The following is a 69271-nucleotide window of genomic DNA, read 5'->3' on the forward strand; positions in this document are numbered from 1 at the left end:
ATGCAGCTTCCTGGCAAAGCTGCACAAATGACATGCCCGTATTATCTGGCCTTCCCTTAGCTATTTACAGTTAATTAATAACTGGGTTGATTATAACAGTATCAAATCCACATACAGGAATCTGATTGAAATCGCTGAGGGCTAGGAGAGGGGAACAGGGACAGGCCCATAACAGGTTCGGGGTTTCCCGCTGCATGATAGCCACCCCCATGGGGCCACACGTCCCCCCTGGTTCTCTCCCTCCGCGCCCCCACCCCCACCCCGGGGATGAAGGCCCGAGGAATTTCACTGTTCTGAGTGCCGCAGGTCGCATGGTTTCTGAAATATGTGTTTGCAAAGAATAAAATAAACGAATCCACATTACGAAGGACATTGTATCCAAACAGAGCAACCTCAGCCGTTAAGATCTGAGATGTCAAAAAGAGAAAAATAACAATAAACGGGGCCCCTCTGCCATGGAGCTGGAGCTGCCGTCCCAGACACAATCCCTTGCCCCGGTCTGGCGCCTCAAACCTTCGGATGTTAAAACGAGACAAAGTAACCTTTGCACGGGGCCTAAAGCAACATTGTATCCAAAAGAGCTGTCTGCAGATGACATGAAAGCAGGTGTGACGACCACTGAGGACACAAAGTAACCTTTGCGCGGGGCCTAAAGCAACATTGTATCCAAAAGAGCTTCCTGCAAAGATGACTGGAAAGCAGGTGTGACGACCACTGACAAGACAAAGTAACCTTTGCATGGGGCCTAAAGCAACATTGTATCCAAAAGAGCTGTGTGCAAAGATGACGGGAAAGCAGGTGTGACAACCACAAGACGGGCGACCACAGGACTGAAGATTAAACACATTGTTTAGAATCAGCGTCACAACGTCCTGTTACCTGCACCCACAGCCACGCCCTCCCGCCGTGGGTGTCACTGTCTCCCGTCCCTTCCTCATAAACACCCCTCTCCTCTGTCTCCTCATCGGGACGCTGTTTGGGCTCCGGCCTGAATCCGTGCTCTCCGAGTCGCTGCTCTTGCTGATCTCAAATAAATGCTGTTGCTTCCACATTGAAAGACCTCTTATTGATGGGTCAGCACAATCTTCATTGTTTGGTGCTTGGAGGAAAATGGTAAATATGAGGATTTTTCACTAAGACGCAAAGCCAGGAGTCTGTGCATTGAGTCACCGGCGTCTGGAAAATGGGAAAATGGTTCTAGGCCCCTGAAGGCAAAGAACCGGTGAGCTCAGCACAGTCAGCGAATCCCCCCTCACCCCCGTGTCCACACTGTTGTAATTCCCTGTGTCCCCTGAGCTCCCTGCAAAAAGGGGTCAGCGCTGAGCATGTCCTTGGTCACAACAGCCACCTGGGGGCAGCAGTGAGCACGGAGGCTGATTTCCAGGCAGCAATTTGTCAGTTTACAAGGCACCCAGTTGGGGTCGCTCTTAGAAGGGGTGCATCCGGGGTCGTCCGTCAAAACTGGCTGCAGATTTTGAGCTCAGTCCTCTAGGCCAGGCTGCATCATCATATGGGTGACACGTGCACGCTATGGGTGACACCTCGTGATGCCCACCGGAGGCTGGGGAGTGTCCTCAATCCCTGGCTCAGACTTGTGGGCGTGTAGATGGGGTGGGGGTCCCCAGCTCCCTCAGGATGCCCCCTGACTTTCTGATAGGGAGGGACCCAAATAAAAATGCTTGAGGGTCCTGGCGGGGAGAGGGCTTGGAGAGCCTGCGGGTGCTGGGAATTCATGGGGTGCTGCAGAATCTGAAGGGCTTGGAGAGCATGGGGGTGCTGGGTATTGTGGGGATGCTGTGGAATCTAAAGAGCTTGGAGAGCCTTAGAGAGTCTGGGGGTACTGGGAATTCTAGGGGTGCTGTGAAATCTGTGGAGAGTCTGAGGCTGCTGGTGATTCTGGGGGTACTTGAAATTCTGGGGGTGCTGTAGAATCTGTGGCTTGGAGAGTCTGGGGTGCTGGACAGTCTAGGGGTGCTGGATAGTGGGGGTGCTGGGAATTCTTGGGGTGCTGCAGAATCTGAGGAGCTTGGAGAGTCTTGGAGAGTCTAGGGGTGCTGGGAACTCTTGGGGTGTCAGAGAATCTGGGGGGCTGAAGAGCCTGAGGTGCTCAGAGTCCTGGAAGTTCTTACAGCATTTGCAGTGACAAAGTCCTCAGTGACCCTCAGAGACACCTGGGGATTCCTGAGAGTGCTTGAGAAGTCCCGGGGTGCCTCAAATGGCCCTGGGGCCTTGGGGGGCCACCTGTGGGCACTTGGAGGGTTGGGATGCCTGGGGGGTGCTGGGGCCACACCCACCTCTCCGGTGCACTTGAGCCAGGAAGCCAGAACCTGAGGGAAGGTCACGAGGTGGGGAGGGGATGCCTGGCGGTCACTGGTGGTCAGCTCTGCATGTCCGCTCCTGGCTGTGTCTGCTTCCTAGCAGGGCTCCACGCCGGGTGCAGAGAGTCCCTCCATCTCGCTGTCCCCCTGCCCAGCAGTCTGGCTTCGGTGGCCAGTCTGGCAGACAAGGCTGAGCTGACAAGTGTGCCTCAGCTTCTTCAGGCCCCAGCCACCCTGCCAGGCCCCTGCTCAGGCCTCTCCATGTCTGTCCCCAGCTGGAGCCCTAAAAGCTGCTCTGTGTCCACAGCGTGGGCCCCGATCTCACCATCAGCGTCTGGCATCCCTGTTCCCTCCGGCAGGAAACGATTCCCCGATGGTGGCGGGGGCCACGTGCCATGAGCTTGGCTGCTGGGTTTCTCGAGGAAGGGAAAGGCATCCCAGCGCGGATCAGACTCTGAGCATTCGAGCCCATGGTTTGTCTTCCCTCCCCAGGTTCTCCCTGAGAGGAAAGCTGTTCCCTCCAGTGCCGCAGGTGAAAAGGGAGGTGGTGGGCACCTTAGTGCCCTTCCCAGAGGTGAGTGCTTGTCCTGGTGGGACACGCACGGGCCCTGGTGTAGTTGGAGGTGCGGGCTGGCTTGGGACGCGGTGCCCATGGATTTGCCTGCTGTGGGCTTTTTGCAGAAATGGAGTCACACGCTATGTGAACTTGTGTGTCTGGCTTCTCTTTCTGGGCATCGTGTGTTGAAGGTCCATCCGCCCTGTAGTCTGTGTCAGAGCCTCGCTGTTTTTCATGGCTGCGTAATATTCCACCGTGTAGATGCCCCCCCCCAGTCTGCTTATGGGACAACCAGGGACTGGAGTCCGTGGTCTCAACTGTGCTCTGTCTTCCCTCTTAGGTCACCTGGGATGGGCACAGCCCACCGCCAAGCTTACAGGAACCCGAGGACATCCTTGCACTAGAGGAAATGAGGCCCTTTGGGAGCAGACAAGCAGAAATGGTGGACCCAGCAGGGCCCCACCACCATTCTGAAAACATCAGTCCTGAGCATTGTCCCCTCGATGCGTAAGGTTTCTGACGTGACTCGAAAGGTCGCCGTCCAATTTGGGTCCATGTCCTGTTCTATCCGCTCATGCATGTGTGCATATGTGTGCATGTGTGTGCATGTGTGTGCGTGAAAGCACGTGTGTACATGTGTGGTGCGTGTGGGAGAGCATGCGTGCTAGACTGTGTGCATGTGTGTTGTCCCTGTGTGTGCACGTGTGTGCACGTGTGTGCACGCATGGTCACGTGCACACGTGTGGAGCTGTGTGTGCATTCATAGGCGTGTGTCTGTGCGTGTGCAGGAGCACATGTGTGTTTGCATGCGTGTGCATGCGTGTGTGCGCGCGCATGCACAAGTGTTCATATATACATACTCATGACAATTTGACACCAGAATGTCAGGGGTGATTATCATCAAACTTCAAGAAACTTTTTCTTTTGTTTTATGTATTTGTGACCTTTTTTAAAAAGCCCGTTTTTACCTTATAAATAAACTTCTCTCCGATTTCCTAAATCGCCTGGAGCACACACGTGTTCCTCCCGTCGTGGCTGGTTTGGGGCAGCTGGAGGCTGTTAAATAAACTCCCTCACAAGACCTTTTCTCCTTGGGGAGGCTGTGCAGAGCCCGCCACGCACACGGAGAGAGTTGCGGCGACACAAACAGAAGTAATTTTTTTTTTTTTAACCCTCACCAGAGGACATTTTTTCCATTGATTTTTAGAGAGAGTGGAAGGGAGGGTGAGAGAAACATGGGCGTGAAAGACACACATCGACTGGGTGCCCCCCGAACGCACCCCGACCAGGGGCCAAGCATGAAACCTGCAAGCCAGGTACATGCCTGCGACCAGGACGCAACCAATCAACCCGCCTCACATCCACGTTTCTCTCTCTCTCGCCCCCGCCCCGCACTTCCTCTCTCTCTAAAAATCATGGGGGAAAAAAATATCTTCCAGTGAGGGTTAACAAAAAACAAAAAACAAAAAGAAACAGGCATTTCATAAGGGGCGGTGGCAGCTGATCGGAGAGATTGTCGCCTTCAGAGCTTGACACCCTTGGGTGGATCGGGCCGAGCTGAGATAAAAAGCACCTAAGTCTTTCGAAAGATTTTCCTGGAACTGAACGCAGAAAACAAGGCGTGTTCGCCCGTTATCGCCGGGGCTGGTTTGGGGGAGACCTGAAATTCCGCCTGTTGCAACCCCAGCTGGGCTCGTACACGCGCCCCCGGGGCCTGTGATAACCGGGTGAGGCGACCGCCCCAAGATTGCTGTCAGGACCCTGCAGGTTCGTGGAAACGTCGGACAGAAAAGGGTAACTTTTTCCTGGAAACGCGAGCTGCGGGTCTGCGCGTGAACTGGACCCCATGGGAGCCTCTGATGGACCTGGGAGGGGTTGTGTTTTTTGCTTTTTTGTTTTAAGCTTCATCTGAGGATATTTTTTCCATTGATTTTTAGAGAGAGTGGAAGGGAGGGAGGGAAAGAGAGAGAGAGAAGCATTGATATGAGACACATCGATTACGTGATTCCCACACGCGCACCAATCAGGGTGGGGAACCTGCAACCCGGGCACGTGCCCTTGACGGAGAATCGAACCCGAGACCCTTCCGTGCGCTGACCGACACACTAACCACTGAGCCACACCGGCCAGGGCGAGACGGCAGGACTTAACCTGAAAATCAAAACCCCGGAAAGCCGTCGAAGGTGGTGTTGGTGGCCCCCTACCTCATGTGTGAAGCAGGGAGGTGGGGACCCCAGGAGATGCCCGAGCCCTGTTTTCTGGGGCTGGGGTTGGCGACCGGGCCTGGGGTTCTTGGAGGCCAGAGGAGGGCCAGGTGTAAGGGGTGAGCACTGATATACGGGGGGGTCCTGCAAACACGTCTGAGCTTAACAGGGATGTTCATAATTTTATTTTTCAACATTGTATTAGGACAGCGTAGGGTAGGTAAGGGGAAAATAATGCATCGGAAGACCCTGAGGCCTGGACGCTCACGGATAGGCCTGCATCTCTCCGGGGACCCACTCGCGGCTGCTCAGATGTTGGATCCCGGGTGGAGGGTCCAGGTGGCGGGCACCATGGGGGCCTGGTTTGGGGCCTCGCTTCCCGGGATTCCCGACGGTGACCACAGGCCCCTTGGAAATGCCCGGCTGCCTGGGAGCGTCCAGCCACCATCCCGCTCGACGGCCCAGGTTGTCATTTGGCGTCGAGGGGGCCGGTGCTTCCAAAGTTTCAGGAGGAAAACTTCTGAGCTCCTGCCCTCCTGGCTGGACCAAATGGACAGGCCACACCGCCTGGGACTATGGGCGCAGGTACCCCTTGCTGGGTGCAAACGGCCCTATTCTGGTCTCTCTCTACCCAGCTGGCTGTCGGCTCCCCTTCCTGTTTCCTGTTTTCTGTTCCTCTGCTCCCCATGTGCACAACCCTGCCCAGCGAGCCCACATTTCCCACTCACAATGTGGGCTCTATGACACCACCACCCCCCCCCCCCCCGCCACAACCACACACAGACTCTGCGTTTGCTCCAATCTTCAGTTTCCTTGCGTGTGGTCGTCTTTGCTCGTCAGAGGGATGAGGCGGGGGACGGGGGAGCCTGCAGGAAGCTGGTAGGCGAGAGGTGTGTTCTGCAGGGTGGAAGGGGGGAGGCATCCTGGAATCCTTCCTGGAGGAAGAGGCCTCTCGGCGTTCACCCCAAATGTGCTTTATTTTTTTAAAATATGTTTTTATTGATTTCAGAGAGAGGGAGAGAGAGAGAGGGAAACATCAATGATGAGAGTCACTGACCGGCTGCCTCCTGCTCGCCCCCTGCTGGACATCGAGCCCACAACCCTGCATGTGCCCCGACCGGGCATCGAACCGCGATCTCCTGGTTCCTAGGCCGACGCTCAGTGAGCTTTAATGGGCACCCACCTCAGCCTTGCCTGGGTCCCCTGTGCAGACGCAGCCCGGAGACTAAACTCAAGCCGCCCCCTGGTGACCGGGGAACCCAGCTGGGCTGTGGGAGTGGTGGCATCTGGGATCCGGCCTGTGTGGCCCGGACGTGGGACTGTCGGTTCATCGTGGGTCCTGCCTTCACCCCCAGAGCCACATGCCTGGGGCCCCCCGGGGGTCAGCACTGCCCAACACTGAGCTAATTAAGTCTCAGCCTCAGGGCTGGGTGTCCTTGGGGGGCTGAGCCCATGAGCGCTTGTCCTCCGGCCCGCCGGCCACCCACGGTGCAAAAAGGAAGGAACCAGTTTCCCTTTACGGCCATGTGCCCTGTCCCCTCTGTATCCTGCGCTGGCCAGCCTGACCGCAGTCCTGCAGTCTGTCCCTCACCTCCATGCCCTGCACACCTTGAGCAGTGCACCTGCCCACAAAGCATCCCTGGAACTGGGTGCAATGCCCCCCCCAGACCTGGGCATGACACTCTGCCTGTGACCAGCACCCCAAGGTGCTGTGGTGCGTGCTGTGTGGACAGGGGTCAGCTGGACAGCCATCAACCAGACACTCTGGACTCTCTCTCACCCCAGAACCTATGTGCCCCCCTCTCCCGGCCACCTAGACCAACAGGGATGAGAGTCCAGGCTCTGTGAAGGGTCACGACCGTCCTACACCCCAACTTTCAGAATTGCCTGAATTTCCCCCCGAGGTAGGGTAAGAGCCCGGGGTCCTGGTTCTTCCCTTTGGGGGATAATAGCTTTTGTCTCCATGTGGGCTGGTCAGCCACCAAGACACAAGATCCGTCCGTGGAGTGTCCCGGGGCAGCCACAGCCAATCCCCGTAATCTGGGGGCTCAAACCCACAGGGACCCGTCCTGCTCCAGTTCTGCCGACCAGGAGCCCGAGGTCCAGGTCAAGGTGCCCCAGGGCCCAGCCGGCGTTGGCTCAGCGGTTCAGCATCGTCCTGCGAACCAAGAGGTCGCCGGTTCGATTCCCGGTCGGGGCACATGCCCGGGGTTGTAACCTCGACCCCCAGTAGGGGGCGCGCAGGAGGCAGCCGATCCGTGACTCTCTCCCTCTAAAATCAATTTTTAAAAAACAATATGTTTTGGAAAAAAAAAAGTGTCCCAGGGCTGAGGTCCCTTCAGAGGCTCCAGTTGGGGTCTTTCCTGCCTCTTCGGGCTCCTAGGGGTGGCCGGCCACCTTGTTGGGCACCCTCGGCTTGTACACAGGGCTCTCCAGCCCTTCGGGGGCTGTGTTCTGCACACGGCCCCCACCTTCCCGTGGCCGCCTTATGCCAAGGACACCAGCCCCGGGGAACCTATAAACCAACATATCCCAATGTGACCCCATTTAACTTCATTATAGCAGCAGCCCTGTCTCCAAATAAATTCAGCTTCTGGGATTCCAGGGGGATATAAATCGAGGGGGGTGCGGCCGGGCCGGTGCGGCTCAGCGGTTAGGGTGTTGGCCTGAGCACTAAAGGTCGTGGGTTCGATGCCCGGTACCTGGGTTGCAGGGCCAATCCCTGGCCCGGGTCGGGGTGCATGGGGGAGGCGACCAACCGATGTGTGTGTGTCTCTCTCTTTCTCCCTCCCTTCCACTCTCTCTAAAAATCAATGGAAAAAAGTATTGTTGTTGGTGACGATTAACGTAAAATAAATTTAAAAAAATGGACGGGGGTGGAGACACAGTTCAACAAAGGAGCTGGCATCTCCGCCTAGGGCTTCAGGAAAGGATAGCGGGGGGAGCTGAGACCGGGCAGCGATGACCAGAAGGACCGTGGCGGGGGGGACGCGGCCAGAGTGGGGTGCTGAGCCAGAGGAAAAACAGATTATACCTGGAAAGGAAGCTGGGGGCAGCTGGGTGGATGCTCTGGGGAGGCCTGGGTTTGACCCCTGGGTTTGAGGCCTGGTTTGGGCAGCAATGGAATCGGAGACGCAGGGTCACCGCCCTGGCCAATGGGACCTCGAAGGAAACCGTGCAGATGCCCTTTGGCCACGCCATTCGCGATGCCAGCCCAGCTCAGTCACCACGGCAGGAAGTTGCTCAAGTCCCTTTGAACGGAGAGCGAAACTTAGAATTACAACCGACGGGAACAAGGGGAGGCGAAGAAAGGACGCGGCCGGTCGATGGTTCTGGAAAAGGCTTGATTTCAGGGAAAGCGCGCACGTCTGTCCAGTCCGCTTACCCACAGATTCTGAGACGGGGCAGGACAGCAGGGCTCCCTGACCCGCCGGGTCACCCGCCACCTGGACCCTCATTGGGCCTGGTGGCCAGGGGCGGGGCACCACCCAGACTCTATAAAAAGCTGAACTGGGAAAAAACAAGCTTTGGTTTCTCTTCGATTCTTGCAGCTTGGGAAACAGAAGACAGAAGTGAGGGGACCAGAGGGGGAACCCCCCGATCCCAGGGCACCTGGACTGGAGCCAGGAGGGGCTCCTTGACTCACAGGGGACTGGACTCTACCTGCCAGGTAAGACGCAGGTGTCAGGTGGGGTGATGGGGAGAAGGCTGGGCGCTCGGCCGCTATCCTCGGTACCCCACAAGGGCCATCCCGCGGGGACACTGGCGTGGGAACGGGACTCGGTCCATGGGGAGGTGTCGTCTGTGGGCCACACACCCCGGATTCAAAGCCAGGGGTCAAAATAATAATCGTTACAGGGATTATGTGCTTGGCGTGCGGCATTCAGAGAGTATATGATGAAAGTGGATTTGGGGGCAGGTTTTTAATTTTTTATTTATGAATATTTTCGTACACAACCGAGGATGCTTTTTTATTAATTTTTTTTTTTTTTTTTTTTTGAGAGCGAGAGAGAGAGAAACATCAATTGGCTGCCTCCCATAGGCACCTTTACCGGGGACTGAACCTGCAACCTGGGTAGGTGCCCTGACCGGGAATGGAACTGGCAACCTTTTGGATCATGGGATGACACTCCAACCAACGGAGCCACCCGCCAGCGATGATTTTTTAACGAAACCACGTGGAGGCAGAGGCAGAGGTGGGAGGGGTGCGGCCACCAGCCCTGGGACCCCTGGAGCCCCTGAAGCTGGAAGGGGCAGAAGGACCCTCCCCTGGAGCCCCCAGAGGGCGCTCGGCCCTGGGACCCCTGGACCTCAGACGTCTTTGGAAACAGGGTCTTTGGGGACGTGATGAAGGGAAGGGTTTGAGATGAGGTCGTCCTGGGTCGGGGGGCCCTACATCCAAGGACAGGGTCCTTATAAGAGACACAAAAGGAGACGCAGATAGAGAGGAGAAGCCGTGACCCAGCGGGCCCGGGAGGCTGCCACCTGGGTGAAGGTCGAGAGGGATTTGTGGGGACCTGGGGAAAAGCCCTGGCTGGGATGTTGGGACCGCACGGGGTCTAGTTACAGTAACTCGGTCTAGTCAGGAAATTTGTTCTGCCTTGATTTCGTATGATTAATTGAACTTCCTTCCACGGCTTTATTATCACAGGGTTTCCTGGTGCTTTTCCTGGAGCGTGCTTTCCGGGTGTCAGGATGGGGCAAGAGCCTAGAGGAAGCTCAAACCCCAGGGAGGGAGCTCTTGGAAGACAGACCTATGCACACGGATAGATACACACGAGTGCACAGACATGCACATGTGCACACACGCATATACACCAGTGCACACACCTGTGTATACACACGCACATGCGTGCACACAGGCAGGTGCATACGTGCATGCACACAAGACATACATATACACACATATGTACAGGCACGCACACACCTGCATACACACGTGTGTGCATGCATGCAGACGTGTGTGCACAGGCAGGCACATAAACATGTGCACATGCATGCACACATGAACACGCATGCACACACATGCATGCAGTGTGTGCACACATGGAGACACAGGCGTGCGCACACCTGTATCTACACATGTATGCACTCAAATGTGCACGCATGTGTATAAGCATGCATGCATGCAGACTGTGCACATAGGCAGGCATGTGCATACATATACACACACACACATGCACCCATGTACACAAAGGCGCATATATACACAGAGATGAACAGACACGCAGACACACATGTACACACATACATACAAACATGCACACATGAGTGTACACACAGGCACACACACGCACACACACACACTCACCTCCAGGCCCTTTCCTCCTGCAACGAGCTACCTGCTCTCCCAGCACGAGGTTCCCTGAGCTCTGAACCCTCCTGGCCTCCCTCTCCCGTCCTTGAAGCCACAGCCCCTGGGTATCTCTCTTTCCTCCGGCAGCTACCACCCTCCCTCCCATGGGCACTGCCCTTGCCATGGTCTTGCTTTGGCTGCCGGTGCTCCTGACGCCCATCTCCTGTCTGCTGCAAAGGGACCAAGGTAGGCGCACCCCCTACGCTGTGCAGGTGTCTTGTTTTGGGCGAAACCGTTGGTATTGAGATTACGATAGAGTCACATGCAATTATAAGAGATAACAGAGGGCTTCTGCGCACCCTCCACCCCATACCCCCAGTGGGACCTTCACAGGACTAGTGCAAACCACAGCCAGGACATGGAGCTGGGGGCAGCCAAGGTGACAGAGCCTAGGATTGACCCCTTACCCTCGTGACCTCGCTCCCTTCCTGGGAAGGGAAACGACCGTGGAAAAACCAGGGTGATGGGTTGAGTTTTGTCCCAACTCAGTTCATATGCTGCAGCTCCAGCCTCCAGGAAAGTGAATGGGTTGTATTTGCAGGCGATTGGGGAAAAAATATCCTCGGGTGAGAATTAATAAAACAAAAAATCGGGGGGACGGGGCGGGATTTGGACACATGCGTGCCCTCGGAAGCCACATGATGACAGGGGGTGAGATTGGGGTAATGCGCCCAGAAACCAAAGACCGCCAAGAATTTGGGGCGCCCCTGGGAAGCTCGAAGTGAAGGCAGCAACCCAGTGATTTTTAGAGAGAGTAGAAGGGAAAGAGAGAGAGAAACATTGATGGGAGAGAGTCACATGGATCGGTTGCCTCTTTCACGCATCCCAACCGGGGCGGGGAATCAAACCCGCAACCCAGGTACATGCCCTTGACCAGAATCGAACCCGAGGCCCTTCAGTCTGCCGGCTGATGTTCTAACCACTGAGCCAAACCCACCAGGGTGGCAGCTTTGTTTTCAAGGGGCTCCATTTTATAAATATAAATATAAATATAAATATAAATATAAATATAAATATAAATATAAATATAAATATAAATATAAATATAAATATAAATATAAATATAAATATAAATATAAATATAAATATAAATATATAAATATAAATATAAATATAAATATAAATATAAATATAAATATAAATATAAATATAAATAATATAAATATAAATATAAATATATAAATATATAAATATAAATATAAATATAAATATAAATATAAATATAAATATAAATATAAATATAAATATAAATATAAATATAAATATAAATATAAATATAAATATAAATATAAATATAAATATATATATATTTTTTTTTTCTTAACAGTTAGGGGAATAAATTTGTAGTCCCAGCATCTCAGAATAAAGGAGGTATTTTTAAAACCTGAAAGTCCCATCCCCATCTGCTCTGGGCGATTGCATCAGCCAGGATGCTGTGGGCTGAGGTTACGGCCACAATATTTCCTAACCCTTCACACGTGGGTTCCTTCCTCAAAGGGGAGTGGACGGCCGGTGTTTTGTGCTCTGGTGGGGAGGGTGTGACATCTCTTGGGGGTGCCGTTTTTATTTTATTTTATTTTATTTTATTTTATTTTATTTATTTTATTTTATTTTTATTTTATTTTATTTTATTTTATTTTATTTATTTTATTTTATTTTATTATTTTGGGGGATGCTCTTTTTTCAGCTCTGACTGCTACCCCAAAAATACCCCAGAGTGGGGGGGGTTAAAAAAATGAAACATTTATTTCTCGCAGTTCTAGAGGCTGCAAGTCCCAGATCAGAGTGGCCTGTGGTTGGTCCCTGGTGAGAACCCAGTTTCTGCCTCCTGGCTGGGTCCTTGCTTGGGCAGAGGTGAGCAGGGCTCGCCTTGTCTCAGAAGGGCACTAATCCCGTCGTGGGGGCCCCACCCTCACGTCCTCAGCGAACCCTGATCGCTTTTCCAAGCCCTCACCTCCTGACGCCGTCCCACGAGAGCCAGGGATTCCACATACGTATCTGGGGGACACGCACACGTTCAGTTCATAACAATCATCCCAGAGCCTTCACCCCATCCCACCTGCCGAGGCCCTGTTTCCAGATAAAGGCTCATGAGCACGTTCAGGGAATTCACCCGATGGCCGGGAACCTTCACGGTGGCTCTTCACGTCCTGGGAGGAGTTTGCAGGATCCACGCAGAGCTGTCAGCACCACACGTGGATTCGGTGCCACGTCACTGACAAGAGCTTGGTCATGGGGCTGCAACCGGGGGCAAGACAGGGCCTGGAGATGCAGGGTGTCTGTCCGGGAGGGAGTTTCCTCCAGTCCTCAGACCCCCCCCTCCCCAACCTGCAGGTCCTAGAATTATCGGGGCTCCTCTCTGGGTTCCGAGCTTTGAAGCAGTTGCCACATCTGTGGTCACTCCAGGCCCGTGGGTATTCTAGGATCACTGACCACAGGCAGGAAATTAGTTGGATCACTGACCACAGGCAGGAAATTAGTTGCTTTCTAAGAGAAACTTCCTAAAGCTGAAAGGGAACAGCCAAGACGCTCTACAAGCTTAAGCGTTTCCCTCTAAAGTCCCTTAAAACTCCAATCTTGGTGAAATTGCCTCCGAGGGGATGGAAAAGTTGAAAACAGATGCCTCGATTTAAGGAGATGTGGTTAGTCATTCACTGCCCAGTATGAATTAGCACCAGGATTGTCATAGGTTTCTTTTGTCAGGGTAAGAAAGTCTGCTGTTATTCCAAGTTTGCTGAGTTTTGCACCCAAAACGGGTGTTAAAGTTTTTTTTTTTAATCCCAAATGGGGGTTAATGTTTTTCTGCTTCAGAAAACTCAGTTTGCTGAGTGTTTTAATCCCAATTGGGTGTGGAATTTTTTAAAAATATATGTTTTTATTGATTTCAGAGAGAGGAAGGGAGAGAGAGAAACACCGATGATGAGAGTTATTGATCGGCTGCCTCTTACACGCCCCCGACTGGGGATCCAGCCCAAAACCCAGGCATGTGCCCTGACCGGCAATCGAACCGTGACCTCCTAGACCATAGGTTTATGCTCAACTGCTGAGCCACACCAGCTGAGCATGAGATGATCCTTGATGTTTGCAAGTCCATTGCTTCGTGTTATCAGCAGGGCCTGGACCAGAACGGTCACCTGTTTGATAACAGGTGTTGACAAAAAAAATTATTCATTTCTGTAGATCCTTTTAAATGTTGAAAATGAACTGTATGTTTATAGACGCCGACTTTATCATGATTCAAAGGGTGTGTAAGCATTTTGGGGGGACACCCTATATATATTCTACTACAATTTGCAAGCCTTTCTGAAAGCATGCTCCGTGTAGCACACTGGGAGACAGATATTTATGCCCGGATTTGGTGGTATCAGTTCTCAGTGAAAATAAACTACTAGGAGATACCTGGTTGTAAAATATCAGTATCATGTACATGGGGATGGTAGAAGCGATCTGCTCTTGTGAATTTCCCCCCGTCATTGGCAGGGTGAGCTCATGAGATTAATAAGGTGCTATTGATTCGTGAAGCCTGCCCGCTCCGGCGGATCACTTATCTGGGTAGAACTCGACTCCCCCACGATATCGGATAATTCAACGGGAGACAGAAGTTCCCACCGAGATGCCGGTTTAACCGTCTGGGTAAGTCTCCTAACTGTAACCTATAAATATTTCAGATCCAAACCCACCGATTAAGAACTTGAGGATGGATCCAAGAACTAAGAGCTTGACCTGGGACATCCACGGGAATGTTTCGGCCATAGAGTGCTGCATAAATTCAAGGTCCAACACAAAGGTAAACCGCTTTCCGTGGGCTTAGCACCCTGCACTGGAGGGGTGGTCGGTTCGATTCCCGGTCAGGGCACACGCCCGGGTTGTGGGCTCGATCCCCAGTAGCAAATTCCAATGCCACTTTTTAAAAATACGTTTTTATTGATATTTGAGAGAGAGAGGAAAGGAGAGGGAGAGAGAGAGAGAAACATTGATGAGAGAGTGAAACATTGATCGGCTGCCTCTTGCTCGCCCCCTACTGGGGATGGAGCCTGCAATCTGTGCATGTGCCCCGACCAGGAATCAGACCAGTGACCTCCTCGTTCATGGGTCTGTGCTCAACCCCTGAGCCACTCCAGTCAGGCGGAAGTAAATATTTTTATACCTGAAGTCTTTGAAAAAATATCTGTATTTGACTTTGACGCTTGATTGATAGTTTGGCTGGGTATAGAATTCTACCAAAGGAAATTTCCTTCCTTCCCCCCAAAAAAAATTTCAAGGCCTTGCTTTATTGTAATCTATGTACCAAAGTTAATGTTGAGACATTCAATGCTATTGCGATTCTTTACTTTTTTGATATGAAAATGTTTCTTTTGTCTCTAGAAACTTTTTTAGAGATTTTTTTTCCCTCACCAAGGATATGCTTTTTAAAGAAATTGATTTTAGAGACACATGGATCATACATGTCTCCCCCTCTCCAGGCCTTCACCTCACAATTGTCTGTGTCCATGGGTTATGCAAATATTCCTATACATTCTTTCATTAATGTCTCCCCACCCACCCTGCTACCCCCCCTTCCCTCTCAGCTCCCTCAGCCTGCTCCATGCTTCTATGTCTCTGGATGTATTTTGTTTGTCAGTTTATTTTGTTCTTTAGGTTCCACATATAAGTGAGGTCATGGGGTACTTGTCTTTCTCTAGAACTACAGTTTTTATTAAAAATCTAAATATCACCAGTATCACTCTAAGCCTGTTCTGTAAACAATTCATTCCTATATCTGTCTTAGGCCAAAAAAAATCGTTTTTGCAAGTTTTATGTGCTTCCCAAGTGCAAACCATCCAACTACACTGTTAAAGTCACTACGATTGACGGTGAGACGTTTTCCACGTGGATCCAGTATCCCAAGCAAGGTGAGGGCAAATTGCTCTTTCTTTCTTTCTCTTTCTTTCTTTCTTTCTTTCTTTCTTTCTTTCTTTCTTTCTTTCTTTCTTTCTTTTTTTTTGCTTCTTACTTGCTTTCAATCATGAGTCAGTCTTCTGAATATCAAAAATCATTACTTTTAGCCCAGCCGGCGTGGCTCAGTGGTTGAGCGTCGACCCATGAACCATGAAGTCACCTGTTCGATTTTTGGTCAGGGCACATGCCCAGGTTGCCGGGTCCATCCCCAGTAGGGGGCTTGCAGGAGGCAGCCCATCCATGACTCTCTCATCATCGATGTTTCTATCTCTCTCTCCCTCTTTCTCTCTAAAAATCCCTAGAAACATGTTTTTTTAAAAACCATTACTTTTCACTTGGATGAATCTCCAGGGTTGTAGCTTCAAGAGAAAGAGAGAGAGAAAGATCGATGTTATAGAGACGCATGGATCTAACCTGTAACCCAGGTACATGCCCTTGACTCGGACTTAAACCCATGACCCTTTGGTGCACAGGCCGAGGCTCTAACCACTGAGCCACAGCCAGCCAGGGTGGAAGTGGCCTGTCTCTTGAGTGTATATCTATTAACATCCTGGATGATAGTTCTGCAAGGTGTTGCCTCACTCGGGGGGGGAACCTGCTTAACGTCTACGCAAAACGTCTCTGTTATCATTTCTTACAATTGCTTGGGAATTCACAGGGATCTAGAAATCATCGCGTGACCCTACAAAGGGACTTGTTTTTGGTTATTTTCTTTGCAAGCCCAGAAGGGAACCCTGAGGCAGCCCCCCAGAACCTGGATTGCCAAGTTCACGACAAGGACTTCCTGACGTGCAGTTGGGCGGTGGGCAAGGAGGCCCCCAGCGACGTCCAGTATTACTTCTACTTGGAAAACGTGAAGTAGGTGCAGTCTTGGGCGTGGCTGGGGTGTCCTGGGCATGGGAGGCACTGGGTCATTTTTTTTTTAAATATGTTTCTATTGATTTTAGAGAGAGAGGAAGGAAAAGGGAGCAAGAGAGAGAAACATCATTGATGAGAGTGTCATGGATCAGCTGCCTCTTGCTCGCCCCCTACTGGGGGTCGAGGTTACAACCCCGGGCATGTGCCTTGACTGGGAATCGAACCGGTGACCTCATGGTTCGTGGGAATGACGCTCAACCCTCTGAGCCACACCAGCCCAATTCTTAATCACGCCCAATTTTCTGCAGTACCAACCAGAAGTGGGAGTGTTCAGATTACACAGCGAATGAGCTGGGGCAACACATCCAGTGTCAGTTTGATGACGTCTCTCAGTTTTCCGAAGGCCAGTACCGTTTCCTGGCGAGGGGCACCAGCAACGAGTCCACAGTGCCCTGCTCTGAATTAATCACGTTTTTACCGGATATCGGTGAGTAAGGGCCCAGGATGCTTCTGGAGGGGAGGGAGAGGGGGGGAGAGAGAAATAGGGATGTGAGAGAGACACATCGGTTGATTGCCTCCCACGTGTGCCCCGACTGGGGGTGGGGAGCCAAACCTGCAACCCAAGTACTGTGCCCTTCACTGGGAATCAATCCACCCTTCGGTGTGCAGGTGGACACTCTAACCACTGGGCCACACCACCCAGGGCTCAACACACTTTTATCATGTGTCTCTCCTCTCTCTCCATTCATATCCCACCAACCCCCCACTTTCCATAGCCCCTTCAAGGAATATTTTCTCTCTCCCGCCCTCCACCCCGAATTTGTGGGATGCCCATTTCAAAGCGTCTCTGGGGAAACTATTTTTATTTCTTTTACTGATCAGTGTTTTTTGGGGCTTTGTTGGTGTCTTTTTCCTCTCTACTAGAGAAATTAATTGCACCCAAGATAACAGTGAGCTGCAATCAGTCTCTTGCTTTCATGAAATGGAACATGTCGAGCCACTTCCACAAAAATTTCGACTACAAACTTGAAATACAGCAGGTAAACGCTCGCCCCAGCAGGATCCTCTTGTGAGCCTCTGTCGTCTGGGGCTTTGGGTTGGATAAAACACGTCCCACAAAATATAGGAACCATAAAAGAATTTAGCTTTTGTGTGTGGGAAGCAACTAATCAATGTGTCTCCCTCACATTGATGTTTCTTTTTTTCTCTCTCCCCCTCCTTCCCTCCTTTCCACTCCTTCTAAAAAAAATCAATGGAAAAAATATTCTTGACAGTATCCCACACTCAGTTACTTACTTGTATTTATTTATGATTTATTATTTCCACCCAATTATGGATTAGGTCACACTCAGTTTTTCTGTAAACCTACAAGTGCTTCAAGAAAATTAAAGTCTATGGACTTAGATGGCCAAGTATTTTTGAGCTAATTGTCATTTTACACTAAATTATTAACTTTCATCTACTCATTATGTTTATTTATTGACTCATGTATAATTTATTCTCAACTGCTGCTTAACCTCAATTTCTCTGCTAACGCAAAACTGCTAAAAAAAAAAAAATCAGGTCAATTAATGTTTAAAAAGGCCAAGTATTTTTCAGGTAATTGGTAATTTATACCCAATTGTTTACTTATATTCATTATTTGTGTTTTACATTTATTTATTATTGATACTCAATACTGAGTATATGCAATGTTTGTGCAAACCTAAAACTACTTTTTAAAAAGGCTATTGTTTTTATTTTCAAAAGAAAGACCAGTATTTTTTAGTTAATCAATACTTTATGCTCAATTATCTTTTCATACCTCTTTTTTTATTTATTATATTTATTATTATACTTCATTACTGATCACTTTATAATCAATTATCTATATATATATATATATATATATACTTTTAAAGAGCAGCAATTGGAAACTATACCCACTGCATTGTTTTATGTTTTATTTTTTATTTTTCATTTTTAAAATATGTTTTTATTGATTTCAGAAAGAGAAAGGGGGAGGGAGGAAGAGAGAGAGAGAGAAATATCAATGATCAGAGAGTCATTGATCTGCTGCCTCCTGCACGCCCCCTACTGGGGATCAAGACCCCAACCGGGGCATATGCCCTGACCAGGAATCGAACCAGCAACCTTGGTTCATAGGCTGATGCTCAACCACAGAGCCACACCAGCCAGGCTATTTATCATTTCTATGTATTGATTTTACATATGATAATTATCATCCATTACTCATCATTTTATACTCAATTACCTACATATTCCATCTATCAGTTTACATGCGATACTATGTATCCTCCACGACTGATCCTTTTATACCCAATTACCTACATATTCCATCTATGTATCAGTTTACATATGATACTATGTATCCTCCATGACTGCTCCTTTTATACCCAATTACCTACATATTCCATCTATGTATCAGTTTACATACGATACTATGTATCCTCCATGACTGCTCCTTTTATACCCAATTCCTACATATTCCATCTATGTATCAGTTTACATACGATACTATGTATCCTATCCTCCAACACCCATAGTTTCATACCCAGTGTTTCCCTAAACACACACCTGTTCAAATGAGTGGGAGCTCTTGCAGAGGGCAGGTGCGGGCACCCATGGCTGTCTGCTTGTGTCTTGCAGCGCTCCGATCCTCCCTTCATCCAGATGGTGAGTGACCCTGCCTTGCTGCCCGGGGCATCGCCAGGTGCAAGTCGGTTATTTTCACCACTCTCTCCCACGTGGGGCACCCACCCTCACAGCAGTGTCCATGTGGAGGAAAGAGGAACCCAGGTCCCTGAGATGAAGCTCACAGCTGTTGCTGTTTGCCCACAGAGGTCACCCCCCCACACACACCCCGAAATTCTTTAGCCTGGGCCAGGCACTGAACTTGGTGGAAAAGTCACCAAACTGTGAGCTCTAACCAGCAAGTGCATGTTTCCACACAGGTGGTCCATGCATTTCACAAGCATCCATTAACTTTGGCCTCTCTCTCTGTCTTCTTTCTCCCCTATTCTCCCTGTCTCCATCTCCCCGAGGCTTCTCCTCTGTGTCTGTGTCTCCTCTTCTGTCTCTTACAAGGACCCTGTCCTTGGATGTAGGGCCACCCTGACCCTCATCTCAGATCTTTCCCTTAATCCCATCTGCAAAGACCCTGTTTCCAAATAAGGTCCTGTTCATAAATTCCAATAGGCAAATCTTTCTTGGGGGGGCAGCATTCCACCCGGCAGGGCCCCCTGCACCACTGCTCTTGGACTCGGGGAGGTAGCCAAGGATTGTTTCCCTCCCAGGGACTATAAAGAACATTTAGCTTTGAGACTGGAAAGGGGCTCCATGGGTTCCCCCTGAGCACAGGTATCTCCCCACTGTCCTGGCAGGGACTAGTCAGGCTCTCTCCAGAGACCTTAGTTTCCTAGAGCAGCCGTAGCAAATACCTCAAACCGGGTGTCTTAAAACAACCAAAATTAATTGTCTCCCAGTCCTGGAGACCAGACATCTAAGATGAAGGTGTCTGCAGGGCTGGTTCCTTCAGGATGCTGCAGGGAAGGACCTTTTCCAGGTCTCTCTGTCTCCCCCACTTCTGGGGATTTCTTGGCTTGCAGTCACATCAATCCAATACCCAAGGGGCACCGCCCTGTGTGACTGTCTGTGTCCTAATTTCCCTTTTTTTTAAGGATTAGGGGCCCCTCTGCTCCAGCCAAGCTCCTCTTTTGTTTTAGTGTTTTTTTTCTATTTTATTTTATTTTTTAAAATATGTTTTTATTCATTTTTTTTAGAGAGAGAGGAAGAGAGAGAGATAGAAACATCAATGATGAGAGTCATTGATTGGCTGCTTCCTGCACGCCCCCTACTGGGGATGGAGCCCACAACCTGGGCATGTGCCCTGACAGGAAATCGAACCCTGACCTTCTGGTTCATAGGTTGATACTCAACCATTGAGCCACCCTGGCCGGGCTTTGTTATTTTATTTTTTAATTTATCTTTATTGTTGACAGTATTACAGATGTCCCCCTTATTCCCCCATTGACCCCTCCACCCTGCTCCTGGCCCTCCCCAGGCCTTCCCCACATTACTGTCTGTGTTGATGAGTTATGCATAAATGCATATAAGTTCTTTGGTTAATTTCTTCTCACCTCCCCTTTCCTCTGAGATTACTCAGTCTGTTCCATGCTTCTATGTCTCTGGATCTTTTTTGTTCGTCAGTTTACTTTGTTCATTAGATTCCAGCCCAGCTCCTCTTAACCCATCAAATTGGCACGGCTGCTATCTCCAAACAAGGTCACCTTTGCAGGCCCTGGGAGAGGGGATTCCCACAAAAGAATTTGGGGAGGGCTTTCTCCACCCATGGCAGGGCTCCTGTGCTGCCCTCTCCGCTGATGGGAGTGGCCTTGTCTTCTTTTTGTTCCTCGAATCGATAGGCCCCGTTGAAAAACTCCTTCATGCTGACCAACCCTGGGACCTTCACAGTGAGAATCAGAGCCCTGACTATGTTAAAATCACCTGGACAGTGGAGCACCCCCCAGCGTTTTGGTGAGTGGGGTGCCCTTTCTCTCTCCCTCCTGGGCACTGACCTTCCTCAAGAAAGCTTGGAGCTCCCGGCTTGAAATCTCCTGGGATGTCTGCCCCCAAAGGAGAGGGGTGTCACTCCACCACCTTCTGCATCCCCAAAGAGGGCTCTGAGGACAACAGGGGATCTTGCTCCTTTAACTCACCCGATGGGAAGGCAGAGTGCAGAGATGTTCCCACTAAGAGACATCAGGGCAATGGAATAACACAGCTGTTACAAGCAATGGGGTCCTATTTTGCTATCCAAAGTCACTCTGGGTACGGCTCCAGGAAGTGCCTAATTAGAAAGATTCCTGCAGGATGAGAGCTGTGGTTTCTCCCTGAGCTGTTCTGAAACCAGCCCTGCCCTCCACCACTACTCCCCAGACTCCAGGAATGTCCAGTTCCGCAGATGGCACATCAGGAAATTCCACCCCCCATCATCAACTGATTAGTCCAGGCCCACCCACAGTATGTAGAGCAATCTGCTTTACCCATCCTCTACTGATTCCACTATTAATCTCATCTATTTTAATTATTTTATTTTATTTTTTGTTAACCCTCATGAGAGGATATTTTTTTCCATATATTTTTTTAGAGAGAGTGGAAGAGAGGGAGAGAGGGAAGGGAAGAGAAAGAGAAACATTGATGTAAGAGAGACACATTGATTGGTTGCCTCCCACATGCACCTCGACTGGGGCAGATGATTGAACCTGCAGCCCTTGACAGGGAATTGAACCAGTGACCCTCCAGTGCATGGGCCTGCACTCTAACCACTGAGCCACACAAGCAAGGGCTTAATCTCATCTTTAAAAAATACCTTCCCAGTGACATCTAGACATTGTTTGACCAAAGACCTATGTACCATGACCCAGCCCAGTTGGCACATAACATTCACAATCATAAGCCCCGAGTTAGTTCACTAGGGCTGTCAGGACAAAGTCCCATAGACTGGAACGTTTGAAAAAACAGATGTTTGTGGTCTCACAGTTCCAGAGGCTGGGTCTCCAAGATCAAGGTGTCGTTAGATTTGGGGACTGTGGGGACTTGGGGCTGTGGGGACAATAGTTTCCAGGCCCCTCTGCAGCTTCTGGGGGGCTCCTGGCCTTTTAAGCCACACCTGGGTTACCTGTAACCTGTGTGACTCTCAGTCCTAGTCCTTTCCTGGAGGTATTCTATCGCTGGGGATCCCTGCAGGCTTGGTTTGCAGATCCCAAACTCCCATCTATTCCTTACAGAGGGACATTACTGAGATATCCAAAGATGCAGGTCTGAGAGCCTTCTCCAGGTAGATCAGCACAGCCTGGGAGTGCTGGACCAGGGGTGGGTGGAAACACAGGTCCCCTTTGCCTTCTCTCCGCCCTCCCTTTGGGGCCTGCTTCCAGATTCCTGGCTTTGGCTCTGGTCTCACCCATGGGTTACAGATACCGTCAGACCAGGGTGCGTTTTATCAGGCTCCATGGACACCTGGGTGAGGCTCCTGCTGCCCCTGAGCCCGAGCTTTGGCCTCTGGCCCTTCTGGGCTGCGTTCCCTTGCTGGACTCAGTTTCCCTCCAGGTTCCCCTGTCTCTGGCCGCTGGGCTCTGCCGTCCTCTGCCCAAGCCGTTGCACAGGACCGCCTGTCCGCTAGGGGGCGAGGAGGTCGCCGTTGCCCAAAGTCTCAGTTACCAAGATAAATATCTTTTAATGCTGTCTTTAAAATTAAAATAAAAATTAATGAGAAAAGACCCATGATGGACATAATATAAAATTCAAGGATTGAGGGAGGGGGCGCAGGAGGTGGTAGTTCCCCTGCAGCGCATACTCACCTGCCCTAGGCCACCCCAGGGCGCGGCCCCTCCCCCTGGGAGTGGCTGACTCTTTCACAGGCTGGCTGACGCCCCAGAGGCAGGTGCTGAGTCTTTGAAAATCTTGGCGCTGCCAGGGGTCCCTGAGTGCACGCGATGCGTGTAGTCGTAGCTCCAAGTGTCCCTTGCAGATGGGGGCATCGGGCTACCTTCGAGGGCCGCGCCCAGTTGGAAGGATTCCCGTGGGTCCCCTGCGCGCAGGTGGCCGCTGTTCCAACTGAACTAGCCCCCCGCCCCCCCAAACCCCGTCCCGGGGCCCTGGGGAAATGCCCACGGCTGCGTGACACCGCCCTCCCTGACCCCGCCAGAGCGCGCCCGACGCCTCCCCTCTGCCTCCATCCCCTAGTGTGTGACTACGAGGAGAACGCGTTCCTCCAGATCTGGCTGACCTCGTCGCTGATCGCCTTGGCCACGCTGGTCACCGTGGGGACGGCCCTTCTCTTATGCAAAAGGTGAGTGGCGCGGGTCTGTTTTCTGCAGCGCGAAGCTCAATGCGCTCCCGCGCGCGCCTGGAGGCCTTGGTTGCCTGGGCGCGCGCCCCCGTGGTCCCCAGCGCAGCATCCTCGGAGCCCCTTCCCTCCCCAGACCCTGCAGTCGGAGACTGCAGCCAGGCTCACTCGCATGTCCCCTTATATCCCCAGTTTTGCTCCCCAGCCCCCAGTATCCTTCAGGACATGGCTCAGGGACCCTTCCCCTACCCCTCGGGCAGCAGGCCAGGGACAGCGTTACTACGGCCTGTTCCTCGTGACCGCAGCTCCCGTGGCTGGGTCCCTTCCATTTGGCTGATGCTCAGCCTAGTTAGGGGAGCCCTGCAAAAACTCCCCCCTCCCCCCCGCCCCCAGCTTGCTCTGGCTTCACCCTCCCCCCCGTCTCCCAGCCACCCTGAGAAGGGGCCAGGTTTTAGGAGTGGACTGGCCACAGCTCCAGGTAGGGGACAATCGGCTTCCTGCAGAAGCTGTTGGGAGGGGACCATGGCAACCTTGGTCTTTATAAAGATGCAGGTATCAGCTCCTCTGGGGCTAGGACTACGATTACTTTCTTGGGGGGCAGGAACAGAGACTTCGGAGGCCTGACTCCCCCCAGGGTCCCTGTGTCGCCTGGATGGAAATGAACGCTGGTGCTGGATTGGGGCTCAGGTGAATCTCTCTCAGGTACTCGGTGCTGAAGATGCTGTTCCCTCCCATCCCTCGTGTGAAGAACCCCACAGGTGACAACTTTCAGGATGAGAAGATGGTATGTCTAGGCTTCTGCGGTGGATGAATCTGGGGAGGTGGCCACAGCCCCGTGCAGAGTGGGGTGCAGATCTGATGGCCCCGGTGGGTGGTGGCCACGGGAGGAGTGGGCTCCCGACCTATGACCACAGAGAGGTAGTCATGAGGGGACCTGCCAGGCTGGCAGACCCAGGAGCCCATGACCCCTGCCCCTTGCGCCCTGGCTGGGGCAAGTTCTGGATGGGCCAGGCCCCGGGAGCTGTTGAGGGTGCATTTACTGCCCTCCAGGGGGGCCTGTCACCCACCTGGAGTTCCCTCTCTCACCCAGCAGATGGCCTGGGAGGACTGCAAACCCACCCAAGAGGAGTGTCCTGTAGCTGAGGTGCAGGTTTTGAGGGAAAAGTGACCCTGGACCCGGCTCTCCGCATGGGCCAAGCACCTACACAGCCTGGTGGCCTCAGGATGAGGGGGCAGGAAACCCAAATGCAGTTTTCACCGGAGCTACCACCAGAAAGAAACGAAATAAAGTGCTTTTCAACCCACTCACTGGGCCCCTGCAGTTGGCGTCCACCCCTCACCCCTTCCAGTCCTCAAGCCGCCCACTGTGGATTTCTGGTGTCTAATTGTATTATGTGTTGTTGTTTTTAAAAAAATGTCTATTGATTTCAGAGGGAGAGGGAGATAGAAATATCAATTGATCGGCTGCCTCCTGCACGCCCCCTGCTGGGGATTGAGCGCAGAGCCCGGGCATGTGCCCTGACCAGAACCAGTCTATTAGGCGCTTCTGGATGCATTGCCCTTCATAAGCCCCTTGCATTCTTTACATAACAAAGGGCCTCACATACTGGCACACACTGCGGCACCCCAGGGGCAAGCATCTGAGCAGCAGATAATGTGTCCAGAGGGGGAAGCAGGGGACCCATGGACACCCCACTGCCCCAAGAGTTGTTCCTAACATAGAGCCCTCCCTGGGGAAACACTGGACACCCACCTGTGAACCCACGAAAAAGGGTATTGATGTCCACACACCTGCCCCCAGGAGCCTGGATCTGGGACAAGCAGGTAGGGCTCCCAGGACACAGTGCCCGAGGCGTTTACCTGGAAGGTGACCTCTAATGTTTAACCTTGTTTACTGGCATGCCTCCCATTACCAGTATGTGAGGGGCAGAAATTATCCAACATTCCAATGCCAACTGCTGCTGGCTGTGACACCCCCTTCCCCCACCCAGGAAACAAGAACACACAATTTGCAGAATGTCCCTGGGAGCCAAGGGCAGATCTGATCTGAGTTTGGTGAGCTGCTAATTAAGCAAGGCCTGGGCGACCTAACTGGTCCATTCTCAGCCAGGTGAGTATGAACAGGGCTGGAACTAGGTCCCAATGCAGAACCCACGTGTTGGCACAACTCCAGGGACAGACAGCTGGGGAGCAAGTCCCTGGTTACTCTGCTGCTAAGGCAGGGCTAAGGGGCTCAGGAGCTGGTCCCTCTGCTGAGGAGGCAGGAGCCACATAGGTGTGAGGGCTGTCCTGCCCTGTAGCCTGCAGGTGGCAGCTGACCTTGGGTAAAGCTGGCTGGAAAATGTCACCTCTAATCTGACCACCTCACTGTGGGTGAATTGAGGTCCTGGAACCTCAGGCTCTGCCCTCCTAGGCCAGGACTCTGGACACCCCAGCACAGCAGGCTCGGGTCCACTGGGCTACAACCCCATTCCCCAGGAGACAAGCCCAGAGGAGGTCAGAATCCCACCTCCAGCCAGGTCCAGACTAGGCCAGTTTATGGTGACACACCTGTACTCCCTTTGTAAGGGGTTCTGCTGGAGAGCCAAGGCAGGTGTAGGCAGGGCATGTATCAGGGATGTCACTCCTGGGCTCCTTGGAGGGAAAACTGAGGCTACATGGTTACCGCAGGAAAGATGGGGGGGACAGACCTAGGGTTTGTGGGAGGGGATTTCAGGTGAGAAAGGCCTCTTTCCTGAAAGGTTTCTGAGCAGGGGCCCTCAGTGGCTGCAGGGGTCTCCCACATTTATCTGCTCCTCCTCAGCACCCAAGGGCAGCCAGGGGCCTGCTACGAGGCAGATGTGGCCCCTTCTGGACCCCTTGTGCCTGGCCCCCCGCTCCTCAGGGCCATCAGATCAAACTGAAACCAGCAGAGTCTGTGTCTGGATTTAATTGTTTGCAGAATGCCCGACATAAAATGATATCGCAAAAACTCAGCTGTGCAGGGGGGGACAGTGCAGAAGCACAAAGGGGCAGCATGGTTTTCTTTAAATAAACGCTATGCACAGCCCGGGCCTGCGAGGCGGGCGGAGCGGCCCTGCCCGAGGTCCCGGCAGGACGTCGGGGTTCCCTCCCCCTAATTGTGGGATGCGTGGAATCAGGGTGCCAGTGGTCATGATCACAACGGGCCCGTTCTGGAGCCCTGCCTGGCGCTCTACAGGTGATCTGGTCAGGCGAGGGTGTTGGAATCGCTGGAAGGTCAGTGGTCCGTAACCGCGAGGCGCCCGGAGCGGCCCTCCTGGTCCCGGGTGTGGGGTCTGGGCGGGGAATGCGCCTAGATAACCTTCTTTAGCTCGTCATAGAGGACCAGCACGAAGGCACCGCCCATGCCCCTGAGGACATTGGACCAGGCGCCCTTGAAGAATGCCTTGCCGCCCTCCTCTTTGAAGATCTTCCGCCAGCAGTCCACCGTCCCTGTGTACATGATGTCGGCTGTGGGCAGACGGGAGCGGAAGTCAGGAGGGTCACCAGGAAAGGGCACAAGGCCAATCAAGGGTCTCCTACTCTGAAACCCCCGGATACCACCATCTGGGCAGCTTGGAGTTCGTACCATGGGGAGAAGTGAGGTCCTGGACCCTGAGTGCCCGGGCTAACAGGCCCTGTCAGGCCTGTTTTGGGGGGTGTGATCAAACAGAGAACTAGAGAGCCAGCCCAGTTACTCCTACCCCCAGGGCCTGTGGCCACCCCAGAAAGGAGGTCAGAAGAGGGCAGGGACAGCATCCCAGACAGGGAAAGGGAGAACCAGTGACGGGGCTACCCCCACAAAGCCAGGGACAAAACGTCAACCAAACCTCTCTGGGGAGCGCCCTGATGACTCCAGACCTCTTAGGCTGACTGGGGTGCACGCGGGCTTTCTCTCCCCACACCCTCCAGAAGAGCCAGACCCAGAACAGAGACACAGTACCTCCTTTGCGCCCTGACTGCATCATCATCCGCCTCCTCACTGTGTCGAAGGGGTAGGAGACCACGCCTGCCACCGCGGTCACTGACTGTGCGATCATCCAGCTTACCACGATGTGAGTGTTCTTGGGGTCAGGGAGCATGCCTGTGGGGTCACAGCACTGTCAGGCCCCAGCACCCCACATGGCCGCCCAAGATCAGAGCTATATCATTCCTCCTGCCCCCCACCTCCCCCCACACACCCTGTGCCATTCCCAGGACCAGGTGGTTTTTGAGAGATCAGGATAACATCAGCTACAGGAGCTGGGGTGAGGGAAGCAACCTGTAAGCTACAGGAGACAGTTGCAGAGGACAGCTTAGTGCTTGGGAGTGGCCTCTCCAGTCCAGGGGGTGGACGAGCCTTGGAAGTGGGCACATCACACATTCAAAGCTGTTTCCTTGCAGAGCTGCCAGCGGGAGCAGGCCGGGGCCCTGACCTTCAGGGACTAAACTGCATCCTTCCCAAATTCACAACGGAGCTCCAAACCCCAGGGCCTCAAAATGGGACTGTATTTGCAAACGGGGTCTTAATGGCTCTGACCCAATAGGACTGGTGTCCTTAGAAGAAGACATTAGGCCCTGGGCCGTTCTGCTCAATGGTTAGAGTATCAGCCCTTGGACTGAAGGTTCTTGGGTTTGATCCCCAGCCCCAGGTTGGGCACATGGGGCAGACAACCAATAGATGTGTCTCTCTCACGCGATGTTTCCCTCCCCCCACTCTCTCTAAAAATCAATAGAAAAAATATCCTCAGGTAAGGATTTAAAGAAAAACCAAAAAAAAAGAATTAGGACAGACACACAAAGAGGAATGACCGTAAGAAGACACAGGGAGGAGACAACCATCTACAAGACAAGGCGAGAAGCCTCAGGAAGAATCAGCCCCTCCCACACCTGGGTCTCAGATTCCACCCTGGGACTGAAACCACAAGTCTTCTACCAAGCACCCTTGTCGCACCTGCCCTGGCAGAGAACACACCCACCTTTGGCTGTGTCATACACCCCAAAGTAGGCGGCCCGGTAGATGATGATGCCCTGCACAGAGACATTGAAGCCCTGGTACAGGCCGCGGATGCCATCTGACTTGGAGATCTTCACCAGGCAGTCTCCCAGGCCCTTGAACTCCCTCTCAGCGCCAGACTTCCCCACGTCAGCTGCCAGACGGGTTCTGGCAAAATCCAGGGGGTAGACGAAGCAGAGGGAGGTGGCTCCCGCGGCGCCCCCGGAAGCCAGGTTGCCAGCAAAATACCTCCAGAACTGCGTGTGCTTGTCCACACCCCCCAGGAACACTTGCTTGTACTTGTCCTTGAAGGCGAAATTGAGGGCTTGCGTGGGGAAGTAGCGGATGACGTTGGCCATGTTGCCCCTCCAGAAGGAGAGCATGCCCTGCTCCTTGGGGATGCGCACGATGCAGTCCATGATGCCCTTGTACTGCTTGTCGGCTGCGATCTGCTTGCTGGCATGTTGCACCTGGAGAGTGGAATTATCAGGGGTCACCCGAGGGCCTTCCCCAAATGACCAGCAATAACCCAACCGGAAGGTATCCTTAGAAAACTAACTCGTGCACGCGGCCGCTAAGCTGCCCTAACAGCTAACAACTTGACAGTCGCGGCAACAACGTTGCCAGAGCTCAGCCGGCAACAATGTCACAAAGTAGCGCACATCTGCAACAGTTTCACAACAGAGTGCACTTTGTTGCCGTGTAAAACCGCACAGGCGGCTACAAAAGGGTGGAAAGGATTCTAAGCACAACAAAGGGAACCGGCAGGGCCGCGCCCACCCATAGGGACCGGTCACCGCAGCGGTCCGGACCACCCGAAGGGCCCGGAGAACGCGTGCGCGCCGCGGCCCCGCCTCTGCGCATGCGCCCCCGCGCTCGGAACGCGCCCCCGGAAGTCTGCGGCAGGGACAAAGCGGTGTTGCGCCGCACTTCCGGCGCCCTCCCGTCCGCGGGACCCGGTGCACGCGGCCGGGGCTGGCCCGCTGCCCCCGACCCCGAGCCCCTGCGGCCCGAGCCCGCGCATGCGCAGGCCGCTCCCCACCTGCAGCAGCAGCTTGACCCGCTCGATCGGGGCCACGGCCGTCTTGGAGATGGCGGCGGCGATGCCTCCGGCCAGGAAGTCCTTGGCGAAAGAGATGGCCTGTTCCGTCATGGTGGCGCAGCGGGGGGCGCAGAGCGGAGTGGAGGCGCGGAGAGCCGGAGTGTGGGCGCCGCTGGCTCAGCGCTGCTGCCGCCGCCGCCGGGACCGAAAGGACGGAGAAGCCAGCGCGCAGCCGCTAAGGCGCCGACGCCCCGCCCCGCGCCCCCGCGCCCCGTTCCCATTGGCTGCGCCGCGCGCCGGTGCCCCGCCCCTCCCAGCGCTCTGGGCCCCTGAGGGTTTCCGGGAGTCGCGACGTGCCCCGCCCCGCTTCCTCACGCGCCGCTCCCATTGGCTGCGTCGCCTGCGTCTGCCCGCCGCGCCCCGGCGCCTTACGCGAGCCGGGCCCCGCCCACGCGCTCTGCGTACGGAGAGGGCTCGGAGGCCACCGTGACCTTGTGAAGGTCACGTTGAGCCGGGAACCGAGAGAAGCACGTGCGGAGCGGGGAGGCCGGGAGTCGCGCACATCCGAGCCGGGGCCCCTTCCAGCCTGGGGTCCCGGAGAACCGTGCAATCGCGGGGTTCAGAGCCAGAACCCCCCGACACGTGCTGTGCAAACCCCCGAGCCCAGGGCTCCCCGAGCCCCCCCACACCTGCCCCGCGGCCCGGGTCTCCAGGGCACGCTCACCGCCTGCCCCGGAGATTCTGGCCTGTGCCATGTCCATCCCCGTGGCCTGCACGACCCCGCCCGGCCTTGAAAGGTTTCCGAGCCCTGACCCCGTGACCCCTGCGGCTCTGCGCTGGGACTTGGGGGAAAGGGGACTCGGGGGGAGGGGTTCAGGTGCCCCGCTTCACCCCACCTGGCTTCTTCCCTCAGTCCCTTACCTTCTCCTTCCCCCGCTGAAAGGGTCAGAAGGAGCCCTGCTGCCCATCGCGCTCACCTGCCCATTGACCTGCGCCCTCACCTGCTCATCTCCCGCCCCCACCCCAAGAGAAGCCCGGGACCCACTAGTTTTGAAACTTTGTTTGAACGTTTTATTGAATGGTAACTAAGTGGCACACGAGTCGCCAGTTGTCCCCGGGTGAATTTGCAGACCGGGGTTTACATCAGCGCCAAGGTCAAGAACAGCTACTTAGTAGCGGCTCCCAAGCAAGGGTTTGTTTTTTTTTTCTTTCTTTCTTTTCTCTTTGTTCCTTCCCTCCCCCTTCCTCATTTCCTTCCTTTTTATGTTGTTAGTGTCCTCACTTAGCCCATAAAAACCGCAGACACCCGACGGATGATAGATGGATGCTGATAAGCCCTGCACACCCAGGCCTCGGGGCTCCGAGTCCCCAGGGTCCCTGTAAAACCTGCCCGCGTCTGACTTGCGGTGAGAGGCAGGGTGGAGGCGGGGCCTGAGGCTGCGGGTTGCAGGAGCCGGTTCGGCTGCGGGACGAAGGTACTTGGAGGGTAGAGGGGCGGCCCTGGGAGCTCGACCTTGGAGGTGCTCGCACATTCCTAAGGCTTCACCTGGCGTGGGGTGGGGAATGTGCCTTGGTGGGAGGGGGGGCAGCCCAAGAGCCTGCACCCACCCCTGCACCCACCCCTGCACCCACCGTGGGCTTCTGGGGTAGAGAACACAGGGAGGTCACGGCTTCTGGGCTGGGGTGGAATTTGCCCAGCGGGCTGAGTCTCTGCACTCTTGGATGGGAAAAGCATCCCTCTGCCTTTCATTTTTTCACTGGACCAGCCTGTTGGGCTTGGGGGGGGGGGGGAGCGGGGACAAGGAGGGATTCTGGGGACAGTGATCACTCCCCCAGGGGCCAGCAGGGGCCATCCAGAGGGAGCTGCTCATTGAGGATTAAGTTCCTCTCTCTGCGTGTCTGGTGGGGGGTTAACTTATGCATGATCCATCCAGCCCCCTTCCCCAGGCACCTGGATGGCCAGTGCCCGGGGCACCCCACCACCATCAGCAGCAGGCTGCTGGCTGCTCTGAGCACCTGAGGGTCGCTGGACACCTGGGGCTGGCACCCAGCTGATGCTTTCTGGAAGGAAGGAAGGTACGTAGGTTGTCTTTTTCTTTCCTGGTAACTGGGTTCAGAACACAGAAATGTAGAAAGCGTTGCTTTGTGGGTTTTAGACACCCACCTGTTCATCCCTGGCAGGACAGCCCCCCTTTGCCCTGCAGTGTCTCAGGCAGCCTCGCACACCAGACACCCAGAACATGTACTTGGGAAAGGAGGGCCCAGGTAGACTGAACACCTGGATCGGAAAGGGAGACAATGCTGAGCCGGGGGGTGAGGGGAGCACCTCCTCCAAGGGGGTAATTCTAAGACCCCAGTGGGGAAAATGAGACCTGTCCCCCATTCCTCAGCGCTGTCCCAAGATGTGATTACACCTTGCACAGGGTCGTAGGTAAGCGGCTGCGAGGCCAGCAGGTGCTGCGGTGAAATCTGTATCCCCAGAGTGTCAGAAAGATGGTCTGAAAAATGGATGCGCTCGTAAAAATAGGGTGGGGGTGCTGGTCGGTGTGGCTCAGCCTGCACACCGAAGGGTTGCGGGTTCGATTCCCGGTCAAGGGCACGTACCTGGCTTGCAGGTTTGATTTCTGACCCCAGTTGGGGCACGTGCGGGAGGCAAGCAATCGGCATGTCTCTCACATCAGTGTTTCTCTCTCTCTCTCCCCCCTCCCTCCTTCCCTTCCTCCACTCTCTCTAAAAATCAATGGAAAAATATCCTTGCATGAAGCTTAACAAAAAATTAAATTTAAAAAGAGGGGAGGGCAAATTTAAAAAAAACATCATGTCTCAGGTGACGGCTCAGAAGGACAAGGTGGGATGGGAGATAGGGGGCGGGGGCAGGTGCTGGGAGCCAGACCCCGCCTTCAGGTCACCTGGTCTGGTGAGTGGTGAGGACCCTGCAAGGGACCGGGAAGGGCTGAGGCCATATAGACTCAGGTCATATCTTTATGGTCTGAAGTCCTAGCCTGTTCCCCACTCCCGCCCCCACGCGGCAGGTTTTACCCAGTGACGAATGCAGACAGTCCCCTGTGCACTGAGCACTCAGACACCTGCTGAATGAACCAATGACTGAATGGACTGCACCTGGGGGGGGGTCAGGTCAGGCACCGGACTCCAACCTTGAAATTCCTGTTTGATCCCTAAAGAATTAAAACCCTTTAAAGACACACCCGTGTGCACCCACACTGGTATCCATTCTCTGACGCCCCGAAAAACTGTTTTTGTATAGTATTTGTAATATACAAAAAGACAGGTTGGTGAATCATATTTCCTCTCCTCACCATTTCCATTTCTTACTAAGACAAGTTCCAACACACAAGTGGTATCGGGAGGCCACGGAGCCTTCACCCAGCTCCCACAAATGTTACCGACTGTTACTCTCCAACCCGGAGCGTCTCCCATGGGTGGGTCCTAGGTTTAAGGGCACAGTTATCCATCCAAAATTATATATTTGTGGGTGTGTCTAATTATATATACAGGGTGTCCCCAAAAAATGTATACACACGTTAACAGCCGATAGCTCCACTGTGAAAATGAAACTGATTTTAATAAACATTGCCTTTATAATTATCCAAAGTGTGTATATACATTTTGGGGGGCACCCTATATAGTATATAAATCATATATGTATATAGACCTTTATTTGTAAAACAATTTACAAACTATATAAAATACATTCTTAAACAGAATATTATGTTTCTGTAAGTTATGTACCTAACAATCGGGTGATTTTAGCTCCGAAGCCTGCGACACCCACAGGTGGCCTCTCTGAAGGTGTCCCTCCCCACCTGACAGTCAGGATTTTTCCAAATAATAGCTTGTATATCTGAATAGCACAGTCTGTCATACTTATTGCCTAACACACATAAGAATTTGTTATAAACTCACTTGCTTTTTTTTTTTTTTTTTTTGGTAATCTACTTTACTTTCTATTCATTAAGAATAAGCTTCACCCCCGAGTCTGCCTTCACTGAATTTCAAATAAGAGACTTGTTAAATTTTACACTGTGGAGATACATTTGGTGTTTTTCACGATCGAATCAGCCACATTGATGGTAATGTACAGAAGGGGCTTCACGCAGTGTTAGAGCTGGAAGGAGTCTTAGAAATCAGGTGATTCCACAAGCCTGCCTTTTGGTTTCAAATTATAAAACGAACTAGATTTTCTTGGTTAAAAAACCCAATTGGTATAGAAAACTATAAGATCAAAGGTGAAAAACCTGGGTTCTCCTCACCCCACTGTCCCCCACCCCCTCCCCCCGTTTTTTGGGGGGGTTAATCCTCACAAGAATTTTTTTTCCATTGATTTTTAGAGAGACAGAGACAGAGAGAGACATCGATTGGTTGCCTCCCGCACTCACCCCGACCAGGGCCAGGGATCGAACCTGCAACTCAGGTACGTGCCCTTGACCAGGAATCGAATCTGAGATCCTTCTGTGCTCGGGCCCACGCTTCCCACCACTGAGCCACACCGGCCAGGGCGAGAGGTAACGATCGATAGAGATTCCTCAAGCTCCCTTCTAGAAATCTGCGTGTAATGAAATTAAAAATGCGATGTTTACTTTTTAAAGATAAATGCAACAATACCTCTCCACATTGGCTCGTTCCATTTAATACATCTTGGATGTTCCATTCCCTTTTATCTCCCTCCCGCGTTGGATAGGTATTTCTCTCGTTTCCACTCACGGGCTCTTTAGAGAAAACAGATACATTTACTGACACACAGAAGAGACCTGAGTTGGGGAACATTTTTGGTAAACAAGCAACTTGACCCAGTCCACCTCCTCCACCTGCCTGAGGTATGAGCTTCTTAAAGACTCAGTTTAACCAGCTGGGAGAGAGGGGCCCTGCTCCCCAAGACCTGCAGGGAGAGGGAGACAGAATCTGCTCAGAGAGCTGGCCCCCTGCTGGGCTCCTGCTGGGCTCCTGCCAGCCGGGACGGCTGTGACGTCACAGGGACATTGAAAACAGGCTTGAAAGATGACATCATCGGGGCTGGAGCACGGCTGGTGTGGCTCAGTGCTTGAGCGTCAACCCATGAACCAGGTTCTATTGGGGGTCAGGGCACATGCCCGGGTTGCTGCAGGCTCCATCCTCAGTAGGGGGCCTGCAGGAGGCAGCCAATCAGTGACTCTCTCATCATGGATGTTTCTATCTCTCTCTCCCTTCCTCTCTCTCAAATCAATAAAGACATATTTTAAAAAACAATGACAGACACTGGAAATGCTCAAGGCTGGTGGCGAGGGCAGGGTGGAGGGGGCTCCTGCTGCGGAGACTCACTGGGCAGGTAGGTGGCCGCCCTCCCGGGTACACCTGGGGTCTCCGCAGAGGTCGATGCCTGGCATTGTGAGGGAGGGACCCCTGGGCTGGCGCTGTCCTTTCCCAGGGTCTTCAGCCCCACGAAAGGGCTCGGAGAAACAGTGCTCCCCACGCCCTTTGATCTGGGCGGTTACAGCGAGCCCTCCAGTAAACGTTGCACCGCAAAGTCCACATTCCAGGATGGTGGCCCCCCCCAGGAGAACATCCCTGTGAGCCTCAGGGCACAGTTCTAGTGGCCAGGATCACATCCAAGATGCTCCCGGGGCGCGCGGCCCCCACCACCTCAAAGCCGTGCATCTGCAGCAGGCGCTGGTACTCGCCCAGGCTGCGCTCCTGGCCCAGCGCCTGCACCAGCGTGTTCAGCGACTCCATCAGGCCCCACCGCTCCGAGCGCTTCTCGTCTAGGAACGTTTCCGCCACCAGGAGGCCGTCACCTGCGAGCACAAGAGCAGCCGCTGGGGTCCCGCCCAGGAACAGAGGGAAGGGGAGCCCGGAGGACGCCAGCTGTGATGGGGATGGGAGGTCAGAGTTATGGGGTACACGCTGCAGACGGTGCCCCGTCAGGCTGGGGAACCAGAGAGGGAGACGGAGTAAAAGACCAGGGCTCCTCTGAGGGAATTCACTGGGTAGGAAACAGGTGAGGAATTCTGATTGTAGGGAGGAGCCTCCATGACCCCATCAGGGGGCAGGTGACGGGAACCTGAGCCCCAGCTGCCTGGAGCTCAGGTTAGCACCAGGAGTTAGCACCAGTCCTGCCAGCTACAGGAGAGATCGATGATTCGTGGGGAGTCCGTCTGTGAGCTGTATGGCCCTGGCCAGCATGGTTCAGTGGTTAGAGCATCAGCCCCGAGCCCTGAAGGGTCCAGGGTTCGATTCTCCATCTGGGGCATGTACCTGGTTTGCAGGTTCCATCCCCAGCTCCAGTAGAGAGCATGCAGGAGACAACCGATCGATGATTCTCTCTCTCACATCGATGTTTCCCTCCCTCCCTCTAAAAATAAATGGAAAAAATATCCTCAGGTGAGGGTTAACAAAAAAGAAAGAAAGAAGAAAAATGCCTTTTATGTTTTTAAAAAAGAAACTACACAGTCTCACCTGGTTTGCAGCTGTCCGAGATCTGGCTCAGCAGCTTGTGCACCTTGTCCTCTGGCCAGTGGTGGAGAACTCTGGAAAGAATGTAGAGGTCGGCCGCTGGGAGGCTGTCTTTGAAAAAGTCACCTGGTTTAAAAACAAAATATAATCATTCCGCTAGGTATACAAGAACCTGACAGAAATGGGGAGGCACCACCCTCTGAATTGAAATGGAAGGGGGGCTTACTTGTAGTGGGGTATGTCCCCCCAAAAGACGTGTACAGAACCTTATTTGGAAATAGGATCTTTGTAGATGTGATTAAGGGAAGGACCTGAGATGAGGTCGTCCTGGGTCAGGGGGGCCCAACATCCAAGGACGGGGTCCTTGTAAGAGACAGAAGAGGAGACACACACAGAGGAGAAGCCACATGGAGACTGAGGCAGAGACGGGAGGGAGGCAACTACCAGCTCCACGGACCCCTGGAGCCCCAGGAGCTGCAAGAGGCAGGAAGGACCCTCCCTGGATCCTCCAGAGGGAGCTCGGCCCTGGGACCCCTGGATCTCAGACGTCTGGTCTCCAGGATGGAGAGAGGATGAATGTCTGTTGTTTTAAGGCATCCACTCTGCATAGTTTGTTTTTACAGCCATACAAAACCAACACTGAGAAAAACTATTTGAAAGAGTTACATTGTTGCCCTTTTGTAGCAAATGTCATATTGTTACTATGCCATTGTTTCCTTGTTGTGGTTCCTGAAATGATACATTGTAACAACTTCACACAGTGTTGACGCATTTTATCAGGTGTTACAAGTCATGTAGACAGGATTTAAAGTCTACAGGAGGGCCCAGCCAGAGTGGCTCAGTGGTTGAGCATCGACCTGTAATCCAGGAGATGGCGGTTAGAGTCTGGGTCAGAGCGCACGCCCGGGTTGCAGGCTCGATCGCCAGAAGGGGGCGTGCAGGAGGCAGCCAATCAGTGACTCTCATCACTGATGTTTCTATCTCTCGCTCCGTCTCCTTTCCTCTCTCTGAAGTCAATAAAATATATTTTAAAAAATAAAATAGAGTCTACAGGAGGATATGCGTAGGTTACATGCAACCTCTAGGCTATTTTATATGAGGGACATGAGGATTGAGGATTTTGGTACTGGAGGGGGGTCCTGGTACCAATCCCATGTGGACACCAAGGGACGGCTGTACAGACGGAGGTGAACACACTACACGCATACATAGAGACACAAGTAGCATGCACACACACCTGCAGACACACAGAGACAGACACACCTGCACATGCACAGAGACATGCTCAGTGTCAGAGGTCAGCCAAGTGCTGAGCAAGGGTGGAAACACAGGAGCCCTCACCTGGCACGAAGCGGACCTGCTGTGTCTGTGGTCCGTCGCTTTGAAAACACGTGACATCCTTGATGACTTCTGGGAGGTCAAACACAGTCACCTTCAGACCCGGGTACTCCCTGGCGAGCTCGTGGGCGAGGACACCTGTGCAGCCTGTGGGGGAGGGTGGATGCAAACACAGACTTGATCACCTGACCCTCCTGGCCCTTGGGAATCCTTGAGTGAGCCTCCAAAGTTCGACCTCGGCAAAACCAAACAATGTTCTAGGACACGGGTTGAGGCCAGCGCTGGGAGATAAAGCCAGCCGGTGGTGCAAGTGGCTGCTGCCTAACATGGGCCTTGGGGCCTTCCAAAGTCAATACCACACAAGCCAGTAAGTGAGCAGATGAGCAGGGGTGGTGGGCACAGTCTCACGGGGAAATCCTTAGGGCAGGGCTGTGGGGGACTGTAACCTTCCCTTCTCCTTTCGGCTGTGGGAATGCAGTCTCAATGGCTGGTGCCACAGCAGCCACTCTGGGCCACCGGGAGGAAGGGGGTGCAGAGAGGATGGGAAAATGCAAGGTGGCAGCTCAGGAGACCTCTTGGGATGCTGATCCCATTACCCACTGTGGGCAGACATCTGTTTCTCCTGAATCCTGTGTAAGGACTGGGTCAGGCTGGGGTGGATTGTAGGACATTGTCACACCTCATGAGATGGGGACAGAGGGCTCCCCGTTTCTGTCTCTGACTCGGTAGCCACTAGGAAGGGCTCCATCACCTCTCCAGAGGTCCTGGGCCATCCTCAGGACCTCCCGGCGGCTGGGAGTTTCTGCCCAAGTCCTCTCACCCACCCTGGCCAAGCCTGGGTCCTTGGGGATTTTGCAAAGACATAAACCCGTTTTGCAAGTCTTGTGAGCAGATCAGGCACCCGCGCTTCAATACAAGAAAAGAAGCACCGGTGCTGTTGGCACCTGAGTCCTGGTGGGGTGTACATACCGCCCAGGTCGCAGGCAGAGGTGAATCGAGACAGGTCAAAGGCCGTGGCCACCTGGTGAGCGGTCAGCTTGCCGATGCAGTGCATGGCCCCCATAAACTGCAGCTTACTGTCCTGGCTCTCGTAGAGGGAGCCCTAAACCAGAGCAGGGTCTGAGCAGACTTGCAGACGCCCAGGGGTCCTGCACCCAGGTGGGGGGAAGGGTGGGGGCAAGGCTCAGCAGGGCTCTAGGGAGGGCACCGAGGCAGGGAGGGGTCCAGCAAAGGCTGCAGGGGTTGGGGGTCATGTAGAGGGCAATTCCATCCAAATCTGCCCGGTAAGACACCTGAGTGTCGCCGAGGCCCGGGGCAGCATGTTGGTGAAGGCGAGGCTCTGGGGCACAGCCCGGATGGAGGGACGGGGCCTCCCCACCTCGTCAGCACCTCTGGGGGCTCAGAGCACCTTTGTTTTCATGCTCTGCCTCCCTCTGTCTGTCTGTGTCCCTCCCTCTCTCTCTGTCCCTCTCTGTGTCTCTGTCTGTGTGTCTCTGTCCCTCTGTCTGTCTGCCTCTCTCTGCCTCTGCCCCTCTCCCCCCAGATGACTTAAGCCCCACGCTCTGCCACCCCCGTTTTCATGTCACACACAGAACCTGACTGAGCGCCTCATGTGTGCTCTGCCCTCAGCAAACCTGGGGAGCAGCTGTGCCCCTCGTGAAGCCCCCCCATACGGCCCTGCACACCCAGGCCTACACCCCAATAGGGCCCCACAGGACACACAGCCGTCTTGCATGTCAACCCCACGTGAGTCTCTCTGCACAGACGGGACCAGGGGAGAGACGGTGCAGGAGGTGCTTGGAGACTGTGGGCTCCTCCTGTTCAGCATCGTTACTCAGAAGAGAAACGGTTCGTTCTGTGCAACCCACTGGACCTGGGGGAATTCTCTTCTCCGGCCCTGGACTCCCTGAAACACCTGGACGCGGATCAGCCAGCACCCCATGCCGCTTCCGGCGTCCCCCCCCACTGGCCATCCTGGGGAAAGAAACGTCCTCAGCTGGGCTACCGGAAACAGGTCGTCCACCGTCTTCCCCAGGACCCTGGGGTGCTGGTTGGTCCCCTCCCGGATGGCCGACTCCAGGTGGGTGAAGAGTTTCCAGGCGCGGTCGTTCTCGTACATGATAAAGCCGTGGAGGGAGTACTCGCAGTCCGACAGCAGGTACAGGCTGGCCGCCTCCGAGTTACTGTAACCTGAAAAGACAGGGGAGGTCCTGGTGGCGACGCCCACACTCAGCTCACCCGGCCCCAGGGAGCCGCGACCGAGCTTCATGGAGAGGTGAGCGCAAACACTGTCCGCCTGCCCTGGCCAGCGTGGCTCAGTGGTTAGAGCATCGGCCCGCACACCAAAGGGTCACGGGTTTAATTACCGGTCAAGGGCACACACCCGGGTTGCAGGTTCGATCCCTGGCCGCGGTTGGGGCGTGTGTGGGAGGCAACCAATGCATGTGTCTCTCACATCAATGTCTCTCTCTCCCTCCCTCCCTCCCTTTCACTCTCTCTAAAAATCAATAGAAAAAATATACTCAGGTGAAGATTAACAAAAAAAATAAAGAATAAAAAATAAAGTTTGCAGCCTACAAGCTTCAGATGAGCCAGTCCCACAAAGGCCCCATAATTACATAGTCAATTCTTTCCAACAGATGTAGTCTATGCCCCACCGGTTGTGATTCTCTGGAGAGGCCTGACGCCTAAGGGGCCCATCCTCTCTCCGCACACCTGACATCCAGGCAGACTGTCCCTGCACCCGCCCCCGATCCCTCCCAGGACACTCCCACCTACAGAAGCCAAGGCATATAATCAATCTTGAGGATTGAGGTGACGGACACTGAGACCTGTGTGTGTCAACAGAGGACCCCACCCAACGCCAGTCATCAGATGGAGGGAACAGCTCGGTGTTCATTTCAACGACGAGATGATCTTACTCTTGAGACCAGGGCTCTTCTGAAGAGCAGCCGTGCCCCATGCAGAAGGGGAGGGACTGCTGACAGGGCTCAGGTGCGATATTGGCCAGAATGACTCAGAAGGCAGGTCCGGGGGCCAGTGATTAATGGTCTGCAGCTTGGAGCCTTCTCTGAGTTCAGTCATTGTTTTTGGTGGAGGAGAAGATTTAAATGATGTGGCTCAGAGGAAGGTCTGCTTTCTATGCTCCGAATCATGAGGCTACATTTGACTGCCTCTGGTGTGAAGGGCAGATTTTGGGACCTCCACTACCAGTACCCCGCTCTCCTCATATAACAGAAACCAAGCTGCCTCTATGGTCCTGGGAGCCCCCCTGCTCTTTCAACTTTCTCAGGGAACATCTACAATACCCCTGCTTGGAGACCATGCTCAAGAGTTGTGTTCCATTCAACAAACACATCATCCATCCATCCATCCATCCATCCATCCATCCATCCATCCAACCAACTATCCATCCATCCAACCAACTATCCATCCAATCATCCATCCAACCATCCATCCATCCATCCATCCATCCATCCATCCATCCATCCATCCATCCAATCATTCATCCAACCATCCAATCATCCATTCATCCATACATCCATCCAATCATCCATCCATCCATCCATCCATCCATCCATCCATCCATCCAACTAACCAACTATCCATCCATCCATCCATCCATCCATCCATCCATCCATCCATCCAACCAACCAACTATCCATCCATCCATCCATCCATCCATCCATCCATCCATCCAACTATCCACCCAATCATCCATCCATCCATGCATCCACCCATCCATCCAATCATCCATCCAACCATCCAATCATCCATCCATCCATCCATCCATCCATCCATCCATCCAACCAACCAACTATCCATCCATCCATCCATCCATCCATCCATCCATCCATCCATCCATCCATCCATCCAACCATCTATCCATTCATCTATCCATCCATCCATCCATCCATCCATCCATCCATCCATCCATCCATTTATCTCATCTGTCACCTCCCATCTACCTATCCATCCACCCGTTTTTACCTACCTATCTATCCATCTCTTCATCCATCTATCCACACCTTCAACTATCCTTCCATCCATCCATCTGTCCATCCATCCATTCTTTCATCCATGCATCCATCTGCTTACTTATCTATCTCTCCATCCATCTATTGATATCTTCCATCACCTACCATTTATCTGTTTATTTAACTATCTATGTATCTATCATCTCTGTCTGTTATCAGTATCTATCCACCCACCTATCTATGATCTACTCACTTGTCCATCTCATCTGTCTATCTAAATAAACAAATGTCTATGTTGTGCATCCATATAAATGTCCTATTAATTCTGTATCTCTGGAGAACCCTAATACAGACCCCATGAGACCAGAGCCCATAAGAAGCCATTCTGCTAATACACACGTGCAAACACACACACACACACACACACACACACACACACACACACACACACCTGTTTCCTTTCTTCCATCTGTCCCCTGTGTCTTACCCTCTGAGGAACAGTCACGCTTCCAAGGGCAGAGGGTCAGCCGATCAGGTCCTCCCTGCCTTGGCTCGGATGTCACCCTCACTCAGTGACCTCCTTCCGCCTGCTGAGATTCTCAACAAAACACCTGCAAGTCCCCTCACCTCTCTGTGTCTTCTCCAGCAACTCCAGGGCCACACAGATGTCCAGCAGCCGTCTGGTTCCGCACTCAGAGGCGTCAATTTTCCCAGCAATATCCACAGCGCTCAGGGGGCCTTCGTCTCGTAATAAATCAAACACTTTCATCTTGCAAGCTGTGAACAGAGCCTGTCCATGAAACACAGGTACAATCAGACTTAGTATGCGACTTACCAAGTACCTTTCATTCCCTCAGAAAACCTGGGCCCGCGACTCCGCCCTCTGCTGGTCCCATAAGTCCCTCTATGTCTTTTTAAAAAATTATTAATATGTTTTTATTGATTTCAGAGAGAGGAAGAGAAAGAAATAGAAACATCATTGATGAGAGAGTCATTGATCAGCTGCCTCCTGCTCGCCCCCTACTGGGGATCGAGGCTGTAACCCCGGCATAGGCGCTGATGGGGAATCGAACCACAGTCTCCTGGATCACAGGTTAATGCTCAACCGCTGAGCCACACCTGCCGGGCTCCCTGTCTGTCTTGAGCCTTTTAGTAATGGCAGATAATCAGCCCCCAAAAGACAGGCTGACCCTCAGAACCTGCAAACGGGACCTTATTTGGAAATAGGTTCTTTGCAGATGGGATGAAGGGAAGGATCTGAGATGCAGTTGTCCTGGGTCAGGGGGTGCCCTACGCCCAAGGGCAGAGTCCTTGTAAGAGACAGAAGAGGAGGCACAGACACAGAGGAGAAGCCACGTGGAGACAGAGGCAGAGACGGGAGGGAGGCGGCCACCAGCCCGGGGACGCCTGGAGCCCCAGGAGCTGGAAGAGGCAGGAAGGACCCTCCCTGGAGCCTCTGGAGGGAGCCTGGCCCTGGGACCCCTGGATCTCAGACGCCTGGTCTCCAGGATGGAGAGGAGATAAACGTCTGATGTTTAAGCCCCCAGTTTGTCGTCATTTGTCACGGCCGCCCCAGGACTCTCGTGGACGTACCTTGGATGCTTTGAAACCTTCTGTCAATTCCAGAAGGGCTGTGGGGGGCAGGCTCTTCACCATCCTCTTAGGATCTGCGCCCTCTGAGCTGCGAGCCTGTGGCCAGTCCTTGGGTAGCTGTGCCCCGCCCGCCTGCGCCCCACCTGGGCCGTGGCCCTCCGCATCGCTCAGGTCTCCCAGGCTCCCAATCGTGTCCACGGCAGGGACGGAGCCCTGCCTGGCCCGCTGCAGGGCCTCGGGGTGTGGAGGGTGGTACAGCTCAGCCAGCTTCTTGCAAAAGTGGTTCAGGGGGAAGCCGACGACGTTGAGGAAATCTCCGTGGACGTATTCCACCAGCATCCCGCCCAGCGCCTGGATACCGTAGCCTCCGGCTTTGTCCCTGAGGGGGGGGTTGTGAGAGAGAGAAAAAAAAAAAACAGGAAAGAAGGTGGAAGATCAGAGGAGACAGTTGAGCCTGGCTGGCGTGGCTCAGCGGTTGAGAAATGACCTGGGATCCAGGAGATTGAGGTTCGATTCCCGGTCAGGGCACAGGCCTGGGTTTGGGGCTCAGTCCCCAGTCGGGGGCGTGCAGGAGGCAGCCGATCCATGACTCTCATCATTGATGTTTCTCTCTCTCTCCCTCTCCTTTCCTCTCCATAAAATCAATAAAGATATATGTATTTTTAAAAGGGGGATGGTTGACCGAGCCCAGCAAGCTGTCTCTAACCCTCCAACCCTCCAGCCCTCCAGCCGCGGGGCCTCCTGTCACAGAGTTACCTGCCCTTGGCTGGAATTGAACCCGGGACCCTGCAGTCCGCTGGCCAACGCTCTAACCACTGCGCCAAACTGGCCAGGGGCTCAGAGGCCTCTTTAAGGGGGTCTTGGGCCCAGGTCTTCTTCTCTGCTGAGACCTTTTATTTTATTTTTAATTCTCACTTGAGCATATTTTTTTCCATTGCTTTTCAGAGAGAGAGAGGAAGGGGGGGGAAGGGACAGGGAGAGGGAGACACATCTGTGTGAGAGACACACCAACTGGTTGCCTCCCCCGTGTCCCCCGACTGGGGCTGGGGAGCGAATCTGCAACCTGGGTGCATGCCCTTGACCGGGAATCGAACCGGAGGCCCTTCGGTGTGCAGGTGGATGCTGTAGCCACTGAGCAGCACCAGCCAGGGTGGCTGAGGCCTTTCTACGGAGGAAGAGGTGCCCTCGAAGGCCCCTCCTGCACTCTGACCCAGCGTCCAGGGCTGTTTGACCCTGGCCCCTGCCCCGCTCTGTCCCCCAGATTCGGGCCCATGACAAGGCAGGACCCTCCTGGGCTGTGGTGGCCTCCATGTGGCCGGCGCCCTGTGACAGAAAGCGGGTTGGAGCTACTGGGAGTGACATACAGAGCCTCAGCCGGGCACCCAGGGGTGCTGTGACTCGGTGCCTGTCACCCCCCCAAGCCGGGCCATGGCTCAGGTGGGTGGGACACGGGGGACACTCACATGGGCTCCCCGCTGTGGATGTATTCCCACAGGAGCTCCTCGGACAGCTGCGAGAACTTCACCAGCGTCTCCTCGTAGAATTCGGAGACCTCCATGTCCAGCTGGCCGTCTGCAAGGACAGAGGCCCCCAGGGAGGACGCGGGTCACCTCCACATCCCAGAGTCTGTGTCGCCCCGTTTGGGGGAGGCTCTGCCCCAACCGTGCGTGCAATTCAGATATAAATCATTCATGGGGGGGGGGGATAGGTTCAATTAATTTTTTAAAATATGTTTGGGTTTGTTTTTTTTATTACTATTGATTTCAGAGAGAGGAAGGGAGAGGGAGAGAGAGAGAAACATCCACGATGAGAGTCAGTGATCGGCTGCCTCCTGCATGAGCCCCGAATGGGCCCGGAGATTGAAACTGCAACCCAGGTACGTGCCCTTGACCAGGAATCGAACCTGAGACTCTTCAGCGCGCAGGCTGGCGCTCTAACCACTGAGCCACACCGGCCACGGCCTTCTGTGCATTTTTTAAGAACTTTCTGCCACCGTGGCATAAGTTATACACACCCATGAGGGCCCACACCCCCCCACCTTCCAGACCCAACGATGTCAAAGGAAGCGTCTCAGAGGCTTGTCGCAGACGGGCCTTTATAAGTGGTACCTGCCACGTGCCCGCCACGTGGACGTGGCACGTGGCTCTCAGAGGTAATGCCCCCGACATCCACATCGCCCAGACTTTCCCAGGCAGGATGGGAGGGAAGGGCTGTTGTGGGGGTGACGCCCGAGCTGCCCCCATGGGCCCTGATCACTGAGATCCCCCCGGGTCCCGCCCTGACCCCGTGGAAGGGGGGGTGCCGGCCGTGGTACCTTGGCTGGAGCAGTGGATGATGGTGACTCCGGTGAACACGCTGTGTTCTTTCCCATTCAGCCTGCAAGACACAACCGTGCACAGGATGTGTCTCAGGCCGGAGCCGAGGGAGACACAGGAACGGGGCGGCCCTGCGCCCTAGGGCTCAGGTCCTCACTTCCAGTCCACGTGGTGGCTTTCTCCCTCCTTGCCCCAGATACCCCGTCTCCAAGAAAACCCATCAAGAGAGACAGGTGCAGCCCTGGCCAGTTGGGCTCACTGGTTAGCGGAAGGGTCCCGGGTTCAATTCCTGGTCAAGGGCACATGCCTGGGTTGCAGGTTCGATCCCAGGGCCCAGTCGGAGGAACCAATCAATGTCTCTCTCTCTCTCCCTTCCACTCTCTCTGCAAAAGCAATGGAAAAAAATATCCTTGGGTGACGATTAACAGCAACAATAAGAGAGATGCAGGCGTGGGGTCATCGGTCTCAGCGTGGGAGGGACAGCCATAGGGTGTTGCTTACAGGACCCAATGTCCGGGTCACCGGGGAGCACATGGACCCAGACAGGAGCAGGGGGCCACGTACAGAGGACTCGGAAGGGGCAGCCCTCAGCTGGCTCTTCCTGAGGGTCTGTCTGCTATCCTGCGACCCAAGGGAGACCCAGGCCCTGGCTCCCTGCTGGGCTGTGGGAAAGCTGGTCAGAGCGGGGCGGCCATGGGGGGGACACCAGCCGAAAAGTATATGGAGGGGCCAGAGATGAAGCTCATGGACCCCGGCTTGTGCTCCACGTGGGGGAAATTAATACAGCTAAGTTCAAGGCGCTGGGTCCGTCCACGAGGACCTGAGCCCCTGCCCCCCATCCTGGGCTCTATCTGACGGAGGGGGGGCAGCTGGTCCCCGGGGACTCGGTCCATGCGGCACCCACCTGGACAGCATGGTGTACGCGTCCTGCTTGTCCACCGGCTTCTCCAGGATCAGCCTTCCAACCGTCTATAAGAGAAACCGGAGAGAGGTGGGTTTGTCCACCTGAGGGCCAGACCTCTAAAGGCTGACCGGCCCACTTTTTCACGCTTTTAAAATTCGAGGGGAGATTCGCATAAAGTAAAATTGGGCATTTTTATTTATTTATTTATTTTTATTTATTTTTTAATTCGGCATTTTTAAATGATCCAGTGGCATTTAGTACTTTTATCATCTCTCTCTTCTTCCAGAATATTCTCATCTCCCCCAAAACAGACCTGCCGTCGACTGATTTTTAGAGAGTGAAAGGACGGAAGGGAGAGAGGGGGAGAGAGAAAGAGAGAGAGACAGAGAGAAACATGGATGTGAGACAGATGCTCCGATGGGTCGCCTCTCGCACACGCCCCGGGGGGGTTGAACCTACAAGCCAGGTGCGCACCCTTGACGGGGAATCGACCCCGTGACCCCTCCGTGCGCCGGCCGACGTTCTAACCACCGAGCCGCGCCGGCCAGGGCTGTAGAGAATTTTTATAAGTCCGTTTGAGCCAAGCTGATGACATGCCGGGGAGCAAAATCTCAAATGCCCCCCCCCTTTCAGCCCCCAAGGACAATTTTGTAGTTTCTTTTATGCATTTGGAATTAAGGGGGGAAGCCAGGTAGGGATCGGGTTATAGGTTAAAGGAGTCACCTGCTGCCTTCAGGATGGTTACCCCTCCAGGGGCCTGAGGACACATTTCAAAGGTGTGTTAACCAAGGTGCACAGAAACAACGGATGGGGCTTGCTTGCTAAAGGCGGGTAAACTCTTCAGAAAGGAAGTTATAAGCCTGCAGCCTGACAACCCATCATGACCCGCCTAGTTAGGGGGCTGTGATCTGATCATCTGGGAGGTTACGTGTGGTCTGATTTAGGACAATGTCCCTTTTTCCTGAATGAGGGGGAACCCAAGACGCTCCAGGCACCTGCCCAGGCAGATCAGTTATGAGAATGAATTTATACAAAAGCTGAGGGCTTAGAAATGGGCCTGCCTGGCCGACGTGGCTCAGTGGTTGAGCGTCGACCCGTGAACCAAGAGGTCACCAGTTTGATTCCCAGTCAGGGCACATGCCCAGGTTGCAGGCTTAATCCCTGGTAGGGGGCGTGCAGAAGGCAGTCGATCAATGACTTTCTCTCATCATTGATGTTTCTCTCTCTCTCTCTCCTTTCCTGGGCCAATCCACTTAAAGCAGACACTCTATCTAGGACCCCATGAGCTAGTATGGAACCCTAGAGTTTGGTCACCCCAGGGCGAGGACAGGGAGGGAATAAGGGAGTCCGGAAGACGGTGGCATAGGTTAGTGGGTGAGTCGGTGGGTTTTTCTCCTGCATTGGTGAGCTGGGTGGTGAGGGACTAGGGGAGGAGAGTGGGGGCAAGGCCTGGACTGTTACCGTGAAGATAATCCTCACAATGGGAACATTAAAAAAATTCTTTTTAAATATGTCTTTATTGATTTCTGAGAGAGGAAAGGAGAGGGAGAGAGATTTAGAAACTTCAATGATGAGAGTCATTGATCAGTTGTCTCCTGCACGCCCCCTACAGGGGATCAAAACTGAAACCTGAGCATGTGCATTGACCGGGAATGGAACCAGTGACCTCTTGGTACACAGGACAATGCTCAGTTGCTGAGCCGGCCGGGCTGGGAACATTTTTAAAACCCAGAAACAAAAGCAACTATAAAATTGAGCATGTTCCCCTGGCCCAGTGTTGTTCAGTGGTTAGAGCGTCGGCCAGCCGATCAAAGGGTCCCAGGTTCGATTCCCGGTCTCAGGCACGTACCTCGGGTGCAGAGGCCAAGAATCTGACTCACCACGATAGTGTCGGCTCCGATGACGATGTCAGGGGCCCGTAGGTCTTTCTGCAAGAGATCCAAACCCAGGTTTAGAAACGATGCATGTCTGCGTTTTGATATACACCTGCGTTTTGACGCACGGGGAACAGCCTCCTGGGTGGGAAGCTAGACATACTTTGTAGAGCAACACCTGTGTGTGCTCTCGTGCTGAGCAAGGACAGGAGTGGGACCCTGAATGCTCACCCCAAATCTGTACACCACCTTGAACTTGGGCTACACTTAAATACTAACCTTCCACTGCTCCAAATCAACTCATCAATATTCATTCACTTATACCAGTACGTATAGCATTAACTACAATGCATTTATTACATTAATTGCAACAAAATATTATTATAACACATAGTGATAAGCTACATTAATTCTATATTGTGAAGGACACTATTAGTAATTATCATGGGATACTGCAGAGGAATACATAGTATTAAATTGCATTAATTCTATATGACACTGTTATATTAATTATAATAGGATATTGCATAGTAACACATAGTAATAGATAAGTTACACTAATTCTACATAACAATACTGTTATATTAATTCTAATGGCATATTACACAGTAACAAACTAATTCATAATCTATATTATATAAATGATACTATTAATTACAGTAGCATGTTATAAAGTAACAGGTGGTAATAGATAAGCTACATTCTTTACTGTAAATGATACTGTTGTATTAATTACAATGGTATATTACATAGTAACAATCTAATTCATAATCTATATTATAGAAATGATACTATTAATTACAATAGTATGTTACAAAGTAACACATGGTAATAGATAAGCTACATATTGTAAATGATACAGTTATATTAATTACAATAGCGTATTATATAGTAAAAAATAGACAAGCTATATTAATTCTTTATCATAAATGATACTGTTAATCATGATAGTATATTATATAGTAACAAAGTAATAGGTAAGCTATATTAATTCTTTATTGTCTATGATACTGTTATATTAATTACAATAGCATATTATATAGTAAAAAAGTAATAGAAAACCTTTAATTCTTTATCATAAATGATACTGTTAATTATGATAGTATTATATAGTAGTAAAGTAATAGATAAGCTATATTAATTCTTTATTGTATATGATATTGTTATATTAATTATAACAGTACATTACAAACTAGCAAAGTAACAGATAAGCTCTATCACATATATGTTACAGGAGTATAATTGTTTACTCCATGGCAACACTCAGCAATAAATAAGCTGCATTAACTGCACACTGTAAAAGGCATTTATTTTTTAAATTTCATTTTATTTAAATATGTTTTTATTGATTTTAGAGAGAGGTAGGGAGAAGAAGAAAGAGAGAGAAACATTGATGAGAGAGAAACATCAATAGGCTGACTCCTGCACACCCCCCACTGGGGATCCAGCCTGCAACACTGGGCACGTGCCCTGACCTGGAATCGAATTAGAGAACTTTTGGTTCACTGGACGAGACCCAACCGAGCCACACCGGCCAGTACAAAAGGGCATTTATTATAACACGTCTATTTAAGACCTGAGCCCGCCGTCCCTCCCCCGCAACAGCCAGAGACCCTGAGGTGGCAGAAGCAGAGCCCTTGCCTGGTGCATCCTCCGGGCCACATCCAGGGCCTTCTGCTTGGCCGTCTCCATGGCATAGGCGTACGGGGTGGCGAAAGAGCCTTTATCGAGCTTTTCTTTAAACCTGGAAGGAACCACCTCGAACCTGAGACCCTGCAAACAGAGAAGACGTCGTGTGGAGGGTTTGAGGAACGCAAGGACGTGGGTGGGACAGAGAACAGGGAAGGTTTACGGTAAAATGGGGCCTTTCCCATGCACGGTCCCTCTTTCCCGATGCCTGAAGTTTCATCTAGAGCCAACTCCTGGGCTGGCAGGGGCTGCTGGACCTGGAGGGGAGACTCTGCCCACGTCAACCACACAAAGGCCAGGGTGTGATATTGATTGAGGTGCTGGGCACACAGGTCAGAAGGGTGAAAGGGCTGCCAGTCAGCCCCTAAAGCTGGGTGACTCACCCCTCCAGGGGTGAAGCAACTGAAAACATACTTCCCACAAGAAATGGGGGGGAGGGGGATGTGTGAGGGGGAAATACAGCTTTTTTGGCTTTGCCCCCTAACAAGACATTCCCCTGCAGGAGGCTGGTCATGGAAACTGACCCACCAAAGCCGGCAATGGGGGCTTTGACCCCAGGGGGCAAACTGCCCATCCCCTTGGCAACCCTATAAGAGCACCCTGTGCACCTTGTACCTGGCTCTGTCCCTTCCCACCCTCCCCCACCAGCTGCAGGACAGAGGGAGCTGGGACACACAGAACCTGGCTGGGCCTGCAGCCCTGTACACCCCAGGCAAGCAGGTATTAGGACCCTGGACCACTAGACCTGGCCTGAGGTCATGCACCCTCCTGCCCCACCCCCAGCCTATAGACCTGGACCCCGATGGCTAGGATCTGGCCCCAGTCACAGGTCACTACAGCCTGAAGACCCCTGGACCTCATACCTTGTCACTAGACCCCAACCTGCTAAGCCCAGCCCCCAACCCCCAGGCCAGAGACCCCAGCCCCTCATTCCCATCACCAGGCTCCAGGGTCCCTGGGTACCCTGGTCACTAGGCTCCCCGGTCACTAGGCCTGAGCCAGAGATCCTGACCTCCCTTCTGGTCACCGGCCCTGGGGACACCAGGCCCCGACCGCCACCCCACCCAGGCGGGTGCCCGCCGCTCACCGCCCTGCTGAGGATCTCCTGGCGGCGCGGGGAGGCGCTGGCCAGCACCACGCGCTTGTGCTGCAGCTTCCGGATCACCGGGTACAGAACCATCGCGCCCCGAGCCCGGCCCTGCGCGCAGCGCGACCTGCTCCGGGCTCCCGAGCCCCGGACACCGCGCTCAGCCCCCGCCCAGGCCCCGAACGCAGCTCCGAGCCCGCAACGCACCGCTTTTCAACCGACCCCGCCCACCGGAGGCTCGCAAACCAAGCACCGCCCGCACCGCGCCCGCGGAGCCCCGCCCTGACCACGCCCAGGGCCGCGGAGCCACGCCCCCAATAAGCTCCGCCTCCAGGCCTTTCTCTCACCCCCTTTGAGCAGGCCCCGCCCACGCCCAACGGTCTCTGCCTATCAGAGGCCAGCAAGCAAGGCCCCGCCCCACCCGGACCCTACGTAGCCCCACCCCTAACGTGCCCTCGCGCACCACCGGAGCCCCGCCCCTAACAAAGCTCCGCCTCCAGGCCTGTCTCTCAACGCCTTTGAGCAGGCCCCGCCCACTGCCCAACGGTCTCTGCCCATCAGAGGCCAGCAACCAAGGCCCCGCCCACCACGCCCTACGTAGCCCCGCCTCTAACGTGCCCTCGCGCACCACAGGAGCCCCGCCCCTAACAAAGCTCCGCCTCCAGGCCTGTCTCTCACCGCCTATGAGCAGGCCCCGCCCACTCCCCCGCCCCTACGTAGCCCCGCCCCTAACGTGCCCTCGCGCACCACCGGAGCCCCGCCCCTAACAAAGCTCCGCTCCGGGGTCTGCCGGGCACAGCCTCTGCGGAGGCCCCGCCCACTCGGTCCGGAACCACGCCCCCAGCCCTGACCAGGCCCCGCCCCCAGGAGGCCCCGCCCCCGGCCCAGCCCCGCCCGCGCAGCGACGCCTTGGACAGTAGCTGCGCGCAGGCGGCCGAAGGGGTGGAAGGGTGGGGGGTAGGTCCCCCAGAACCTCCACATCGCGGGGTTCCTTGTGAGCCATGCGTGGGGGCGTGGAGATGGGGGTCCCTGAGGGCGCGGGGGGGCGCAAAAATGGGGGGCTTCCCTGAGGACGCAGAGTTGGGGGGTCCCTGAGGGCACGGAGTTGGGGGTCCCTGAGGGCGCGGTGTCGGGCACGGAGATAGAAGGAAGTATATCTATAGGTCGATTGATGGACCCATGATAGGTAGATAGATGGGCAGAACCAGCACTGGTGACCTCTGGGCCCCCCCATCATTCTTGGGGGGGCAGGCGGGGGTGCTGCCCTGTGATTTGCAGGATGTTTGGCTGCAGCCCTGGCTTCTAGAAGGCAGCGCCTTCCCTCCAAACTGTGGCAAGGACAAATGTCTCCAGACATTGCCAGGTGTTCCCCGGGGAGAGGATTACTTCCAGTGGAGAAGTACCTTTAGAGGTATAGAGAGATGATTGATAGATGGTGATAGATAAATGACAGATCAATAGGTAGGTAGATGATAGATGATGATAGATAGATAGATAGATGATTGATAGATAGATAGATAGATAGATAGATAGATAGATAGATAGATAGATGATAGATAGATAGATAGATAGATGATAGATAGATGATAGATAGATGATAGATGATAGATAGATAGATAGATAGATAGATAGATAGATGATGATAGATAGATAGATAGATAGATAGATGATGATAGATAGATAGATAGATAGATAGATGATAGATAGATAGATAGATAGATAGATAGATAGATAGATGATAGATGATAGATAGATAGATAGATAGATGATGATAGATAGATAGATAGATAGATAGATAGATAGATAGATAGATAGATAGATGATAGATAGATAGATATGGATAGATGATAAATAGATAGATGATAGATAGATGATGATTGATAGATAGATAGATGATAGAGAGATAGATAGATAGATTGATAGATGATAGATAATAGATAGATATTTATATTATATTCTAGATGCTCCCTGATTGGAGATAGAACCTGCAACCTTGATGTACTGGGATGATTCTCTAACCACTGAGCCAGGGCTGAGGGTTTTTCTTTCAAGTCCCCGAAACATGTGTGTGTGTGTACACGCATGTGCACGCATATGTGTATATACATATGTGTGTGCACAGGAGTGTGTGCCTGTATGGATAGATGACAGATGATAGATAGATAGATGATAGATAGATAGATGATAGATAGATAGATAGATAGATAGATAGATAGATAGATAGATGATAGATAGATAGATAATAGATAGATAGATATTTATATTATATTCTAGATGCACCCTGATTGGAGATAGAACCTGCACATGCACGCATTTGCTCTCGATTTAAAAGCAGACGTTAAACATCACCTCATTCCACTCCCGGATATTTGCAAGCACAGCTTTAATAGATGTTTTTGTGGGGGTTTTTCCCCAATAAAGACACAGCACCAGCATCCCATCCGACAATCCTCAATGTCACCGGCACCCCACCAGCCGTCCGTGTGTCCCGCCCCCACCGCCGATTCAGAATGCGGGGGGCCCTGATTCTGCTGTGGATGGAAGGTCTTCTCTTTGGACGTGCGGGGGTGTGGGGGACAGATTCCAACATGAGGTGTCTCAGGAGTCACAGAGAGAGAGAGACGCTCACCCTGTGTGCTGGGAGAAATCCAGATGTCAGTCACCCGGGGTCCTGCTTCTCCCAGGGCTCCCTCTGTCCCTACCCCGCTGTCCCCACCCCAGCTTGGGCTACGAGAGCGTCAATATGCCTTCCGGTTTTCCTGGCTGCTGATAAGGCGAACAGCTTGAGTACGGTTCTGGGGAAACACACGCAAGCCACATTACGAACATGCTGAATGCAGGCCAGGGTCTCAGGTTAGCAGTCACACCCGGACGGTGTGACAAGGTGACTGTCCCCAGAGGCTGGAGCCTCCTGATGGAAACTCCTGGGAACGCCAGAGACCCGGTGGACCCCTGAGTGACTTCAGTGGTGTCGGGGTCCCCCTGCGCAGTGCTGATGGGGCGTCGGCAGCCCTCACTGGCTAACAGGCTCCACAACCAAATAAAAATAGTCATATCGGGCTCTGGCCAGCGTGACTCAGTGGCTGGAGCGTCGGCTCGAGCACCCAAGGGTCTCCGGTTTGATTCCCGGTCAGGGCACATGCCCAGGTTGCGGGTTCCATTCCCAGTTGGAGGCCTGTGGGAGGCAGGCGATCAATGACTGTCTCTCATCATTGATATTTCTCTCTCTCTCTCTCCCTCTCCCTTCCTCTCTATGAAATCAATAAAGATATTAAAAAAAAAAAAACACAAAACACACACACACACAAATACTAACAATGTGACAAAACTCTGGACTCTGTCTGTTCACATCCCTGTGGAACCCAAGGGCCCGGGAACCTGGGGTCCCATTGGGGGACATTATAACTCAGGCAGATGACCCCTGAATGCTGCCTGTCAGCCTATCCTAGGTGGCCCAGAGCTAGCTGTGGGATGCTTTGAGGTTTTCACACTTTTTTTTTTTTTTTTGGCACCTGATGTGTGAGTCTCACGCCCCGATGATGAACGAACGTGGGTGTCAGCATTGGAGTCTTGCAGGCTCGGCGTTTCTGACCCCGGGGGGTGGGGATGTCGCTGAGTTTGATGTTGCTTTCTAGGGTTGGGCTTTGGGACAGGCAGGATGTCACACCTCGTGGAGAATTTGGGTCTCGGCCTTTGTTCAGTTCCCCCCCGCCCCCCCGAAGTCCTGTTTCAGGCGAGGCTCAGGATGTCATGCAAAAGCTGGAATGTGACTGTCAGCTCCCTGCAAACAATCCAGGATCCATGGGCTCAGACACTATCCCCTGTGCGGACATCCCGGATGCAACTCTGTGAGCGACAGTCCTGTGCATCCATGGCCTGGGGAGCAGGGCATTAAAGGGACCTCAAGGTCACCTCTCAGGTCCCAAGGGTAAGCTCTCCACCTGCACATGCCTTTTACCCTAAAGGACATACACGGGCAGATGGCCAAGGTGGGAATGTGGGTTGGATTCTAACACCAGACATGGATAGGGGGTCTGGAGCCTTCACAGGGCAGGTACCAGACTCCACAGTTTACAGTCCACAGGTAGCAGGTAGAAAGAAAACATGAGATCTCCCTCCCACCGGGACCCCTCAGTCCTCAGAGCAGCCCATGGGCTCCGTGGACATTACACCGAGGATGTTCAGCTCATCTATCCAAAAGCCCTCACCTGACACAGGTGTGGCCTCCTGGCCCTGCCCAGGGGGTTGGGTCCCAGGAAGCAGGGGGCCAGCACGGGGCAGGGTGCACCTTCAGTCCCCCACCCTGGGGCCCATGCTTTATATCTGTCCCTGTCCTGGCGACAGAATTCCAGAGTTGCTTAAACAAATCTCAGCGTCTTGACACGGCCGTAAGAAATGATCACAAACTGGGGGCTTAAAACCACAGAAATTCATTGTCCCCCCCCCGTCCTGGAGACCAGACGTCTGAGATCCAGGGGTCCCAGGGCCGTGCTCCGTCCGGAGGTTCCAGGAGAGGGTCCTTGCCTCTTCCAGTTCCTGGGGCTCCAGGCGTCCCCGAGCTGGTGGCCGCCTCCCTCCCGTCTCTGCCTCCGTCTCCACGTGGCTTCTCCTCTGTGTCTGTGTCTCCGCTTCTGTCTCTTAGAAGGACCCTGTCCTTGGATATCAGGCCCCCCTGATCCAGGTTGAGCTCATCTCAGAGCCTTCACTTCACCCCACCTGCAAAGACCCTGTTTCCTAATTTGGTGACATTCTGAGGTTCTAAATGGAATAGACTAGACTCCATTCTGAGGTCCTTGGTGGGCATGGATTTGGGGGTGACACTCTTCACCCCGGTCCAGTTGTGCCTGTTTTGTACCTGGCGGGGAGCAGGCTCAGAGGTCCACCAGCACCCTGGACTCTGGGCGGGGAGGCTGCCTGCCCTACAGACATCCCGCCACCAGGTGGCGCCTCCGAGCTCCCGCTGTGCAGACTCTAGGGCGGACCGTCTGTTTCTGCAAACTGGGCGCCGGAGCTCTGCACACCCTGGGTGTGGGTTTCTCGCCTTCCTGGAGGAGCCCGCGTTTCGCGGCTGGTTCAGGTGGATGGTCCCGGTGCAGGCAGGAAGCCCCGAGCTGAACTGAGGCCGGCGGGCCTCGCGGGGCTGCACTGGGCTGAGGACACTCCTGTGGGCTTGTGGGGTCAGGTGCATGCTCCCCAAAGGATCCGGTGGGCTGGCCTGGGTGCGCGCTCCTGGAGAGGAGCCTCCTGGCACCTGGGACTTCTTGCCATGGCCAGAGCCGTCGGCCTGGGAGCAGCAGCCCCCAAATGGGCAGAAGGAGCCCTCGAGTCCATCTGCACCCGAAGCATCTCAGTTGGCGGGGTCACACCCAAGCTGTGGACGCTCAGTGCCCCTCACACAGTCCACTCGGAGACCCTCAGCCGTCGATGGGGGCCTGAGCCTCACCTCCTGCAAATCCTTCATGCCTGCCTGGGACTTTTAAGTAGAACTTGAGCCCAGAGTGACGCAGGACTTGGAAGGCCCCCTGGGGTTGGCTCCTGTGGGATCAGGTGACACGAAGGGGCCTGAACTTCCAGGGCTTTGGGACCCAAGGGGCCTGTGTGTGGTAGCCTGGCTGTGCCCACGTTGAAATGTACATGAGGCCCTGGGAGAGCAGCGTGTCCCCTGGGCGTCCCAGACCAGAAATGAGTCAGGTGGCTGACCCAGAGGGTCAGGGCCCCACAGGGACACACCTGGACTGGCCACGCCCTTGCTCGCCCTCAGGAGGGGACAGGCTGGGTCTCAATCCCCAGGCAGCAGGAACACATCTCCCTGGCACGCCCCCACCATCTTCCCAAAAAAACCGCCCTGTCTGTCTGTCCCCTTGCTGCGTCCGTGGGCCAGCAGTGGTGCTTGGGTGCGGGGAGTCTGGCCAGCCCCCTGTGGCAGCCTGGGGAGCCTTCCCCGTGGCTTCAGATGGTGGCAGGAGCGTCAGGAAAGACAAAGCTCATAGTCCCGTCTTCCCCTGGCCAGGTGTCCCCCCCTCTGCCCTCCCCAGGTTGCCAGGCTCAGAACACGCTCTCCTGCCTTTGGAGGAAGGGCCGCGCGGCCGCCTCCAGCATATCGCCGTGGCAGCTGGACACCGATGGCGCCAAGAGCGTCCGGCCGGAGAAGACGCTTTCCCGGCGCGCGCCCAGGGCGCTGGGTGGAGGGGTCCCGGTGCGCAAGTAGCCGCGGAGGCGGAGCTGGAACTCGCGGGATGCGAAATAGTACACGAAGGGATCCAGGCAGTTGTTGAGGCAGCTGAGGCAGAGCGTGAGCTTGTAGACGTGGTAATAGCTGGTGCCCAGAAAGAGGCGGCTGACCATGTGCGCCAGGAGCACGAAGTTGTTGGGCGCGAAACAGGTGACGAAGGCGAGGAGGACCACGACCGCCAGGCTCACCGCGCGGCGCCTCTGGCCCTGGCCGTGCGAATCCGGGGTGCGCAGGAGCCTGAGGATGGTGGCCGTGTAGCAGGCCACGGTGACCACGAAGGGCACCAGGAACAGGACGATAAAGAGCGTAAAGAGGAAGATGGCCCACATGGCCACGCTGGGCAGCATGGTGGACTTGAGCACGTCGAAGCAGGTGACGATGCCCAGCTCCTCCACGGCGTAGGTGAGGTCGGTGCGCGCCAGGGGCGACAGGGCCACCAGCAGCAGCAGCCAGGTGCCCGCGCACGTGGCCACCGCGTAGCGCCGGCGCCTCCAGCGCGCGGAGGCCAGTGGATACACCACGCCCAGGAAGCGGTCCACGCTGATGCAGGTCATGGTCAGGATGGACGAGTACATGTTGGCGTAGAAGACCAGGGTGACCACGGTGCACAGGTGCGTCCCGAACACCCAGTGGTTGCGGTTGCAGTGGTAATAGATCTGGAAAGGCAGGACGCAGGCCAGCGCCAGGTCGGTGAGGCTCAGGTTGATCATGAAGATGACCGACGGGGACTTGGGCCCGATGTGGCGGCACAGCACCCACAACGAGAAGAAGTTGCCCGGGATGCTGACCAGCACCACGAAGGAGTACACCACCGGCAGGACCACCGCGATGGCCGGGTTTTTCAGCATCAGGATGGTGGCGTTGTCGGGACGCGTCATGTTTATGTCCATCTTTGGGGAAGGGGCCCCCCGGCCAGAGCTCGGGGACAACCTGAAAGGCAAAGGGTACAGAAATGAGAGGGGTGCAGAAGGGGTCCCCGTGACAAGGAGGCTGGTCTGCTCTGCGATGAACCCACAGACGGAGGAGAAGGGTCCCCTGGGGGCAGGGAGGCAGGCAGCTCCGGCTTCCTCCCCTGTTCCCCTTCCTCCGCCTTCTCCCAAGAAGCAGGCATGTCATCATCTCTACCAGGGACTGTCCCTATAACTGCCCACAACCCGGTGATGGCACACTTGGTCCTTCCCTGGCCAATTCCTTCCTTACTTCTGGTTGGAACGGAGGGAGCATGCTGAGAGGCACAGGGCAGTGGCTGCAACATTGTGTCCACGAGGAAGCCCCTGAAGTGCAACAGTTGCAAAGTTACAAGGTTACCAAGGGGCTCATCCTGCAAGGGACTCTGTCTCCAGTTGCAACATAGTTTCTCTGGCGTTGGTAGGAGCCTGGTTTCCTCTTCCGTCTGGTACCCCACGGGGGCGATGCAGTCCCAGGAGGTCCCTTACACTGGCACCCTGCACCTCACTTCCCACCTTCTCCCGTCCTCAAGGCCTGGTTGTCACCCAGACACCCCAGCTATGCCTGGGACCCCAATCCCAGAGCTCCCATTGGGGGCTGCTCATTAGGGTTTGGGGCATGTTGCAAGTCCCTGAGACATGATCCCTGCCCTGCCTCCCTCCAAGGCACTGAAGTCCAGCACAGTTGGAGGGACCATCTTATTGTAGGGTCAAAGCAAGGCTCGGACACAGCACCTGCATGAGTAACCTCGAGTCCGTGGCCTGATATTTTCTTTTGTTGTTGTTGTTAATTCTCACCTAAGGATATTTTTTCCACTGATTTTTTTTTTTTTTTTTTTTTTTTAGAGAGAGTGAAAAGGAGGGGTGGGGGAGAAACACTGATGTGAGAGAGACACATTGAATGGTTTGCCTCCCTCATGCGCCCTGACCGGGGCTGGAGATCAAACCTGAAACCAAGGTACATGCCCTTGACCAGGAATCAAACCTGAGACTTTTTGGTGCCCAGGCCCACGCTCCAACCACTGAGCAACACTGGCCAGGGCTGGCCCTGTGTTTCCATCTGTGTCATCTGCAATCCGGCAGAGACCCCCCATGTGACCGAGCACCCACCGGTGGCTTCGTGGTGTCCAGGCCCTGTCCGCTGAGGGGCACAGGTGATTAATATAGAGATCACCTTAACAGACAACTGCACTTGTGGTCTAGACCTGGAGGAGGCCCAGGCGGCAGGATGGAAATTTTATGAAACGAGCGAAAAACGGCTGCTCTGGGTGGCCGCCTGGAGCTGGGCGAATGCGGAGGTGGCTCTTGCAAAAGGCAGGGGCCCCGGGCTGCCCGAGCAGGTGACCGGCCACAGATAGGGGCTCAGAGGAGGTGGCAAGATACGGGAAGTTGCTTCTTACACTCATGTGGGCCACAGAGTCAGTCCGGCCTGTTTCTCACCCATGGAGGGGGACTGGTATCTCCCCACCATCTCTCATCACTCTGTTTCAACAGCTTCATTGAGGTGTAATTTACATACCATACAGTTCCCGCGTTCAAAGTGTACAACCGAGTGGTTTTGAATTTTGTCACCAAGGTGCAACCATCGCCGTAATGCAATCCCACAGCTTTTGCATCACCCGAAAAACCGGTCCTCCACTCGATAGTTGTTACCCCCCCCCCAATTTCCCCCTCCTCAGACCGCATTTATCAATATTTTGGTGTTTTTTTTGTTTTGTTCATTCTCACTCAAGGATGTTTTTTTCCATTGATTTTTAGAGAGAGTGTGAGCAAGGAGGGAGGGAGAGAGACAGAGGAACATGAATGTGAGAAGTTGGTTGCCTCCCGCACACGCCCCGACCAGGGCCGGGATCGAACCTGCAACCCAAGTCCATGCCCTTGACAGGGAAACGAAACCTGAGACCCTTCGGTGCTTGGGCCGACACTCTAACCACTGAGCCACACTGGCCGAGGCTGTCATCTCACTCTCAAGCGCAGCTGGGCGCCCAGTACACCTGCACGCCTCTCACCCTCGACGTTTCCTATCTCGACAGATACGAGGCTCCTAGGGACTGCCGTCTGGTGTCTGAGCGAATGCTGCGGTCCCAACGATTTCAAAGTAAACACAGAGCAGACGCGAGCAGGGCAGCTGGCGGGTGACAGGTGACAGGGGACACGGAGGAAGATGGGCCCGTCTGGGTTCTCGGCAGAACTCTCAGATCACAGGGCCAGGTGTCACCCCGTCGAGCACAAACGCATACAGGCCGTCCCCTCGTTTAGGTTCCTCTGGGTTGCACAACCAAAGCAGGTGGCAAAGGACATGTGACTCGCATGCCGTTTGTGCGTTCTCGGGTGACTACGGTTTGATTGCAGCCCGGTTCTGCGCCCTTGCCTTCTCTTTGTTGCGGGGTGCAGGGCACAGCCCAAAGGGCTTCCTAACCAGCCAGAGCCCAGATCCTGCGGAAAGCAAGGAGCCCTGGCTTCCTGCCTGCAACACGGTGGCTGTTTTCTGTGTCTGAGTGCCACCTGCCCCGCACCCCCGACACACACACACAGATTCCAGCCGGCACTGGAGCCTGAAGTGCAGCTGCAATACCAGCCTCCGCGGGTGAAGGCAGGAAGCCGCTCTACCTGGATGCATTCATCAATGTCAGCCACGCTGTGCAAAAAATAAAGCAAACCCTTCGGACCTGGGCCTGCCAGGAAATGGACTTTGCAAGGAGCACATTGTGTGGGGTTTAAACACTTGTACCGGGGGGAGGGTGGAACAAAGGCCAACAGTGTTCAAACGTTGGAGAGATTTGCTTAATAGATTGGTGTGGAGGGGCGGGGGAGAGATAGAGAGACAGAGGGGGAAAGAGAAAGGGTGAGAAAGGGAGAGAGAGACAGAGAGAGAAACAGAAAGAGAGATAGATACGTAGATAAATACAGGATGGGTGGATAGATGATAGATACGTAAGTGTAGACAGATGAGTGGAAAAGATAAGCACGTTTGCCACAAATGTTTCCTCATCAACTGTCTCATTTCGACGCACAATTTATCATCTTATCTAAGAAAGACCTGGCCTGGCCTGGCCGGGTTGACTCAATAGTTGAGCATCGACCTAAGATCCAGGTTTGATTCCCGGTCAGGGCACATGCCCGGGTTGTGGGCTCCGTCTCCAGTAGGGGGCGTGCAGAATGGAAGGAAAACTGAGGGCAGTGGCTTGGGAGTGGGGGGCAATGGAAAATCGCCTAAACAGATCCAGTCCCCTGTATTTTCCGTGTGAAACAGATCACCTGCCCCACAGAGGCACAATGGCTTGGTGGGGACCAGCCTGGACTGCAGGGTTATCAAGACCGGGGTTCAAGTCTCAAGTCTGTCCATGGAGAACTGGGGGGCTTTACACAGGAGCCTCCTGCTGTGAGCCCAGTTTCCACCTTGAACAAATTATCACAAGTTGGGGGCTTTAAACAATGGATATTTATTCCCTCACAGTCCTGAGGGCCACATGTCCAAAATCAAGGTGTCGGTAGGGCTGGTTGCTTCGAGGGGAAGGTTTAATGGATAAGTGAGACCTTTCTTTAAGATGATAAATTGTGGGTTAAAATGAGACCATCAAGGGAGAAGCATTTGGGGCAAATGTGGTTAACTTTTCCATCCATCTACTCATGTATCCATCTGTCATCTACCTATCATCTATCCATCTACCTATCATCTGTCTATCTATCATCATCTATCACTTTTACCTATCAATCTAATCTTATCCTTTCTCTAGACTTTCCCATCTCTGCCTCTGTCTCCATGTGGCTTCTCCTCTGTGTCTGTGTCTCCCCTTCTGTCTCTCTCTTTAAAAACAACAACAAAAACATGTTTTTATTGATGTCAGAGAGGGGAAGGGAGAAGAAGAGAAAGAGAAACATCAGTGATGAGGGAGGGTCATGGATCGGCTGCCTCCTACATGCTCCCACTGGGGATTGAGCCTGAAACCTGGCCATCTGCCCTGACCGGGAATTGAACTGGTGACCTCCTGGTTCATGGGTCGATGCTCAACTAGTGAACCATGCCGGCTGGGCCTCTTCTGTCTCTTACAAGGACCCTGTGATTGGATGTAGGGCCACTCTGACTCAGGATGACCTCATCTCAGATCCTCAACTTCATCCCATCTGCAAAGACCCTCTTTCCAAATAAGAACCCACTCTGATGTTCTGGGTGGACAAGATATTCTGGGGGGACATACTTTTAACACAAAATGTAGGAAATAATCACTCAAAAGACTATGTGAGGGCTTAAATGGCATTATCAGCACACTTTGTGTGGCCTGTCACAGGAGAAAGTCATTAATACATTGATTGCCATCACTTACAGAAAAGTCAGGTTGGACCTAGGTGAGGCCGAACCCTCTGGGGTAGGAAGTCATGGGGTCAGGTGAAGCAAAAGGCCTTGCTGCACTCTCCGAGCAAGGACCAGGGTCATCCCCATCCTCTTCAACTCTTCTCTCTTTGCAAATTGCCCCATGGAAACCATGCAGCGGTTCCTCAATGGAACACACAGTTGTTATGCGGCCCAGCAATTCCGCTCCTCAGTAGAGCCCAAGAGAAATGAAAACATACATCCATGCAGAAACACGTACACCTGAGTTCACGGTAGAATTAGTCACCATTTCCAAATTGGAAGCAACCCAAGTGTCTGTTGATGGGTGGCTGGATAAACAGCATGGGGTCCATCCATTCGATGGAATATTACACAGCCATGAAAAAGAGTGAAGCTCTGCCACAGGCTGCAACATGGATGGACCTTGAACACGGGGTGTTCAGTGAAAGAAGCTGGACACAAAAGGCCACACAGTGTCTTTTTCTATGTATAAGAAACATCCAGAACAGGAAAATCCACAGACAGAAAGTGGATTAGTGGTTGTCAGGGGCTGAGAGAGGGAGATGGGAGGGAGGGGTGATGACTTAACAGGGACAGGGCTCCTTGGTGGTGGGGATTAAAATGTTCTGGAACCAGGCAGAGATATTGGTTGCACAACATGGTGAATATGCTAAATACCAGTGAATTATACACTTTGCAAGGTTGATTGTATGTTGTGCAGAAACTATACCTTATTATTATTATTATTATTTTTAATGCCTCAAATTGCAAGGAGAAACGTAAAAACATTTCTGCTTTAGTTCTCTGAGTCTTCGTCGGCCCCTTTGCCCATGCACTCCTGACTCCCTGGCGGCTGCACGTTCTGCAGTTTCCACCCCTTAGTCTCGGCCTTGTCCGTGTCCCTCAGGTCACTAGAGGTGGCTGCCCACATCGTCTGGTCTGTGGCCACCGTGGCCCATTGAATCTCAGGCAGGACTCGGGTCAGGAGGAAGGGGTGGATCTTCCATCCCCGCCGTCCTCAACATCCTCACAGATGACATCACGCTCCCATCCAGGAAGCCAGTGTTGACGGACCCGAGGTCCCCGGGGGCTCATATTGTTCTTGCTCCCTTATTTCCTAAGGCCACAGGCTCTCTTCCTGGCATCGGGACCCTGGACGGGACGTGGACACCTCGGGCCAAGAGTTCCTCGAGCCCTTGGACTGCACCTCTCCCCTCCTTGCACCTGTGTCACTGTCAATGTGTGTACATGTTTTAGACTAGGACTGTCCTGGGAAGATACTCCTGACAAATGGGGAAACTGAGGCACCCCAGGGTTCTTGAACTCAAGCCCCGAGCTTTTTGTTGTTTGTTGTTGTTAATCTTCACAGGAGGATATTTCTTTTCTTATTGATTCTTAGAGATAGTGGAAGGGAGGGAGGGAGAGGGAGAGAGAGAGAGAGACGTCAATGTGAACACGACACATCAACTGGTTGCCTCCTGCATGCACCCCAACAGGAGCCCTGGATCGAACCTGCAACCCAGGTACGTGTCCTTGACTGGGAATTGAACCAGCAACCCTTCAGTGCCCAGCCTGATGCTCTAACCACTGAGTAACACCGGCCAGGGCTGGTTTCCCTAAAATGCAAAACTGTCCTCACTTGAGGTCATCCACCTTGATAAGAAGACGTGTAAGATGTGGCTGTGAGGACAACTCAAAAGAAATGGAGAAAAGAGACAGAAGGTCTCAGCAAGATTCCCACGGGCTATCTGGGGCTGGACAGCAGAGCCCCCCAGGGACCCCTGGGCCTGCCTGGGTCGTGACCTGTGGAAGTGGAGTGGCCTGGCGAGGCTCCCAGATACATTCTACCCAGGAGGGAAGCAGTGAGTGGCCATGAGTCAAAATCTGGGCAATTGTCCCAGCTTGGTGTCAGGCAAGGAAAGTGTGCTGGTCCCCTCCCTCTAAACTGTTGTCCACCTGGCTGAATGCCCACACCAGTGCAACCGACTCCCAGACGCCTCCTGTTTTCCTGCCCAACAATCCCCTCACCCCCCTGCGCCTGTGTGGTCCTTGGGAATGCATGGCCACCCTTCCCCTTCCCGTTTCCTGCCAGGACAGCGTTCATGCCAGACCTCTCCAAGAAAGTGTGCATGTACACACAGCATTGCACCAGGATTGCTGGTGAGGACCCTTCCCTTCAGGCCAGGCATGGGTCACTGCCGTCCTGAGGTTAGAGCTGGACACACAGGATGGTCTTGATAAAAGAAACACAATACTTTTTGAGTAAGTGTGGAGTGAGCGAATGAATGAATGGATGAGTGCATGACACCCAGGGTGATGTCCATAAGTGCAGAGAGAATGCATGAATGACACCCAGGATGACGTCTATATATGCAGAGTGGATGGGTGGATGGATGGATGGATGGATGGATGGATGGATGGATGGATGGATGGATGACACCCAGGATGACATCCATAGATGCAGAGTGAATGGATGAATGCATGAATGAATGGATGGATGACACCCAAGATGACTTCCATAGATGTAGAGTGAACGAATGAATGAATGGGTGGATGGATGGATGACACCCAGGATGACTTCTATAGATGCAGAGTGGATGGATGGATGGATGGATGGATGGATGGATGGATGGATGGATGGATGGATGGATGGATGGATGACACCCAGGATGACATCCATAGATGTAGAGTGAATGAATGAATGAATGAATGAATGAATGAATGAATGAATGGGTGGATGACATCCAGGATGACATCCATAGGTGCAGAGTGAATGGGTGGATGGATGGATGGATGGATGGATGGATCGAAGGATGACACCCAGGATAACATCCATATATGTAGAGTGAATGGATGGATGGATGGATGGATGGATGGATGGATGGATGGATGAATGGATGGATGGATGGATGGGTGGATGGGGATGGATGGATGGATGGATGGATGGATGGATGGATGGATGGATGGATGGATGGATGGATGACACCCAGGATAACATCCATATATGTAGAGTGGATGGATGGATGGATGGATGGATGGATGGATGGATGGATGGATGGATGAGTGGATGACACCCAAGATGACTTCCATAGGTGCAGAGTGAATGGGTGGATGAATGGATGGATGGATGGATGGATGGATGGATGGATGGATGGATGGGGGGATGGATGGATGCATGACACCCAGGATGACGTCCATAGGTGCAGAGTGAATGGATGAGCGAATGCATGCATGAATGAACAGAAAGAAGACGGCTGTGTTTTGGGGTTCATCCCCCCTTCTGTGCCCAGCACTCCTCCCTCTCCTGGATCCTCCCCCTTCAAGCTGTGTGGTCCACAGGACTGTCAATCACACAGGAGTAGGCGTGTGACCCATGCTTGACCAGTCACAGTGCTCCCCCTATCTGTCCACAGGGATTGATCCAAGGGGTGGTCCTCGGACCCTAGCAGAGCCCAACAGAAACTTCAGGAGCTGTGACTCGGGGGTGCTGAGAAAAAAGTATCTATTTTCTCTTTTTCTGAGAAGATAGGGGGCCAGGGGATGCCTGGATCCCTCTTTCCCTCCACACAGAACAAGTGACCCTACCTCAAAAGACACTAAAGCCTGAAGCTACAGGAGACAGAGAAACACGGAGCTAAACTAGAGAGCAAGAGACAGAGAAGGGGAGCCGACAACCACTTCAGCTCCTGGATCAAGCCATGCCTGAAGCTGCACCGAGATTCCTAATTATCCGATTGGACAGTTTCCACGCCAGCGTGAGTCAAGTGTCCATTGCTTGCCAGCAAAAGTGTTACGACTCACCCACTAGGAGCAGGGGTGCCCCGAGTGGGCAGACAGAATTCCAGAGGAGGCACCCACAAAACCCACACTTCCTGTCTGGGCAACACGCGACGATTCCACCACAGCCACGTGCATGAGGCACCCCACACCCCACTCCGCCCGTCTCCAGATATGGATCTTAGACCAGTTTCTTAACTCATGCTATTTCCTGGTTCAACATCTCGAGATGTGTAAGAATGTTTTTGTTTTTTCCCACAGCAGCCTCCACCATCGCCGGCACCCCCACTCGCATCTGAGGAGTCCCTTGCAGACCCCGTGTTCTCTCCGCGTGTCCCACAAACACCCTTGCAGGACTTTGGGGGGCCCGGGTTAAAATAGCACAAGGCGTTGAACTGAGCTGAGCTGCACCCTGCCCCAATTAAACAGCATCTTTAAAACAAAGAGACTTCCCTCACCCCTGGGTGTGCCTTGCCCCCCCGGGCACACTGTCCTCCCTGCCCCCCCCATCTCATGAGTGACTTACAGTTGGGGTCCTGAGTGAGCTGACCCGGTGAAGCTGGTCTGAGCCGGACGGCGGGGACCCTCACTGTGGCACAGAGGAGACAGACCCTTCAGGGGAAGCTGCAGACAGGAACGGAGCCAAGATCCAGCTCCCTGCCCTCCTGGGGATCCTCTGGCCCGTCCCCCAAACGGACACACTCCGATGACACAGTCCCCAACCCTCCAGGGACCCTATGGGGCCGCTTCTAACGGCACCCTGTCATCTGCAGGTTTAATTAAACGCACAAAGGTTGTGAAACCCAGAGCCACAATGGATGGGAGAGGTTCCTCTTTTTCCAGATGGGCCCCTGGGGGCACAGAAGGTCACTGGAGCCGGTTTTACATAAGTTTTTTAAAATACATTTTTTTAAAAAAAACAAAAAACCAACACGTTATTAAGAAATTAAAAGAAATTAAGTGTCACCTCAGTATATGCAGGAATCATTTCCTGAGGGTGAGTTTAGGATGAGACCATGTAATGAAGTTTTAAGCATGGCTTTCGATGACTATCTTATTAATTATTATTATTATATTTTTATTATTTGTTAATCCTCACAGGAGGATATTTTTTCCATTGATTTTTAGAGAGAGGGAAGGGAGGGAGAGAGAAAAACATCCATGTGAGAGAGACACATGCATTGGTCGCCTCCCACACCTGCCCGACCGGGGCCAGGAATAGCATCTGCAACCCAGGTACATGCCCTTGAGCTGGAATCGAACCCAAGACCCCCCAGTGTGTGGCCCATGCTCTAATCACTGAGCCATACCAGCCAGAACTAAATTTATTTTTTAAAAAATATTTATGTTCAGATGAAGTATTGAAAAACTGATTAGATTGTCATTCAAATGCTCTCTATTATCAGGGAAGCAGCTGGACTGTTATATATTTGCTAAGATTTCCCTTCGCACGGGCTGAGCTTTACCGTGTTGAAGCCCTAACCCCCAGGACCCCGAGGAACCAGCCCTGCCCACGCCTGGATCTCGGACGTCCAGCCTCCAGGACCGGGAGGCGATTGTCTGTGGTTGAAGCCGCCCGCAACCTGTGGCAGGCCTGCCACACTAACACACTGCTCATTCTGCAATTAGGGAAAAATAAATAAAATAAAATTAGGAAGAAACATTGTATAACAATCAATCGCAACAGTATAACAAAGACTCACAGTGTAACCAATATTATCACATAATTTATTATGGATACTGTAACGAATTATTAAACTACATATTAACCCAAATTTTTTTTAAACATTGTAACAAAACTAACAACAAAAAGCTTTGCTAACATCCATGCAAAGCAAAATATAAAACTTCAGCCTTCTCTCTGTCTCTTTTTTTTTTTTTTTTTTTTTAACTTTAGGGGCAAATGGCTTCAGAAGAGTGTAGAGCCCCGGCCGGAGTGGCTCAGTGGTTAGAGCACCGGGGCCATGAGCACCGAGGGGTCCCAAGTTCGATTCCTGGTCAAGGACACGAACCTGGGGTTGCGGGTTTGATTCCTGGCCCCGGCGGGGGCTGGGGAGGGAAAAGGGGGGAGTTTCGGTTTCATGGGGACAGAGTTTCGGTTCAGGACCGTGACCAAGTCCTGGAGATCATATAGATAAATTTAAAAAACAACAACACCCAAAATGAAGCCCTTTGCCCTTGGCAAGGAAAAGAGGAATCTGTGGATTCCTGAGTCACTTTTCGGACGGCTGTGCACAGAGACAATAGGGCGCTGCCCACACAGAAGTGGGTTTTCTGCTCAGGGGCAGCCCCAGCGATGGGACATGTTCCCGGGAGCCCGGTGGCCCCGTGAAATCACGCACAACACAAAGGGAGGCAGGAGGGACAGAAGCCAATGCGGGTGGGGACTTTTTAGGTTCAGGAGCAGCTGGGAATTTTCAGGCCAAGCCAAGTTCCCAGGAAGCTCTTGGTGACATCTCGTAACCAGGAGAAGGTGACTTGTGTGTCTGGGGTCCGTCCCCTGGCCAGCGCCCTCTGAGTCTCCGCTCAGAGCTCAGCTCCCTCCCCGTGGGCCCACAACGACTGTGACACGAGGACCCATCCCCAGGTTCTGTGTCCGAGTCTGGCCTCCCGGTGACATTCGCCTGGACGCACCCAAGCTAGACGGTTGTCAGCTGCGGCCACCAGCTGCCCGGGTTTCTGGGGACCAGGGATTTTCCAGGAGATGGGACTTTCAGCGCTAAACCGGGAGAGTCCCCAGGATCTGAACCCGAGCCCAGTCTGCTCTTTCGCGGCTCGTGGCTGATTTTGGTTCTGTCCTGTGGCAAGTGGGGATTTTCAACGCTGACCTTTCTTTCTTTCTTTTTTTTTTTTTGTCTTTTTAAAAAAATATTTTATTGATTGATTTCCGAGAAACGAAGGGAGAGGGAGAGAGAGAGAGAAACGTCAGTGATGAGAGAGAGAGTCATGGATCGGCTGCCTCCTGCTCGCCCCCTACTGGGGATCGAGAGCACAGCCCGGGCCTGTGCCCTGACCGGGAATCGAACCGTGACCTCCTGGTTCATAAGTCGACGCTCAGCTGCCGAGCCACACGGGCCGGGCTAGCTTTCATTTTTATATTTGGAAGTAAACTCATCTAGTAGGCTGGCGGTGGGGGCAACCACCCAGTGAGTGTAACATGCATAGAAAATAAATGTGCGGACACCTATTCTTATGCCCCGCGGCCCCGCCCCCCCCACTTCTGACACAGAGTTTGTGTCGGTGACAAAGGGACAAACCCCACTAGGGGCTGGTTCCTCTTTCTATCCCCCCTCAGGGGACCCTGACTGCTTCCCCTACACGCGACCTTCTGGAGGTGCCCGGCCCTGCTGCCCCCTCCCCCTCGTCCCTCCAGCCCCCACCTGCTGTCCCTTCCTGAGCCAGCCGCCTCCCCAGCTGGCCCTGCAGAAACGAGGCCACAGGGGCAGCTGAATGGTGGCCCCCTAAACACATAGGTCCTGACCCTTGGAACCTGGGAATGAGACTTTATTGGGAAACAGGGTGTCTGCAGATGGGGTGACGTGAAGGATCTGAGATGCGGTCGTCCTGGGTCAGGGGGCCCGAAGTCCAAGGACAGGGTCCTTGTAAGAGACAGAAGTGGAGACAGACACAGAGGGGAAGCCACGTGGAGATGGAGGCAGAGACG

The 69271-nt window shown here is 53.4% G+C and overlaps 5 protein-coding genes and 1 long non-coding RNA gene across 7 annotated transcripts in view; 3 read left to right on the plus strand and 3 right to left on the minus strand.

Annotated features, from left to right (window-relative positions):
• LOC308551981 (granulocyte-macrophage colony-stimulating factor receptor subunit alpha-like) overlaps positions 1-3385 on the plus strand; it is a gene marked incomplete at its 3' end in the record, with an annotated part of 19318 nt that extends 15933 nt beyond the window's left edge. The window contains exons 11-12 of the mRNA XM_081126922.1: positions 2811-2892; positions 3215-3385. Of these exons, the coding sequence (XP_080983048.1) occupies positions 2811-2892; positions 3215-3385 (253 nt within the window). The remainder of the gene's footprint in view (positions 1-2810; positions 2893-3214) is intronic.
• A 5298-nt stretch (positions 3386-8683) lies between these two features.
• On the plus strand, positions 8684-24380 carry LOC308552003 (interleukin-3 receptor subunit alpha-like). Its single transcript, XM_081126945.1, has 12 exons — positions 8684-8748; positions 10522-10620; positions 14103-14221; positions 15203-15326; positions 16098-16230; positions 16539-16717; positions 17155-17270; positions 18880-18906; positions 20655-20766; positions 22975-23080; positions 23780-23861; positions 24171-24380. Exons 2-12 carry the CDS (start codon positions 10539-10541, stop codon positions 24243-24245), a joined length of 1155 nt encoding a protein of 384 aa, XP_080983071.1. The 5' UTR covers positions 8684-8748; positions 10522-10538; the 3' UTR covers positions 24246-24380.
• A 1610-nt stretch (positions 24381-25990) lies between these two features.
• Positions 25991-29366, minus strand: LOC308551942 (ADP/ATP translocase 3). The gene is made up of 4 exons (XM_081126853.1): positions 29095-29366; positions 28036-28522; positions 27021-27161; positions 25991-26548 (listed from the first exon to the last, which is right to left on the minus strand). The coding sequence occupies exons 1-4, from the start codon at positions 29203-29205 to the stop codon at positions 26391-26393; spliced, it is 897 nt and encodes a 298-aa protein (XP_080982979.1). The 5' UTR covers positions 29206-29366; the 3' UTR covers positions 25991-26390.
• Positions 29367-33048: 3682 nt separating this feature from the next.
• Positions 33049-50539, minus strand: LOC308551943 (putative bifunctional dTTP/UTP pyrophosphatase/methyltransferase protein). Of its 2 annotated transcripts, XM_081126854.1 has the most exons (14): positions 50458-50539; positions 50319-50416; positions 49184-49315; positions 47549-47596; positions 45669-45733; positions 44764-44825; positions 43913-44021; positions 42450-42828; positions 41484-41646; positions 38885-39069; positions 37849-37981; positions 36883-37026; positions 35545-35667; positions 33049-34883 (listed from the first exon to the last, which is right to left on the minus strand). In XM_081126854.1, the coding sequence occupies exons 2-14, from the start codon at positions 50409-50411 to the stop codon at positions 34666-34668; spliced, it is 1854 nt and encodes a 617-aa protein (XP_080982980.1). In that variant the 5' UTR covers positions 50412-50416; positions 50458-50539; the 3' UTR covers positions 33049-34665. The 2 variants fall into 2 exon arrangements, with proteins under 2 accessions (XP_080982980.1, XP_080982981.1); XM_081126855.1 differs by having other exon boundaries at positions 50319-50531.
• A 3205-nt stretch (positions 50540-53744) lies between these two features.
• On the minus strand, positions 53745-57440 carry LOC308551968 (S-geranylgeranyl-glutathione receptor P2RY8-like; the record flags this gene model as incomplete). Its single annotated transcript, XM_081126891.1, has 1 exon — positions 53745-57440. The coding sequence occupies one exon, from the start codon at positions 57438-57440 to the stop codon at positions 56364-56366; it is 1077 nt and encodes a 358-aa protein (XP_080983017.1). The 3' UTR covers positions 53745-56363.
• Positions 57441-65434: 7994 nt separating this feature from the next.
• LOC308551979 lies at positions 65435-67465 on the plus strand. The gene is made up of 2 exons (XR_013998084.1): positions 65435-65840; positions 67014-67465. It is a non-coding gene; the product is annotated as an uncharacterized lncRNA (long non-coding RNA).
• Positions 67466-69271: the final 1806 nt, after the last annotated feature.

Source organism: Miniopterus schreibersii (assembly GCF_964146895.1).
Source record: "Miniopterus schreibersii genome assembly, chromosome: Y".
Taxonomy (NCBI): Eukaryota; Metazoa; Chordata; class Mammalia; order Chiroptera; family Miniopteridae; genus Miniopterus; species Miniopterus schreibersii.

Bases quoted from the DNA above. Each gene is read 5' to 3' on its own strand.
- LOC308552003 (XM_081126945.1), top strand. From the start codon at position 10,539: ATGGGCACTGCCCTTGCCATGGTCTTGCTTTGGCTGCCGGTGCTCCTG. The intron at 17,271-18,879 runs GTAAACGCTCGC...TGTGTCTTGCAG, and splicing joins ACAAACTTGAAATACAGCAG to CGCTCCGATCCTCCCTTCAT. The intron at 20,767-22,974 runs GTGAGTGGGGTG...TCCATCCCCTAG, and splicing joins GAGCACCCCCCAGCGTTTTG to TGTGTGACTACGAGGAGAAC.
- LOC308551943 (XM_081126854.1), bottom strand. From the start codon at position 50,411: ATGGTTCTGTACCCGGTGATCCGGAAGCTGCAGCACAAGCGCGTGGTG. The intron at 44,826-45,668 runs GTGGGTGCCGCA...TGTGTCTTGCAG, and splicing joins GCGTACACCATGCTGTCCAG to GCTGAATGGGAAAGAACACA. The intron at 37,027-37,848 runs GTATGTACACCC...CCTCCCCCACAG, and splicing joins CTCTGCCTGCGACCTGGGCG to GCTGCACAGGTGTCCTCGCC.
- LOC308551942 (XM_081126853.1), bottom strand. From the start codon at position 29,205: ATGACGGAACAGGCCATCTCTTTCGCCAAGGACTTCCTGGCCGGAGGC. The intron at 27,162-28,035 runs GTGGGTGTGTTC...GTGACCCCACAG, and splicing joins GGTGTATGACACAGCCAAAG to GCATGCTCCCTGACCCCAAG. The intron at 26,549-27,020 runs GTACTGTGTCTC...GTCTGCCCACAG, and splicing joins GCAGTCAGGGCGCAAAGGAG to CCGACATCATGTACACAGGG.